The sequence below is a fragment of the Vicugna pacos genome, chromosome 20, assembly GCF_048564905.1.
Source record: "Vicugna pacos chromosome 20, VicPac4, whole genome shotgun sequence".
NCBI lineage: Eukaryota > Metazoa > Chordata > Mammalia > Artiodactyla > Camelidae > Vicugna > Vicugna pacos.
The window spans coordinates 7,310,170-7,382,258 of record NC_133006.1 but is presented as its reverse complement, the minus strand read 5'-3'; the positions used below and the strand labels follow the sequence as shown (position 1 = coordinate 7,382,258).

Here is a 72,089-nt window from a genome sequence, read left to right as displayed (position 1 = left end):
AGGAAAAGCATACCAAAATCACTTGAAGACAGACTTAAAACTTTTGAAATGTATCTAGGTAACCGTGTCCTGAGGAGAGTCCTGTATCAAGACGTTCTGGGTACCTGCTACTGAAGAGAAACCAAAGGGAATGGCTCACATTTAAATCAGACAGAATCAGGGAAGCAGATACAAGCATAGTAAGAAGACAGAAGATGCAAAGAAACATGATCCTCTATATCTCAGCAATGCCTAAACTGTCAAGAGGTAAAATTGTCACTACAGCATAGGGATCTGTAACAGACACCTGCTGCTTTTTGTCTTCCCAGAAACAATGTCCTTTCTTCTGCGCATCTCAGCACGAGCCCTGTCTTTGGGGAAACTTACTCTACCATTCCATGTCCACGCGGTGGGGCGGGGGAAGGAACTGTCAATCACAGGACACCCCCCCCCTTCCTCAGAGACAGAAAGGGCCAGTCTTTCTCCACCCCCAACCACCACGCTTGGCCAAAGGCTAATAACTTGATTCAAATGGAGATAGATGTTTTTCTGTTGGATTATACGTATCATTTATGGGAGATAAGTGAACTTTTTTTTTTTCATTTAAGAGTTTTCTACTACAGATAATTAGACTTAGACTTGCCTAACACCTTTCTTTGGACACATCGAGGAAAATCACTTACAGTAGCAGAATTAGGCCAGCAGAGACAGACCGAGAGGTGGAGAGAGACTTGGTGATATTGTTGGACTCCTTAGACCTCCCTCCTTCCAAGGAAGATGAACTTTATTTTGTTGACATTCATTAGATTTGGGTGGTTGGACTGCAAAGTACGGATTCAAACAGGAATCAGCCCACATCCTACAGGTCGTGAGAAGGAAGAAAGAGAAAGAAAATGAGAGTAAAAGGAAAAAAATGGAGAAAGAAAGTGAGAAGCTCTACCTTTATTTTCTGACATAGTGTACACTCGTCAGAGACTGATCTCCTCTAAGTTTATGTAAAAGGGTGAAGACGGTATACACATGCTCGTGGCCTGGGTGGTCCATCAGGAAGCCCCGGCTAAGTGAGTCAAGGACGGTGCTGTTCCCCAGGAACCGCCCACATACCTAACCACATTGTAACAGGACCAGTACACCTGATCTTTCTTACAACCCTAACCACAGCCAGCATCAACAATCCTACCTGTAAACTAATCTAACATTAACTCCACGACTAGATTCTGATCAAAGCCGTTAACCCCATCAACTCCTAAATCTGACCTGAAAACCAACCATGAAACTAAACCCAAACGTATCTCTAAACCTAAGTCTGAACTGATCACAATCCTACCTCTATACCCACCCATGAATCTAACCCCAATATATCTCCAACCCTAACGCTAACACTAACTCCAAACTTATCTCTAATCCTACCACTAACCATAAACCTAACCTTAACCTCAAACCTAACTAACATTAATCCTAACCCTAACCATAATCCTAACCTCAATTTACCTCTAATTCTAATTATAACCCAAACCCCAGCCTACCCCAATACTAGGTTTTATCCCAAATCTATGTCAGCCCCCAGCCATAACACAAATTATGATTTCACTTCTAACCCTAAACCTGACACTAAATATAGCCTCGAATTTACTCTCCAAGACTCTAAAACTACACACAGTCCTGGATCTGGAATCCCAACCTTTACACTAATCTCAGTTCTACTGGTAATTCCAGCCCTAATAGTGGCAACAAATGTAATTCTAATGTCATCTATAACCCTAAATCTAAACTAATCTCAGATCTAACTCTAATGCTAACACTAACCCCAATCCTACCTCTAACCAGAACCTTAAAAAATCCTGACCCTTTTCTTACCTAACGCTAACATAACCCGAAATCTAACTCGAACACTAATTATGAATCTAATCCTATGACTAAACCCAAAGCTACCTTTAACGCCTAACAAAAAAACTCAGGCTGACCTCTAAATGCACCCAACCTTAGCAAACTAATCTTAAACCTAATGTGAAACTTACCTCAAGCCTTAACCTTAACAAAAACCCCAAATCCTACCTGTAGCCCTAATTTCAATCCTATCAGTAACCCCAACCCTGAAAGTAACCCCAACCCTTGTCTCTATCCCAACCCTAATACTACCCACAGCCACATATTTCACACTAATCTTAAACTAACTTCTCAAGTTTAGTTTCTCACTAAAGTCTCTTAACTTCAAAACTATCCCTAAGCCTAACCCTAAACCATTAACCCCAATCCTATCTGTAACTGAATGACTAACTCTAAAACTAACCCCAAACCCATTTCTTACTCGAACCTTAAATTTAACTCCAGCACTATCTCTAACTCTAACCCTAACATTAACCCCAAACCTACCTCTTAGCCTAACACGAACCCAAATCCTGCCTCTAACCCCAACCATAATTCCAAACCTGAGCCATCACTTACCTTAGCGCCCACCAGTCCTCTGAGCATCACCGCTTTGCTTTGTTCTCTTCTGCCCTCCCTCACTGTATTTTGATAATGAATCGGGCAAGACTGTGGAGTCAGGGTCCAAGAACTACTGCATTATCCAGGATTTTCTCTTCTGAAAATGATAAAACACAGAAAACCAGCTAACAAAAAAAAGAAAGAAATGAGTGTGTATTGTGTTGGGTAGAGGGGCATTAATGGCTCAAGGAACTGGAAGTTCAGGATGCATTTTGTGGATACCTGGGTTCACAGGTCCCAAAACTGCCATCAGGATCTGTTCTGTTTCCAACTCCAGACTCTTCTCTCTTCTCTGTTGGCTTCAAGCTTCCTGGGACAAGATGGCTGCCAACAACTCCAGGCCTGTGACACACTAGGGTCAACTCCAATGGAAAAAAGTCCTCCTCTTTGACTGGTTACTCAAGCCTAAATCCCAGGGTTGACTTGGATTGAGTCAAGGGCTTTGCCCGGGTCAGGCTGCCACCATGAACCAGCATGACTAAATTGAAATGATGCTCTGATGGCCCAGCTCGAAACCTCATGCCCACTCCCAGAAACAGGGCCAACAGCACCGGATGCACATATACGAGGAGCAGGAGGCTTGGGGATGGTGGTTCACAAAAGAAAAGTCAGGTTACTATTAGCAGGAGAAAGAGGAGTGGATTCTGGAAGTCAAAAAGCACAATATCTGCTAGAATTTTTGAGGAAGAATTTCCCTTCATCATCTAGCCCAGCTGTCTAATTTTAAGCATGAGGATATTGTAGGTTTGACTTTTTTTTTTTTAATGCAACATGTCATGAAATTAAGGATGGGTCAGCATCTTGAATATTTGGAGCCTACTTAACTAAAGATGTTTAGAAAGGAAAAGATTGGCTGCTTTCAGGAATGTAAACAGTGGCCTTCCGTCTTGGGCGATGCAGGTGGTTGCTAGAAAAAAAGTGACTCATGACTTTGGTTTCTTTCTAACTCTTTAATACTATTTTTTTAAGTCTTTAAATCATCTCCTTTCTTCTCCTAATCTATTCACCTCATCCCATCTCTTAATCTATCCATCCAATACACATATTCAAGTGCATGTGTTAAAGTGATTTTTTTCTAATATTACATTCTATCAAAAAAGCAATGGAAAAGTAAATATAAAATACAATTATGCATTTAAGGATAATAGTGTTCAATGTCTTTTACGTGCACTTTAAAATAATTACTTTTGCTTTATTTTGAAAAAATAAATAAATAAGAAGATGTAATTTTGAGGACAGTTGAAAGCCAGGGAACAAAATATTCACTCTAATTGATGATGTGAGGAAAATATTATATTAAAATCCCAGGTTTCTCCCGTTTGTGTAAATGAAATGAAAAATTCATAAGGGAAAGTTTTAATCAGTCAGTCAAGAATCTAAATCCATCAAAACATTATTCACTGCATACTGTCAAGTGTTTGGGACCTGACTGAACCCATTAAAAAATCTACATTTTGTGCTATGAATGTAAATGGCTACAGACATATCTCATTTTATTGCACTTTGCTTTATTGTGCTTCTAAGATATTGTAGTTTTAAAAAATTGAGTTTGTGGCAACCATGTTTTGAGCAAGTCTGTCAACGCCATTGTTTCCAACAGCATTTGCGAACTATGTGTCTTTGTGTCACATTTTGGTAATTCTCAGAATACTTTAAACTTTTTCATAATTATTCTACTTTTGCAGTGACCTGTGATGGGTACTCTTTGATGTCATTATTGTAATTATTTGGGGTTGCCAGAAACAACACCCATTTAAGGTGGTGAACGTAATCAATAAATGTTGTGTGTGTTCTTAATGCGTCACTGACTATTTCCCCATCTCTGTCCATCTCCTGGGGGCTCTTTCTTCCCTGAGAAACAACAGTATCGAAATTAAGCCAATTAACAACCCCACCACGGCCTCTAAGTATTCAAGGGACACGAAGAGAGGCACATCTCTTACGTTAAAACAAAAGCTTAGAAAATGATGAAGCTTAGCGAGGAAGACATGTTGAAGGCTGAGATAACCCAAAAGCTGGGTCTCGCGTGTCCTTTTCCTCTTCACCTTTTATGTTTTTGTTGTCTCAGACCGTCCATTTTTTATGTTGTGAGCTTGTCACCAAACTGAAGTAGCTGTAGTTATTTTTCCACTTTTTTTCCCCTTTAACATTTATGCTCTAATAATGTTTTAAACACCTATTCTGATACACTGCTGTGGTTAGAGGGTTGGGATGGCCGGCACCGCCTCCACTAACTCCCTCAGCTCCATCTCTTCTGTGTGCTCTGGTCCACCCACCTTTAGATGTACAGATCCATGGAGTTCTCCAGAATTCTGACACATTGGTCAAGCTACCTTTGTTGGGTTCGTGGGTGTTTTACTAGTTGGAGATTGAAAGAGAGAGACAAAGAGGGTGTCTCATCCACTATGATGGTGACATCACTCTGTTTTATTTTTAATTCTTCTACTTTTTTCTTCTCTGCCTTCATCTTAGCTCATTCGTGAGTCTTTATTCTTCTTCCAGAGAGGCCACCATCCTTTCATTTTTGGAAAAACTCAAGCAAAATTTTTCCCAAGATTTTCATTTACTTCTCAGAAAAATTCTTAACTATGCCCTGGTTTTAAGTCTTCAGTCCAGTGTTCTTCTTCCTTTACTCATGCATCTTTCTTCCCTCCACCCCCACCATTCATTTTTTAATCTGAGAAGTGGTAACCAGCTCCGCCCCTCACCGCCCCCCACCAATGGTGAACTCCAGAGAGGTGTTACCTTTCCTTGCTGTCCATTTGAGTGTTGGCAACTTTTCCTTCTCAAATTCAATCCACAATGCCAAGTTTATGAGCACAGTGCCCATCTAAATTTATGAAATTCATAGGGTGGGCATTTGGGGCTAATATTGAAATCTTTTCTCTACAAACTATGAGACACTCTAACTCAACTAGAATTAGCTACAGTTTTTAATCTTGAAATAAAGTTGAGTTGAAAAGATTGAAAAAGTTTAAATCACCCAGCAAGTATTGATGCCATCTCTCTCTCCCTTGCTCTACCCCTACTTGCAGTTTTTCACTTGCATAAATAAGAATCCCATTTCCCTCCTGTTGGCCCCCACATTGCATGCTTGCCTGGGTAGAGAAAGAGTTGAGCTGAGGAGGTTAGCAATTAAGATCAACATGTTTGATAAGGTTTCCCAAATTTTAGAGAATGATTGTTTTCTTCTTTTGAACTCTTTTGGGAGAGTTCAAGTCAAGAAGATCAAAATTTATTCTCAGGTACTTGAATTTCAGATGTCTGTGAGATATCCAAGTGAAGCTTAAGTGGATGCTTAAATACGTGAGAATGGATTATGGCTCCACCAGTTTTAATACAAGTGTGGGTGTAGTTATACAAATTACCAGTTACTTTTTAATTAAAATATTTATTTGAACTCATAATATCTGAAACAATTGGAAATTTCGTGAACCACTAGCAGTAATTACGAAAATGTAAAATGGTAAGACAATTATCAACAAGAAAAGATTCATAACTGAGATGGCACCTGGGAATTTTCTTCCTCTTCTTTGACAGAAAAATATTTAACCTCCTATTTATATTTATTTTATGTAACTAGCTATATGTTCAAAAGGTGAGCTAAGATAAAGCATGAGACATAATACAGATTTTCAGACAGAAACTGAAGGTAATGGCAACTGGATGAGACTATTAAGAATTTAATAAGTGTTTCATCTATTTTTTTAAAATGAGTGCAACGAATATGGTGAAAAATGGCATTTACCTATTAGTATTTGCAAAGCCACTGATGCTTTTAAAAAATATCCACAAATCAAGAATTTAGGCTCACATCTTTGGCTTATCTACCTAGAACAAAAATAATGACCGCAAAAATCAGATATGTGACATTTATTGAAAAAATAAAAGGTTTAATATGCATTATTAGTCATCAGAAAGATTTTATCATGAAGTTCATAAAAAACTTCACAGAACTTGTTCTTCTTGAAAAGACACATCAAAAGAGGCAAAAATAATTGATTATTTTAGAATCATGTTTTCCCGTGTAAGTATTATCATTAACTTAGGGTAAATTTCCAAGTTCAGGATTTATCATGCAGTGAAAGAAAGAAAATGCTAACTTGTTTAGGAGACAGGAGGCTCTATCATGTATCTATCTTTACAAGATGTGCGAGCTTATAAAATATGCTTATCCTTCTTGGCTTTGGTTTGCTTTTCTATAAAATGGGAAAATCGGAGATAACTTCCAAATGATCTCATAAATGAAATAACCCTTGCAATTACATATGGAAATTCATAGATTATTGATGTTGAATCCTTTTTGGCAGAGTTGGAAATTAATTCTGAATTCTGTCCAACTTATAGTCATCAATAAATAAATTTCACTAATAAAGTAAGGCAAATGTATTTTCACAAGCGTGTGTTGTAAAGCTTGTAAAATTAAAAAAAAATTAAAATTATGTAAAATTAAAAAAACTCAATTATGAAAGTATTTGTTGGTGTTCTAAGTGAAATATATAATATGGAAAACAGAATGTTTGCTTTGAACTCGGTTAAATGTAGAAATTAATGAGAATTTGAATTTTCCATGAATTTAACAAGTATTCTCTTTCTTTTCAATGGTTTCCAAAGTCTGAAAAAATATGGATGTGATTTCTTTGAAACTTGCCATTTGAAATAAGCCTAAAAATCCAATTAGATTATGAACACCTAGGAGGCAAGGACCAAACTGATACTTTCATGAAGCTGTATTAGGACAAAAGGGTAGAAGCAATAGGTAGAAAATTTTAGGTCACAGTTGGGAGGAACTTCTAAGAACTGAAAAATGATGAAATAGGCTGAAATAATGACATCAGCTCCTAAACCCTTCAAATGTTTAAACAATTCACTGCAACAGGGCTATTGTGCCAAAGATTTTACCTGGAGTGGGAAGTCAGACAAGGTGACTTATAAAGTTTCTTCTAAAAGAAAAACAGCATAACTCCGTTTTTTTTTTTTTTTTAAATCCTCTGTTTAAGTATCCAGTATCAAGAGCAGGCATGTAATATACCATCACTGAATGTCAATATATCTGCATTCATTTAAAAAATTTGCTAAAATTCCAGATATCAGATGAAACAGTTTATTATCTATGTGATCTGAGAACAAATTTAGTTTTTAAAATCATGCCAACATTTCTTGGTTTAGTATGTCTTCCTTGGATCTAGCTAAGCTTTCAGGACATCACCATGCTGGATGTGGCTTGAGAATTACGTTTGGAAAAGTGTCAGACAACCATCCATTTCTACCTGAATGAGGCAACGTTCAACTTTTTTAACAAGAGCTATTTTTTGTTTAACCAAAGAAACAGAATTCTGAATTTTGTCTGTAAACCCTACTTAAGAATATATTACTCATAAATTCGCCATGTTATTGTTTAGATCCAACCCTGCGGGGATGTGTATTTTGACAGGGGCAGGGAGGTTACTCCAGGGCATTATCCATGTCATCTGTTGATTTCTGCTGTGATTCACATGGACGAAGTTGCACCTCGCACTTTAAGCTGGTGTCATGTTTCCCATTTCTGCTGCAATGTGCATTTCAGGACCTTAGATGAAATCTGAATGGAATCCAGCCATGATAAATATTTATAGGTATATTTAGATGAGCTCAGTGATGAGCTGTGTTTTAATTAACACCAGACTCAGATGAACTATGTAAATGAAAGAACCATGCATCGAACTGACACTTGCGCCAAAGTATTACTTACTTCACAGGGAGCTACACAGAGAACTTAGAACGCAAGGACTATCTGGATTTACACTGTCATTTAAATCATGTCCTTTGGGTTTTAATTCAAGGCACAAAGATGGGTACTGCATCTCTCAGTAATGATACGGCAAGTACTGAAAAATATTTGCAAGGTGAAAAATAATTATTTTACTTACCAGGATTCTTTTATTCTAGATATCTTTTCAAGTTAACATTTGCATATTAAGTTTTGCACCATGCTGATATGATGATGAGGTAAAACAGACTGTTTTTTAAATCCGTTAAAGTGGAATCTCCTAAGGGGGTTCTATTCCATCACTATTGACATGCTTGAGATATGATTTAATCTCTAGGTTTAATCTGAATTCACATACTAATGAGTCATATAATAAAGGAGGCTTAATCATGTTATTTTAGTGTCATTGAAAAAGTTTTATCAAGAAAATTCCTTGAAAAAAGACTACAGAATACCTAACTGAATGGAACAGTTCTCCACAAAATGTCCTTTAGTTTCTCTTCCTTCAGAACTATCTAACTCAGTATAACTTCTCTTATGTTAACAAATAAAATACATAGATATATAGGATTATTAAAAATGTATTCTTTCTTAGGCAGGTATGTTAATAGACATGGTATAGCTACACACTTCAAATGACTAAATACAATTAATAACATAATTATTGGAATAGGAGAAGTCCTTAGTTAATGCTCTAATAGAACATTCAGGACTCTTTCTAGCTCAAAGTGACACCTTTTGGGGGGGACCTGCTCCCCAAATGCACAGGATTGGATGGCCAGCAGATATGAACTCTACAACCCAGCAACTCTGATGCTCACTGAATAAACCAAGGGTGGACATCTGTCCTGGGGCCACTCAGATGTTTTCCTCTTAAAATTTATAGTATGGACTGAGAAGCTGTGGCTCGTCTCTGTCATCACTTATGTTAGAACACGATGGCTATTCATACACCATCACAGAGGGCATCTCGGGAACCTAGTCCGCAGGGAGAGCCGAGAGGAGACTAGTTACGTGAGGACAGGAAGGGGAACGAGACATTCGCAGTTGACCATGATGGCTTTCCGGTTCCTGGGCACAGCCCCTTCCTGTGGCCGCACATGAACATGTCTCCGGCTTCTGCAAGGCAGGCTTGCATCCTTACTACATATTTCTCTTTCTTCTCATAAGCTAGAGTTGGTGTCTTTTACTTGCAACAAAAAGACCTTGACGAGTGCAGCCTGACCTTGCCACTTTCTCTTGGCTTTAAAAGTGCTTTTGGACATCCATTGACCTTATTTTTACTTCTTAAGAGTATTATCAAATCTATCTTTTTATGGCATATGATTAAGAGGTCACTGAAAATAAATTAAAATGTTAAAGGTACAGTAAATTTCAAACTGTGAATATTCTGGACCTTCAACCTCACAAGCGTGCAAAGTATCAGAGGAATATAGTTCATGTCACTGCTAAAACACCTGGAATTAATACTCTGTGTTGGCTGGAAAAAAACCCACCTTTTTCCTTCCTGTTCTTACAATATCCATTTTACTCAGTATTTTATTTAATTCAGGAGTTATGTGCTGCCTGCCTTTATCTGTTATGAAGTCAGGACAAATCCCACATGCCTTGGTATTTTTAAAAACCCTTCATGATCTAGCCCCATTTTTTATGACTTTCCTTTCCAGCTCTGCCCTCCAGCCATGCTAGGTTTCCCTCAGAGCTAAATGTGAAACACCAAAGTATAGAATCCTAGAAGGTAATACAGGAGAAAACCTAGACGACTTCAGATGTATGTTGATTAATTTTTGGTTACAACACCGAAGTCACCATCCAGGAAAGAAATCATTGATAAGCTAACATCATTAAAATTGAAAACTTCTGCTCTGCAAAACCCATTGTCGAGAGAATGAGAAGACAAGACACAGACTGGAAGAAAATCTTTGTAAAAGACACATCTGATAAAGAATTGTTATCCAAAATACATAAAGAACTGAACTCTTTATAAGTTGAAAACTTATGCCCATGCAAAATCTTGAACGCAAACGCCTGTATCAGCTTTATTCATAGTTACCACAATTTGGAAGCAGCCAAAGTGTCCTTCAGCAGGTGAGTAGGTAAGTAAACCACAGCACAGGCAGGCAATGAAATGTTATTCAGCACTAAGAAAGAAATGAGCTATCGAGTCGTGAAAATAAGGGAAGAAAACTTAAATACATATTCCTAAGTGAAAGAAGACCATCCCAGGAGGCTAAATACTATGATTTCCAGAACATGACATTCTGGAAAAGGTAAAACTTTGGTAACAGCAAAAGATAGTGGTTTCCAGGAGTGTGTGCGGTGAACAGGTGGAATACAGAGAATTTTTAGGGCACTGAAGATACTCTGTATGATAGCATAATGACAGATACATCATACATTTGTGAAAACCACAGAATATGTAGTATCAAGAATGAATCCCAAAGTATACTATGGACTTCGGATGATTATGTCGTGTCAATGGAAATTCACCCGGCTAAATTGTATCATTTTGACGAATGATGTTTATAATAAGTGAGACTATATGCATGAGTTGAGGCAGAGCATATATGAGAAATCTTTGTATCTTTCTCTCAACTTAGTTGTAAACCTAAACTTCCCGCCAAAATTGTCTTTAAAAAGTGTAGGAGAAAATATTTGCAAACTATGTATCTAAGTGGTTACTATAGAAAAATATAGAAGGAACGCCTATATATATAAAACTCAATTTTAAAATGGGCAAAGGACCTGAGTAGACATTTTTCCAAGGAAGACATCCAACTGGCCAACAAGTGTGTGAAAAGACAGTCAGTATCAGTCATCAATAGGGAAATGCAAATCAAAACCACAATGAGACATTATCTCCTACCTGCTATCTCCTACCTGGCCATTATTTAAATAAAAATACCAAGTGTCAGCAAGGTGGTAGATTAATTACAATCCTTGTACACTATTGGCAGGAATGTCAAATGGTGCAGCTGCTACGGAAAACAGTATGGAGGTTCGCCAAATAATTAAAAAATAGAACTATCCTATGATAATTCTGTGTATTTATCTTAATTCTGTATATTTATCCAAAAGGATTGAAAACAAAAATCTAGGTGAGATATTTGCCCTTCCATGTTCATTGAGGCCTGTCCATTCGCAACAGCCAAGAGGTGGATAAAGAAAACACGACGTGTACATACGATGGAATATTACCCAGCCTTGTATATATTATGTGCTATGGCGTGGATGGACTTTGAGGGCATGATGCTGAGTGAAATAATCCAATCTTAGAAGCACAAATACTGCATGATTCCACTTCTGTGTTGCTTCTCAAGCCAACGCGTAAAATCAGAGAGCCAGGGCTGGTGGAAGGGAATATGAGGCGTTGCTGCTCAATGGAACAGAGTTTCAGCCGTGCGTTATGAAAGCGTTTTAGTTTTACTGTACAAGGCATATTGTTAACATGACATATACGGGCACATGGTTACATTAAAAGTGTAAGAGAATAGTTTCACATGATGTGTTTATCACAATAGTAATTTAAAAAACAACTGCTCAAGAATTTGCCAAATGTACTTGTAGTAACTTGAGTCCATATAAGATATTGCTAAAAAAAAAAAGAGAGAGAGAGAGAGAAACAGTAGAGTCTGTTTAATCTGTCACTATATCTCTATTGTCATTTTAGGGAATTTTTACTGAAGCAAAGTATTTTAAGTATTTTTTGTTCTAATGATCCATTTTTTTCTAGTTTACTTCCCCCCCCCACTTTTTTTTTTTGGTGACTAAACTGTTAGTTAATTTACCTAGATTATTGACACCATATTTGACATTTTGCTGGATTCTCTGTTAGCAACTGGGGAGCCTTTCAGCTGTCTCTATGTGATGCCAAGCAATTAATAAACGTGGTCAATTCTGTGACAACAGTCCATCTGGTTACTCTGGTGAATAGGACCTTAGTCAATTCTCCTTTATGTCTTCTCCGAATTATCAAGCATGGATTAAAAATACAGCATTGCTTGGGGAACATTCTGGAGGAATTTTGAACACCATGGAATGGGATATCTTTTCCTTGTTTGGTGTCCTTTGGCTCCAATTAACTTTTAGAAATAAACTATACTTGCAAAATCATTTTTAATTAATGCAGGTGAAGGGGGATCTTTTTTTTTTTTTTTGACTGTCATGACTTCTGTTACTTATGGTATGTATTAATTTTTATTTCCAAACTTAACTCTAGGTTTGTTACCTGTTGAAAGTTTATCACTTGAATACTTTTTATACTATATTTTTTCAAATTTCTATATGGCATGTGACCCTTCCAAATTTGAATAAATTATAGGTTTAATTAAAAATCTGGCTATCATGGAGAAAGCTAAAGAAAAAAATTTCTGCCGTTCACCTGGTGTAAAATGTAATTACACTCAATTCACATACATCACGTACTCAACTTTTACCTAACTGACCATTTGACAATGATTTTATTCATTATGAGTAAGAAGGGAGTTACTCATATTAAGCACCATTAATTGCAGTAAACTTTAAGTCAGATCTCTGCCTAGTAAGCATTGGTAATATTTGAGCAAAGGCATATTTCCAAAAGGGTGCACTTTCTGAAGCTCACAATGTAGAGACAGTCACTGACATTTTTTTCAAGTGTGTGGTCTTATCCCTAATTTGGATGTTGAGGTATCTTTTCAGATTTAGAGTTACCTCATGAGCGTTCTTTAGTCTTAATTTAAATTTATTTTAAAACATTCCATTATCTTAAGTCAATTGTGATTCTAAACATTAATTTAGATAAATGAAAGGAAGTTAGGAATTAGGACGTGAAGATTATCGAGAGTGTATACTGTTGGTCTATATTCACAAAAGTGTCTCCACACCTTGATTACACAAACACACAAACAGAAATGTGACTTTACAGAGGGTGCAGGTGTTCTTTCATCTCCATCCGTATGTTTTTAACTCTAATCTTTTTAAAATAAAATTTGTTCCTCTCATTCTCGCTCCTACCTACCTATGAGTTGAGTCATTGAAGATAGTCCAGAGTAGTGGTGTAGTGCCCTCATCCCAAACGGTGAGCCAGAGGCATGAGTTCTTGCCAGCATGGTCCCTCCAGGCAAAGGAAACCACTCAGAAAATGCTTCTTGAAAAGTTCTACTATGTTCCAGAACCTGTGCAAGACACAGAGGATAAAAATGTGAACAGAACTCAGTCACCCCACTCCGTCATGCAGCAATGTTCAAGTACCTGGTGATGCCAATAATTCTAGTTACATGAGCTTCTCAGATGTATGAAGAATGATGTTGTAGTCGATAGATTGCTTTGGGTAGTATGGCCATTTTGATAATGTGGACTCTTCCAATCCCAGAGCACGAGATATCTTTCCATTTCTTTGTATCACCTTCAATTTCCTTCATCAATGTTTTACAGTTTTCAGAGTACAGGTAACCCTCTTGGTTAAGTTTATGCCTAGGTATTTTGTTGTTTTTGATACAATGGAAATGTTTACATCAGTTATAAAATTCTGGTTTTTGAAGTGAAAAAAAGTGAATGAAGGGCCGCAAATGTCAAAATAGCCTTCTTTTTAATGGGTGAGTTGTATTCCATTACATATATGTATGCTGCATCTTCCTTATCCACTCATCTATTGGTGTGCACTTAGGATGCTTCCATATCTTGGCAATTATAAACAATGCTCCTGTTAAAAAAGTGATGTTGTAATTATTAAGCTGTAAATGCACTTAAACATTGTACCATAATCAATTGAAATCATAACTTGTATTTTCTTAATAGAAAAGTATGATTTTTCTTAAGTATAATTTCTTTTAAGTACAACTGCTATTAAATGCCTTTGACCTTCTTTTCCTTACATGTATGTATTTGTACTTGAAATGTCTGGGAAGACCTACCTCATATGCTTATTACTGACAAAACATTTTCAATTGGTTCCCCCAACCAATAACACTTCTTCCCTAACTGGGCATCAATGTGTAGAAGGAGGGGCCAATAAGGTAGTTTGAAGTTCAGAGACACCAGGTCCCAGAATCCTTGGGAGATTTATAAAAACAGCGGCTAGCAAATGTGACCAGTGCGTGTATCTTTAGAGAGGCTGCCGGTCTACATGCCTTTCTTCCTGATTTGCTCCTTTCTTCTCCTTCTTTTTCCCGTCGTGATTTCACGACCTTGGTTAAACCCATATAATATAATATGAATCAAAGTGCTTTAAAGTGCTTTCTACTTACTTAAGATGGAGTCTGAAAGAAAAAAAAAATTGACCCTTAAGGCATGAAAGAAAGCTGGGACATGGGAATTCACTGCACTTCTGTTCCATCTCTGAGCTGTATGATCTTGCAGCACGACATCAAATCCCAGAAGACTCTCTGCAGCATGAAAGAACTCGTGAAAACAGGATGTGGAGATTACTAACTTTTTTTCCCCTACTAAAAGTGGCTTTTCTTATTTCAAGTGTAATATATGTGTTTTATAAAAGTGATAGAATTTTAATTTTGAAATACAGACGAAGTAAAACAAGGAAGAATTGGCAAAATCTAACAATTATTATAACTGATGCTTACTGAGTATTCCCATTAGCTGCCCGGCATCGTTCTGTTTCCTGGATTTTCTCACTTAGCTTTTACAACTTTCTGTGAGGTCAGTACCATTTTTATCCCAGTGTTACAGACAGGACTTAAGAGAGGTTTAAGTGACTAGCCAAGGTTATACCCTAGTGGTAAGTGGTGCATATTCACTCAGTTGGGCAATAATTCTCGAGTGTTTACTGGGAGTCAGGCACAGCGATATCAACATGTATATTTCAATTAATTTTTATGTTAATTTCATGGGGGTACGAATTAGTGACCCCACTGGAATTATATCACTGAAATAGGTTGACCGAAGTCACATATTAGAACCTGAATTAGAATCCAGTTCTGTCCAAAGCCAGTTTCTCTCCTCCATCTTTTGCACGTGTGTATATGTGCATGCGTGTGTCTGTGTGCACACACGTGTAAAAACCCATTCTAATATCCTGTAACATGATTAATGTTTTAAGATCTGGGTTTGAATAGGGAATTCAGTACTGCATAAAAGCTATTCCTGTACAATGTACCTAGCCAGTCACACAGATTTAAATATTTGCCCATTAACCATCCTTGTGCATTCCTGTAGTCATTTTCTGATCCCATGAAAACCATGTTATTCTGAGGACAATCACTCCATTGTACACATCTCTAGTTTCCTCATGGTGTGTAGTGCTTGATCCAAAGTAAGTGCTCTTGGCTATTACCTGGTGGAGAGAACGAGGGGGACTGAAAATGAGAAGTCAGTTTATATTGCGAACAAGGGAAGGAGAAAGAGGAGAGATGAATGGAACTAAGCAAAATGAAATTGAGATTTAGGAGTGTAGACAAGTCTACGCAAAGCAGATAGAAATGTCCTGGGACAGAAAGTTCAGAGAAGATCTAGAAAGATGGACATAACAATTAGACTTATCCAAACAGGGAGTCACTTGCCAGGCTGGGAGGCAGGAAGTCATTTGGGCACTGGTTGGAGTCCGGAAGATGATCCAGTAGGTTAGTTTGTTGGCTCCACTGTGGTGCAAACATACAGCAAGGGAGGAGTCCATTAACACTGAGCAAATGTGAAAGTCATGGTTGGAGTAGTGAGAAGATTACGGGCGGGGACAGTGAAAAATAACAAAATCACAGCAGAAAGATCACGCGGACTTATAGCATAATGTGAATAATGAGGGGACCAGGCAACAATACCCCAAGCAGAATAGGGACAGGAAAAATGAAATTTTCATGTAAGAATTCAAAGGAGGAAGTTAAATCTGGAGAACAAAGAAGACTTCGTTCCAGTTTTGAAAGAATGTAAGAGCTTTTTAGACAAAAGTTAAATGCTGAAGTTCAGTATGCGGTGCTATGGGATCTGGTCCCCCCGGGCTTGGGAATTCAGTTTCGATGCTGTTTTATAGCATCTTTAATTCGAAATGTAGATCGGAAGGGAAGAGATCCTGCGCTTCAAAGTCTGTGACCGTTGAGAATTTGGGGTCATAATACACATCACATCTACTTTTTTCCATTGGAACCACAAGACTTCTTCAGTAAATCACTAGCTATAATGTTGATAGACATTATAACTGAACCAAACATTTTTCCAATAATGTGTTGCATTGTTTTGCAGCCATCAGACAAACGGCCCCTGAGATCTCACCTCCATTTCTTTTTACTGTTAAGGTCCAGTTCACCTTGCCGTGAGAAGTAGAAACAATTGTCTTAGATAATAATAAATTCATCTGCCTTCTTAAACCTCTCTAGATTAAGCAGTTCAGTTTCTTTATCTTTTTTTTTCCCCCTGAGAAGACTTTCTTTAACAATAAAACAGCTGAAGGCTTTTCAAGTCCTCTGCATCCCATTTTAAATTCTGTAGTATAAATATAGATATAATCAACTACCGAGGTTTAACTAACAGACCAGAAACTCAAGTCTTTTGTTTTCATAGGCGGTATTTGCACTAATACCTCCAATAAAACTCATAATCACAAAGTCAACAACGGAAAAGAATCTGAGGTCCTTAGAGCTTCATTAGTCAAAGTGTAGTTTACAGACCTCCAGCAGTGATTACCTAACCGAGAAACATCTCGATTTGTCTCAAAATGTATGATACAAATTAAAGAAAAGATGAGCTTATGCATGAATTTAAATGAAATCCATTTAAATGAATGGAAATGAAATTATAATATCTCATATGAATCAACAAAAAGATGAGTTGTGGGAAATTACAGTATTTCTCCTGAACTGATCTGTTCCAGGATGTGGAGGGAGAAGTATGGCAGGAATGACATCAGATTTCTCCATCCCTCGGCATAGCGACTGACGTATAGTAATGTTTTCCACTTAATGTGAATGAATACATGATACTTGGAGACACATAAAAAGAATCCAAACCGCAGTCCATCGTTTTGTATTTTGGCACAAAATGAACGATCCTATGTTAAAACACAGTTATTTCTGCCAACCCAAATAGTACCTTCGATAAATATATGTTGAAAGAATGAATTATTGAATAAGAATTCCGGCAAAAACTCAAGTGTGGCTCAGTTGTCTGAATGTCATTAGCAAAAAAACATTTCAAAGACTTCCTTTCTAGTTCTTGTCTGGCCAGCAAGACCAAGGTCCATACCACCTATGAGCCTCTGTACTTTCCCTACTTCAGAACCAACCACTCACTCCGGATCCCAGCTTCAGCACATACGCCTGGAATGGCACGGAATATACGCCATTTCTGCACAATGGAGGCTGTGAGTCAATGAGAAAGATCAGGGAATTTAACATTTTCCATGATCAACCCAGGTAATTGCTATTTCTCCTAACTCCTATGCCCTTGAGCTCTTTTCCATGCCACTTCCAGACTAATGTCATGCTGAGATGTGGTATGAGTAAGCACTGGGGGAAAAGACACCATTTCTCTGAAAAACAAGGTCCAATCAATTTCCTGCTTACCCCAGTGATCTACACACATTTCGATAACTAATCAAAAATGCATGACATTTAAAAACAGCAATCATTTCTATTTATACTAATGGGCATAGTCTTAGACCTTCTTATTAAGGGTGCTTTTTAATCTCTGACCAGCAAAAACTTAAATATTCATTTTTAGTGGTTGAAGATAGTGTAACAAAATTAGACATGGCTGGAGAGACTAATATTCTCTTTGAAGAAGAGAACCAAGAACAAATTATCCGTGGAAAAGTATACGGTGGATCATTTTTTTGTTTGTTTTAATGGAGAACAAGAAAGAAAAGGATCTCCCACTTTTACAAGTAAGTGTTAGGGTTGTTAATTTCTAAACAGATGTCTACTTTGCGTCTTTTCCAATTAGAAATGTATGACCCTAATGTAGAAGGTTCCATTGTTATGAAGTCCTATTTGAACAACAACAAAATGAATGAAAGAAAAAGAAGAAAAAGCAAAGAACTCAGCCATTCAAAGGAAAAGACTGCCAAGACTTGCAGAATTATGAGGCAGTGATTGACGAACTAAAGGCAAGCCAACGTGAGCTGTCTTGACAAGCCTTCCCCGGAATACATCATCTTAGGCGAGTCTCTGTCTTTAATCCTGCATTCTGTTATTGTTGCTCTAAATTTAACGACACTGCAGCACATTTTCTGATAGATGTTCCTGACGCACATCAAATTGAACACGTTCAAAATGAGACTCATAATCTCCTCACCTCCACTTTGCTCCTCCTCCTGTGATTAATTTCTCCATCTTTGTTAATTGCCCACCATCTTCCACAGAACAGATGTGTCCTAACCCATTTTCCTGAACACATTTTTGTATATCAAATTTGTTTCCTTTTTTTAAAATTTCAAAGCTCTATTCTGACAGAAACATTTGGCCTCAGCATATAATTAAAAACTTAAAAACACCAAGAGATGCTTCAGAGAGCATGCTCTGTTTGTCAATGTGAACTCTACATTCATTTGCATGTGATTCACTTTCAAACCTATTCACTGGGGTATGAATATTACATAGTCAAATGGCCAATTAATTAATACAATCTTTACATATTCACTTATTAAAATGCACTGCACAATTCCTATTTCCTTGGGACCTCTCACTGAATCCACGGGATGTGAATTTTGAATAGCGGCAGCCGCTCCTGCCATCACTCTGGTCCAGAGAAGCCAGGTACACATTTAAAGAAAAAAAAATTTTTTTTTAATTTCACTGCAGTGAAAAATTTAAAAAAAAATCTCACTTTCTCTGACATTCTGTCTCAAAGGATGTCACCTTACCTTATTCAGTGTGAGCCCTAAGACTAGGAAATGTTTGTTGATCACTCATGGACATTGCTGGCTGGTCAAGTTTAACTCAGAAATAAAAATCATGATCTCCAGGGAAAATTTGAAAATAGCCAATGCTAGAAGTCTCTATTGTTGGATGACATGGATAACTTGTGGATAATTTGATTGTTTCACTCTGTCAAAAAATATATAATTTTTAGCCAATATCTACTGTGCATTCATGCCTCAAACTCTGTACCAAGGACTTCTACGTTCATGAAAACAACCCTACGAAATAGATGCAAGTGTCTCAATCTTATACGTGCCAAAGCTGAAGCACAGAGAGGTTAAGTAACTTGCCCAAGGTTAAAGGATACTGAAGCTGGCATTTGAATTAGGTTTTTCACTCCAAAACACATGATCTTTACTGCTATAGAATATATTTCTGTTTGAAGAGAATAATTTTAACACAAATGAATTGATGATTTTGAAAAGTAGGCTCCCTTTGTATTCTTTCTTCTTTTCCTTTCAGAAAACAATGCTTTACATCCTCCACACTTTTAGCGGGGATTTGGAGAACTGAGTGTCATATGATCCAAGAAAAGTGAGATGCATTTTATAAGGTCAAGGGGGAGGCAAAGACACATTTTTGAAAATTAATAAATCTATTTTTCAAGAGGGTTAGTGTACAATATTACTAAACTTCATGAATGTCATGATCTTGGACAAGCCTAAAATTATAACATCTTGAGGAGATGCAAATGACCCTTCCTTGCACTAATTTACTCAGTGCAACTATATTCAGAGGTATGCAGGGAAATATGATTTAAAATTATTTAGTAAAGATAATAAGTAGCAGGTCCACTTACATTCATTAAATATAAATGACCATAAAATAGAAACCAATGTGGTTTGTAACAGAGATTGAACTTTTCATAATTGTGCTGCCTCTGCCCAGATAGAAAGGTTTTCCTTCAGTCTCCAGCTTAGGTGGAAACACATTTAATGTGTTCCATCCCAGTATCAAAAAGGTCATTCTGTCATTTTCAGTCTTTATCTAAGACACTCTCAGACACTATTTCAGGGATTTATGTGAGCAGAAATGATATAATAGAGTGGCAGAGGAGAAGTAGGTGCTATGATTTACCTGTATTGAATTCTTTTTCCTCTCCAGGGTCAAATAGTCATGATAAATTCTCTAATGTCAAAAATAAAATGAGTCATGCAAATTTCATGTAACCAATGAATCACTCAGCAACCATTCCCTGGACATCTTCTATATTCAGAATGGAGGCCCTGACTTTAGAAAATAAAAAGCAAAATATAGATTCTGAAAAATGATGTGCAATTTCAGGTAAGAGAGACTGAATTAGATGGTGAAAAATACAAACGTTTAAAAGTACTATAGAAAAAGGGGAAGAGAAATGGCTGGATTAATTGAAGGATCTCTAGTTTTAAAACAAGTCCAGGGTTAAACCAGAAAGCTATCATGTTAATTTGGAGAGAAATCACATCCTACTGTAGCCATCAACCTGCCGCATAAAATTTTTAATAAGAGTTCTTTAAAATGACCAAAGTCCTAGAAAGTAATGTTCCCTTCCACTTCCAAATAGCCAATGAACATATAAAAATATGTTAAGTTTGACTCACCAAAATATCTAACACACAAAAAAGACAGACAATACCAAGTATTGACAAATACCTGGAGCAACTAAGGACACTCATACTTGCTGGAGAGAATAAGATTTTGCAGCACAACAACCTTTTGGAAAACATTTCAGCAATTATGCTGTAATGGTGGTTGTATGCATACTTCAGATAGCAATTTGACTTTTAGATATTTAACTAAAGAAACCTATACACATGTCCATCAAAAGGCACACACAGGAGTGTTAATAGCAGCCTTGTTTACAATAGCCTTGAATTAGAACCAGTCAAAAAAATGCCCATGGATAGTAGGCAAATGGTAATCTAATCATGTATTAGAATATTATACAGCAACAAACATGACAGAACTACAGCTACACAGAAAACATGGATGATCTCACAAACACAGTGGTGAATGAAAAGTCAGACACAAAGTAACACATACATTTTGATCCCATTTAAACTAAGATGAAAAGAGGTAAAAATTAGCCTCTGGTATTCAAGTCAGGATAGGGGTTTCCTTCTGGATACATGTTGGTGGAAAGGAAATGTGAAGAGAGATTTGGGGATTCTGCTCATATTCTATATCTTGGTCTTACATGAGACCAAGTGTACATTTGTGTACACTTTCTGTACACTTGATCTTGAGGGCGTGTACATTTTGCCTAGTGACGTATTTGTACATTTTTCCACATATGCGATACTTTAGTAAAAAGGAAATTAAAAGCAACAAAAACAATAAAAGAAGCAACAACAAAGCCCATTAACCATCAGAAATAATTACACAAATGGACCTTTTAAAATAAACGCACTGGAAATATCTTCTCTTACTCTGTGGCATTATTTTCATACTCTTTTGATGTACCTTGGCTTTAGGGCTGTTTAATTTATCAGACTTTCCCTTGATGTTTAATATTTTTGAGGAAATTTGCTTATCTACCCTGAGGTCATAATGATGGGAGACTTATTTTTCCTCTTTTGTATTTAGATCTACAATTGACCTGGAATTAACATTTGTGTATGGTATGATGTAGAAATCAAACTTCATTAATTTCATGTAGATATCAACTTCTACTGAGCACCATTTACAGAAGTCAGACTCCTCTCATGATGCAGAAGGGCACTTTTTCCATACCTGTCAATTTATATTATGTGTAGGTCAGTTTCTCGACTTTTAAGTCTGTTTTCTTAGTGCCAACATTGTGCTGTTTTGTTTACTAAAACTTTATAATAAGATATGATAGCTGATAGAGTGTGATCTTTTAAATATGTTCTTCTTCAATATGGTCTTGACTAATCTGAGCCCATTGCATGGTCATAGAAATTTTAAAATCAGCTTGTCAGTCTTCGCCAAAAAAAGATGAGATTTTGATTGACAACGACAATGCATTGAATCTATACAACGATTTTAGAGAAAATTCAGATCCTTGTAATATGCATTCTTCTAGTCCATGAATATGAGTTATCCTTCCATTTATTTGGATGATTTTCAGTATTTTTGTAATATTTTATGATTTTTTTATGTAGAAGTTTATGCATCTCTCATTAAATGTTTCCTAGATATTCAATATTTTTGACACTATTATAAATGGTATCAGCTTTTAAAATTGCATTTTCTAAGTGTTTTTTTGTTTGTTTATAGAAACAAACTTGATTTCTCTATGCATGTTGTATATTTTCATACTGATTTTGTATACTTTATAGTGTACTACCAGCAAATGTGATAAAGTCATTTAATAAGATTAATAGTTTACCTGGAGATTCTTCCACGCTCTTATTTACAAAATTATGCTCTCTACGAGTAATGACAAGTTATGCTACATTCTTTCGAACCTTTATGACTTTTATTTCTTTCTTTACTTTATTGCACTTGCTCCAGCACAATGCTGAATAGAAACGGCCATCGGGAGAAATCATTTATTCCTTTTTTTTCTTACTTTATTTATTTATTTCTTTTTTTTCTTTTTAAAATTTATTTTTAAATTTTTTTCTTCTTTTTAAAAATGTATTAAATTTTTATTGAGTTATAGTCAGTTTATAACATTGTGTCAATTTCCAGTGTAGAGCACAATTTTTCAGTCGTATATGAACATACATTCATTGTCACATTCTTTTTCACCATGAGCTACCACAAGATCTTGTATACACTTCCCTGTGCTACACAGTATAATCTTGTTTATCTGTTCTACATATGCCTGTCAGTATCTACAAATTTCGAACTCCCAGTCTGTCCCATCCCAAACTCACTTCTGATCTTTGGAAAAAAAGACTATGAGAATTAGTAAAATTCTTGTTGATAGTACTTCTCAGATTAAGAAAGAGATCTTCTATTCCTGGTGTGCTAAGTATTTATTAGTGGGTGCTGAATTTTCTTTTTTTTTATATCAAATGTTCTTCCTGTGTTTGCATCTTAAACCAAACTTATATCCTGAAATAAACCCCTAGTTGGTAGTGATGGATTATTCTTATTACACATATCACTTAATTTGTTTGGTTGATGTTCTGTTTAAGGTTTTAGCATTTGTTTTCAAAAGACCTCCTGAGATCGTGACTTCTCGCTCCTGAAATATTTTTTTCAGGTCTTTTGTATCAAGGTTTTTGCTATCCTCATAAAAGATTGGGAAGTGTATTCTTTGCTTTAATTCTATAGGATATTTTAAATTTTTTAATTTCTTTCTTTAATATTTGGAAGAATTCATCCATGAAGCCATATGGATTTGGAGTTTTCTTTGTGGAAAGTGTTTTTTTTCAATTATAGATTCGATTTTTAAAATTGATATAAAATTCGATACAAGGCACCTCAGATTTTCTTTTTCTTTTTGTTATCAATTGTGATGAGCTGTATTTTTAAGGAAATTGTCTACTTCACTTAAATTTTTTAATTTAATGACATACATTTTTCTCATATCGTCCATACTTTATTTAATGTACTTAAGATGTGTAGTAGAGTTCTATTTTTTATTTCTGATATTAATATTTGTGACCTTTTGTTTTCTACTCATCTTGCTATGAACTTAATAATTTTACTAGTTTTTACAAAACCTTTTGGCTTTTTGGTTTAAATTCTTGCATACTTCTTATTTAATTCATTATTTCTATTCTTTATTTCTTTCTAGTTTCTTTCGTCTTAACTTTCTGGGTTTTTTTTCCCTTAACTTCTTAAAACAAATACTTACCTTATTGATTTTCAGCTTTTGTTTTCCATTAGCTTTAAGGCTATTCTTATTTTTTAAGTGTATATTTGCTTCATTCTGACAGTTTTTGAAAGTTTGTATTTTAATTTCCATTCAGTTCAAAATAATTTATATTAGGGGAGGGCATAGCGCAAGTGGTAGAGCACGTGCTTAGCATGTAGGAGGTTCTGGGTTCAAGCTCCAGCACCTCCTCCATAAATAAATAAACCTGATTACCTGCCCCTCCACCAAAATGAAATTATTAAACAATACAACAATAAATAAAATATTTAAAAAAATTTATATTATAATTTAGTTTGTGTCTCATGAGTTATTTAGAAATGCATTCCCTAAAATTCAAACATTTGTGGATTTTTTCCAATATTTTTGTTGAATTTTTCCTTAATTCTACTAAGTTCAGTTAAGATATCCATTATGACTTCCACATTTTAAAGTTAGCTGAGAGTTGTTTATATCCCAGAATGTGGTCAGTTTTGGTCCAAGTACTATGCAAACTCTGAAACAATGTGTGTTCTTCAGTTTGGGGTACAATATTCCGTATAGATACAGATTAAGATTTTTATTATAGATATATAAATATATTAGGTAAAGTTTGTTAATTCCATGAATCTGAAATGGATTTTGTTGTCTGTTTTTTTGTTGTTGTTGTTGTTGTCTTATAAAGCTTTATTATAATGTCCCTCTATAATTGCCACTTTGGTTGCACCATCTTCTGCTTTGTATATTTTTGAGGCTATGATATTGGAACTGAGAAGTCTTCGTAGTGCGTTGATCCTTTGATCATTATAAAATTTCCCAATTTAGCTCTAGTAATTCTTCTTGCCTTAAAATCGTGTTCAAATTTAACATTTTCAATTGCCTTAACATTTTGTCCGAAATTAATTTAGCTCAACAGAAGTCCAGGGCCGTGGGACAGAGAGGTTGCTTGTGCATGCTAGTTAGTGCAAAAGGGCCAAAGACACGGACTGATCAGATGTCCCTGAAGTGCTCTGGGGCCATGGCAGAGATCCAGATGCAATTTTGAGAGGCTGAACTGGGGACAAACACTCATAGTAACTCACCTGAAAAGAGTAAAAAGACGTGGGTAACCAGGACTTTGCTGCCCCACTCCCATCACGAAAGTCCTTTAAGGTCTACCAGATGTAGCCTTTCATAGTACCGCAGATGCTGGGAGCAGGGAAACTTCTTCCTGCCTCATCTTTCCCCCTAAAGCCCAGGGATACTCCTGTTAAAGTCAGCGCTGCTCTGGTCCCTGGCAGCTCCTGTACACAAGTTTGCTGTCACCTGTGGTTGGGCCCCTCCCCTGCCACTCACAGGCAGCTGATGTCAAGACTAGCCACGTACTGTCCCCTCTGAGGAATTTCTTTCCGACTTGATTCCTGTGCATTATTATTTCCCTTGCGTTTCTGTTTTATATCATCCTTCTGTGCAGTTTCTCCCGGCACGTTTGTGCCGGTGTGACGATACCTCTTTCTGGATCCCTTCCCAGACTATTTATTAATTGTGGTATCTTAATTATTCCCCACACGACCTCACTGGTATCAACACCACAGTGACATGGGAATTCCTGCCGGTGTTAAAATAATGAGCAGGTGCCAATGAGAACGTATTTGTCAAATCGTAGACGTTTATATTTTCTCGAGGAAACAAAAACTGAAATACATTCCGAACATACTTGGCTGTGTTTATATAGTAACTTTTTTTAAAAGTTTGCTTTTTCTTAATATCAGTCAACCTCGGTGGGGGGAGTGTGTGCAGATTTTACTCCACAAATGTGCTTCTTGGCAATGTCCCAGCTGTCAGTTTGCAGGAAAAGAAAGGGCACCCTTGTGTGCTTGCTCCCTGAGCACACACGGAGAGATTCAGAGATGCCGAGGTGTGGAGGTGGGAGGCGGGAGATTGAGTCACGAGTTATTGGCATATTAGCCCAAGAAGAGGAGGAAGCAAAACTAACAAGAAAGGAGGACCAACGCAGGATCGCGGGGTGCATGAAGGTGAGGACAACACCAGTAGTCACCTTGCCTGTGTCTTAAATCCACACACTGAAACGGTTCTGGATGACACCATTCCTGCTTTCAAGGTAGATTCCTTACGGGAGTTAAATACAGGCTGTCTTCTCTGTGTATGAAATTGCTTTTTTTGTTGTTGCTTTTCACTTAGAAAAAATCGTTTCATCTCATCTTGACTCATTCGTTTGTATTTAACTGAAAATATGTTAGCCATTGTATCCTTCCTTAGAGATTCTTTGGTCAAGAAAACTTCACTTGAAACACATACATTTATTTATACATTATAAAGAACTTTACAACTAATTTAATGTTAAAACTTTCTCTCTTAACGGACAGGGTAAGCAGTTTCAAGACGTTTCACTGACACCTTGTGGCAAAAGGTGGAACTGCGGTATTTTTTAAAGTCTCCTGACGTGTTTATGTGTGTAATATAACAAATAAGAATCAAGAAATTATCTTGCATATCTATATACATAGCCATGTAAATTAAATTTAAAAATCACGAAATTGTATAATTATTCATTGAGATATTATCTAAATTACAGTGTCACAGTGTACTGCACACAGTACTTTGATTTCACAAAGAAATAATTTCAATCATATATAAAAAAGCATGTGGTTGCTCTCTTCAGCACTGCCACTAATATGTTTGGAACTGCAGTATATTTGAATATTTGTGTTTTCTTTTATTATTTTAGCTGTTCATGAGTTTTTAAAAAGTCATAAAATGAGCAATTAATATTGTCTTCCTGGAATTTTCATTCTGTGTTTACGATTTTTGTGAAACAGTATTGTTAGATCAAAAGTTTTATTTCCCATTTTACAGCCCCTTTTTTCATGGAAAATGATTTTTTTTTGAATTGTGGTGAAGTATATATAATTTAAAATGTACCGCTTTAACCATGCCTAAGTATACAATCCATTGGCACTAAGTACATTCGCATTGTCGTACGCCCATCACCAATATATATCTCTAGAACTTTTTCCATCTTGCAAAACTAAAATTCTTTACCCTTAAACAGTCACAGCCCATTCTCCCCTCTTCCCAGACCCTGGCAACCACCATTCTACCTTCTGTCTTAAAGGATTTGACTACTGTTAAGTAGTTCAGATAAGGGGCAATCATTGTCCTTTTGTATCTGGCTTCTTTCACTTAACATCATATAACATCTATATCTTTTTCAATCTTAAAAAATCTGAAAATGTTTAAAATAATTTGATATATTTAATACAGATTTTTTGAAGATGCTTAGTAACATACTCATTATATACCATGCAGTCCCCTCTTGACATCATGATATCAATCTTTAGTTGACAGTTCAAGACCTAAGTGTGTGTTTAATGAAAGCTGCAATGTCACCAACAGATTAATAGTATATCACCATAGTTTAAATTATTCCAAGTGCAAGGACTGATTGGAGAGAGAAATTAGCTTTGTCCATATGTAGCCAGATAGATATTGAAACAAAAGCCAGTTTATCGTAAGTGCAAATTAAAATTTCAAAGACCTTTTTCATACTAATAGTTTTTTTTTTCCCATTTGAAAGTCACTTTTATGTCTGGATCATAGAGTAACAGGCACATGGCTAAGGTTGTTTTTTTTTAAAGACCACGTCCTTATATTATTTTTTAAATCCCTCTCTGCACCACCAGCTGTAGATGGTCTCACACAGCTGCAGTCAGATTCCATCTGTCAGTCCTGCAGAACAAAGACAGGGGATGTATGTCATCAGAATCTTCCAGAAGAAGAGAGGTCAGATCCAATGAGAGGTGGAAGAGAAGGGAATAAGTGGACTTTTATCTTCTTGGCACCTCTGCATCTCAAAAAGCTCTGTTTCAATAAAGTCCGTGTTAGGGGTGAAATTTCATTCAATCTGCATTCCTGCCTCCTGTTACCTCCTTTCACCACCACGAGCTCACCCATCCCTCACATCTTCCTGGTTCACGCAGGCAGACTTCTCAGTGCAGACTAACCCCAAACTGACGGTAACGTTGATGTCTCATGATCATTCAGAGAACTGATTTCAAAAATAGCACCAAGTTCGTGCTCCATGACCTACTAAGGCTCATCAGAAAGCAGTTCGTGGATAATTGAGAGCCAAGAAAGTAACAGACAGGCAGCTACGTTCTCTGTTAGCTCTCAGACTTTGCTCAAAAAGAAGAAAATAAATGCTCCGTTCAGCCACTGGGGTTTTTCCTCTTCTTTTAAAGAACCTCATGGGTAAATGTACAGTACCAGGGGCAGCAGCACACTGTAAGCTGATGAGCAAATTAATTTTATGAATATTTGTTTATTGCAAAGTAAGTTCTAGATTGTGTTTGTATTGGGAGAAAAGCTATAGAAACCAAGAAGAGTATGAGGAAGAAAAAGACCAGCTCAAAATGAAAAAAGAGCTTTTGTACAAGTAGAGAAATAAGAGAAAAAATACAAGTACTCATAATAATCCATAAATACTTTTAGAATGTGACTCATGACCAGGAAAGATGCAACATGTAACAGGGTTTTTAAAAAAAGAGAGAGAAGTCATGTTGAGTTAGACTAATTGGGAGATTCCATGAAACAAACTTTTTTGTTTGATCGGTTTGGGATTTGGGGACGGGGGCGGGTAGGATTTAATTGGTTGAAGGAGAGTTGAAATTTCCAGACAGACGGGTGGCATTAGTCACAGCCTGGACAGAGACTATGTTTGATGTGAAGTGAGACGTCAGACTTGTCCCACAGCTCTGAGTATTTTACAGGCAGTGTTGCAACATACAGAGGGGGTATTCAATGGGGACTAAATGGCAGAATGGATTTTGTACTTAATCCAGAAGAAAAGGAGCGACTCCTGTTGAAATGAAAGAGTTAATATAATTGGAGTGACTGGGATAAATGGATGAAACAGACTGGAGTGAAAATGTGTGGGGTGTGGAGCCAACTACACGAGGTCGTTGCAATAGTCTGGCTAATGGGCACCACAATCCGGCCACGTATTTGCAGCAGAAAGAGAAAGAAAATTACCCAGGTGGGTGATACCTGGGGGATTTTAACAGGTTCCAGGGGAGAAAAAGGAAGAATGTTATCCTTCAGAAAAATGTCAAGTCCAGGAAGAGAATACAGGAAAAGATGGAAAATTTGATATGCTCTCAGGAGAAGGAGGTGTTCACCTTGCACCTTTAATATTTTGAATGGGTGAATGAAAAATCAAGAGGGTATTTTTTTTTCAAGCCAGATTTAGGAGATGGGCACCAATGACATGCGTGCAGTTCTGGAATGCTAACTCAGTTAGAGATACCTGCTGGTAACCTGCAGCATTTTCATGACAAACAGACCAGAGTCGTGAGAGGGAAACTCCTGCTACTGTGTGTAAAGGATCTGGTGATGTTTGACCCAAAGAAACAAAGTCTTGGGAAACAGGCTTGTCATAATCTTTAGAACTTTGAATGCACATAATGTGAACACAAGACTTAAGATGCTTTAAAATAACACAGGAATATCATTTAACATAGAGTCCAAATTCAGATTTCTCCAATTGTCCTCATAGTATTCTTTCTAGATTATTTTTCTTTTTTTTCTCCTAAAGATTCAGTGGCAAAGAAATGTCTACCCAGGGAAACCAGTTTCTAGTTAAGTGTACATATATATGATTCAAAAACTGTGACTTGGCAGTTAGGAAAGCTAACGAGATCTCAGGCTATGTTAATGGAGACAGATTGATGAAAATGATCGTCCTGTTCTTTGCTGTCCCGGCTAGACCACAGCTGGAAGCGTGTGTGCGGTTGCAGATGGCTCATTTAGAGCTGTCACTGGTAATCCGGAGTGTGCTCAGAATAAGAGAATCGGGGTGATGTGGGATGCAAAACCCTGCAGTTATACACATGAGGGCTCTGGAGATATGTAGATACGTAGCCTGAGTAAGACAAGCCTTGGGGAACAGTCACAGCCGTGGGCTCTGAATATCGGACTGGCCACTGTTAGGGGTGGAGTCGTGTCTCCACGAAAAGATATGATGAAGTCCTGACCTCCGGTAGCTCAGCATATGACCTTCTTTGGAAATGGGGGTCATTGCAGATGTCATTAGTTAAAAATGAAATCATACTGGAGTAGGGTGGGTCTCTAATTCAATACGGCTGGTGTCCTTATAAGAAGAGGCCAAGTGCAAGCAGAGACGACGGGGGAAGCCGGGGGATGACGGGGGCTGGCGTTGGTGTTAGGCAGCTGCCAGCCAAGGAACACCAGAGATTGCTGGCAAGCCACCGGAAGCTAGGAAGAAGCAAGGAAGGATTTCCCTAGAGGCTTCAGAGGGCGCCCCCTCCCCTATCCCAGGGCTGAGCGGTGGTGGCCATCACCCTGTTGATCTAGGAGAACACAGCGTCAAGCCACAAAGAATTATCCTTAAGCCTTAAAATTTAATGACATTTTCCCTGCTGAGTTGGAAAAAAAACTTGCTTTAGACCAGTGACCCCCTTTTTCCCTCAATGTCTCCCTTTCAGAATGGGAGCGTCTATCCTGTGCCTGTCCCATCACCGCAGTTTTGGAAGGAGATCACTGGGTCACAAACGGAGAGAAAGTTTGCTGTGGGAAGCAAATACCCCAGGTCCTACCCCTTCTTGACTTGGATGAGATTTAGGGTTTAGAGTTGATGCTGAAATGGGTTAAGGATTTGGGGACCATTGAGATGGACTGAACTGTATTTTGCACAAGGGAAGAATGTGAATTTTTAGGGGACAAAGATCAGACTGTTACAGATTGAATTGTGTCCACCCCTCAAAAAAATGTTAAAGCGCTAATCCCCCTGTGCATCCGAATGTGACCTTATTTGGAAATGAAGTCACTGCAGACAGGATTAGTTAAGATGACTCATACAGGGGTAGAATGGACCCGTAATCTGATATGACTCTTGTCCTTGTGAGAAGATGGTCATGTGAAGACAGATTCTCAGGAGAGTGCCCTGTGATGATGCAGGCAGAGGTGGCAGTTACACAGCTTCACCCCAGGGATGGCAAGGCTGCCAGCAAACTTCCAGAAACCACGAGAGAGGCAAGGAAGGGTTTCTCTGCAGGTTTCAGAGGGAGCTCAGCCCTGCTGTCACCTTGACTTTGGACCTCTAGCCTCCAGAACTGGGGGACAATAAGTTGATGCTGATTTAAAACATCCAGTGTCTAATACGCTGTTGAAGCAGCGCTGGGAACTAAGACAGGTACGATGTAGGGGAGAAAAATAGATAAGGTTTATTTCCTGGATTCCAGGAAAGAATAAAGAACCCGCGGATGGCACTGAAAGGGAAACAATTCCAGCTCAACATGAACGAGAACGTGCTAGTAGTCAAAGTCACCGCAAAATGAAATCAAGGGCTTAAGCAAGTCGTGAATTCCCTACTAGTAAAAATGTTCAACTGAAAGGAATCAGGAATGTTGCAGAGGCGACTCGCGCTTCAGACAACAGGTTAGACTGAACGATCTCCGACTCCAGGAGTCCGTGAGCCACGTTCACTTCCCGCCAGAGAGGTGCCGGCAGGTGCCTTTCACCGTCTGCTTCAACAGCAGATGACAGGTGCCACAGGACCACGTGCATGGTGGGCGAGACTAAATCTAAACTCTGCTCCTCCTAGCCTTGTGCCCTTAGCTAGGTTCCACAGCCTCCCTGGCCTAGTTTCCCACGTGTTAAACAGGGATGTTAATAGTAATCACTTTAGAATGTTATGATGAGGATTAAACTAGTTACTAATTTATATTGTTTAGAAAAGGACGAGGCACGTGGGAGATGCTGTAGAACTGTTGGTTGAAGATCTGCTTGCTTTGCTATTGGTTAGACATTCTTGCCATCCCGCACCTCCAAAATATGGACAACTGGGAGTCACACCAGAGCTGCCACTGTATTTTTCAAGTCTCCTTTTCTAGTTCCAAGATTGCACCATTTGGACCACTAATTGGCCAAGTATCAGAAGTGTACTTTTGTCAATTTCCTATAACAAGTCAACCGCTAAGATGGGTTTGTGAGAGTGTATGTGTGTGTGTGTGTGTTCCAGTTATTTCTGAAAAATAAATGATTTGGCAGCAGCATTTCCCATCCATAAAGACTGTCATTTACGCTAATAAAAACTCCCGTGAGTTTTTGATGCCTGTGTGCTGGAGTCAAGGAAGATGAGACGTTTTCAAAATTAAATCCTCAGAATTTCAGGTACTTCATTAAGTTCGTGTCTGCTGGGTAATTTCAGCTTCAGGAGCTAGTGACAGCATTTATTCAACATGAGAAATTCATAATACCTGGTACACAACTGTCAAAAAGAAATCCTCATTTGGTGACTGCAATGTAACTAAACATGCTTTTATTTCTTTGCTATATAAGGTTACTAATTACAGCATCCTTTGGGTGCACAGGGGACAGCAGTGACAGGATAATGAAGTCCCAAGTAAATCCACGTTACTTTCAATGAAGCAAACCCATCAATAGATGTAAGCAGCAGTGTTTACACCTGTATAATTCTGGAACCAGGGACCGTGTAACCTTTGGGTACATCAGACAGAGGGGAGATGGAGAATCAGGGAACTAGACGTTCTTTCTGCAAAAACCCAGGTAAGCGAGGGGGCAGCTGAGTGGGGATATACTGAGAGACGTCGAGGAAGGCTTGGCTGTGGAAGTGTTGCAAAATATATTTGATCTCAGGTGACTTTCAGAGACGCTGAGTAATAGAACGGAGAGGGGACTGAGTTTCTAGAATTTGCATGTGCTTTCTTTATAAGTAGTCCATTTTCACAAAAGAAGGCGATCGCTACGGCGGGAAGACCAGCTCTTCCCTTGGCGTGTAAGCCCAGCTGTGAGGATGCTTCTGTGCGTTATGAGCCATCTGTCCTTAGACGAGTTCCATAAATTGCCTGTGCCTTAATGACCTCATACATAAAACACCGGTAATGATGTCTCCCCTTCGGATCGGCATCGAGATGAAATGACCTAAGGATACAAACCATGCACCTACCATGGCAATAATAGGGACTAAATAATTGTCAACTGTTGTCTTTAAGCCTCTTCATCCTTGAAAAGTCCCCAAAGGCAGAATTTGGGAGCAGATGTGGGTCAATGTCATGGGTAAGTCCAATGTTGCAGCTCATTGAAAGATAGTGAGCCCCTAATTCTTCTCAATTCCGTAACTATTTCTTGAGTATCTGTTACATGCTGACCACTGAGGGAGTAGAAAGATAAATCAAAGAATGCTCTCTAACTTCTGGAAAACAAAATTCAAAATTAAGTAAAAATACATACAGCCTTATGATCCACTGAGAAACGCCTTTGCAAGGTAAATGAATTGATTTTTTTTTTTGCAGGTACTAACTACTATATATAAAACAGATAAACAACAAGTTTCTACTGTACAGCACAGGGAACTATATTCAATATCTTGTAGTAACGTATAATGAAAAAGAATATGAAAAGGAATCTCTGAAACATGATGCTGTGCACCAGAAATTGACACAACATTGCAAACTGACTCTACTTCAATTAAAAAAAAAACTGAATGAATGGATTATATATTCAGCATTAACCCAGATCGACCAATTCAGTGAAAACACAGCACAGCCTTAAATTACCTCCCCTTTGCAATATTTATTTGCGGACTTGTGGGGGTGCTAATTAGCTTGACAGTGTTTCCTCACCAGCACGTATTCTCTTGGTTTAGTTGCTGTCTTAGCCTGCCCAGCCCGCTGTAACGGAACAGTGTAAACTGGGGGGCTTATAAACAAGAGACGTTTGTTTCTCACAGTTCTGGAGGCTGAGAAGCCCAAAATCAAGGCTCAGGCAGATTCAGCGTCTGGTGAGAGCCACTTCCTGGTTCACAATGGCAGCTTTTTCTTCGCTGTACCCTCCCAGTGTGGAAGAGGCAAAAGATCTCTCCGGAGTTCCTTTTGCAAGAACATAATGCCACTCACGAGGGCTCCACCCTCACGACCAAATCATCTCCCAGAGACCCACCTCTTTATACCATCACCCTGAGGGGGTCAGGATTTTAACACATGAATTTCCGGGGCGCACAAGCGTTCCGTACATGACAGCTGCCCTTCCTTTCTCCTTTCCTGATCAGTCTGTGTGGCCGTGTGGAAGAACCACCACATGAGGACGGTGACCAACTACTTCATTGTCAACCTTTCCCTGGCGGACGTGCTCGTGACCATCACCTGCCTTCCAGCCACGCTGGTTGTGGACATCACTGAGACCTGGTTCTTCGGACAGTCCCTCTGTAAGGTGATTCCTTACTTACAGGTAATTAATTGCCTTTTACCCTTTTTCGTTGAAACCCCCCACAAAGTCTAGCCATGTTCAATTACAGTCATGGCCCATTGGTAAATTACCTTGTGAACTAAGAGAGAAATATACTTGCCCAAGGAATTGGCAAACCTAAGGAAAGTAATACTAGAGACTTTCTGGGTGAACCAGTTACGTTCCGTGTTAAAAAAAAAAAAAGCATCAGAATTCGCAAGTCATCAACAGAGGCTACACAAACCTTTTACTTCCTTGATTATGAGATTTTCTGATTACAAAATAAGGAACTTGAACAAATTAATGATCAAGCCTTTCCCAGTTCAAATAATTGAGGACTGTCCGTTTTTATAATGGGTCTGATTAAATATTGAGAAATCAAGAGCTGTGTGGTCAAAGCGGTACAGTGAACAGGTGGGAGTCTAGGTTCTGAATCAAACTACCAAGTCTGGCATCTCTGTCCTGCTGTTCGATTGTATATGCTTGAGCCAAATACATAAGCTCTTTGCGATTCGCTTATTTTAAAAGATCAATCGTTTTAACTGTAGCTGTCTCCTGTGGTGGTTGTGCTAGTCTATGCAGATAAGTTTTATAAGCCATTTGGCATAGGGATTACTCTCTGGAGACTGTGACCTTATCAAAACATAGTACGTCCTCAATAAACATCAGCCATCATCACATCATTATGTTTCATTATTCAGTTCTCAAAGCCATTTTTTGATAACTAGTTACCCTACAAGAAATTAAGGACAAATCCTTTCAGAGAGTAATGTTCTGACCGGTATTCTGATAGCTCTGAAATCTTTGGGAAAAAAATTCCCAGGCTAGCATCCATAGCCACAGTACCAAAAGACAAGAATTTCCTTCAGTGACTGGACAGTGAGTGAAATGGTGGCCACTCTGTACTGGTGTCCCCATAACCATCCTCCACCCATCAAGTTCTTATTCCATACAGTCTCCCAGATGGTATCATAATATTTGGAGGAAATGAAAATATGCTCCCAATTACTGGGGTAGGTGAAATGTGGGATCTAGACACAGACCTTACACGTTTCAGAAAAACTGACTCAAAATGGATCACAGACCCAAATATGAAATGCAAAACTATTAAACTCCTAAAGCATAACATAGGCGAAAACCTGGATGACCTCGGGTATTTTGATGACTTTTTAGATGTGACATCGAAGGTATGATGCTTGAAATAAATCAGTGACAAGCTGACTTTATTACAGTCAAATACTCTGCAGTTAAATTCTCTGCAAAAGTCAGTGTAAAGAGAATGAGAAGACAAGGCACAGGCTGGGAGAAAATATTTGCAAAAGACACATCTGATAAAGGACTTAACTAAAATATACAAAGAGCTGTTAAAGTTAACCAATATGTAACAACTGAGTTACAACATGGGCTGAAGACTTTGACAGACACCTCACCAAAGAAGATATATACAGGTGGCAGAGAAGCATATGAAAGACTTTCCTCATCATATGTCACCAGCAAAATGCAAATGAAAACCATGAGATAGCACTACACACCTATTAGAATGGCCCAATTCCAGAACACTGGCAACACCAAAATTTGGCTGAGATGTGGAGCAACAGGAACTCTCATTCATTGCTGGTGGGAGTGCAAAATGATACAGCCACTTTGAAAGACATTTTTTTAATTAACAAAATGAAACATGGTCCCACCATATGAGCCAGCAGTTGCACTGCTTGATATTTATCCCCAAAATTTCAAAATTTATGTCCACAAAAAACTTGCATGCAAATGTTTATAGCAGCTTTATTCATAATTACCAAAACTAGGAAGGTACCAAGATGTCCTTCAGCAGATGAATGGATAAACTGGGATAAAACCAGACAATACAAAGAAATGAGCTATCAACCCATGAAAAGACATGGAGGAACATAAAACTTATTACTAAGTGAAGGAAGCCAATCTGAGAGGGCTACATACTACCTAATTCCAATAATATGACATTCTGAAAAGAGACAAAGCTATGAAATTATAAAGATGTGAGTGATTGCCAGGGGTTGGAAGGAATGAACAGGCAGAGCAGGGAGGGTTTTTAAGGCAGTATAATGTCTGACAGTATAATGCTGGATACATGTCCAAACTCAGAATGTACAACACCAAGAGTGAACTGTAATATAAACTATGAACTTTGGGTGATTATAATGTGTCGATGTAGGTTCTTCAGTTGTAACGAAAGTCCCACTCTGATGGGGCATATTGATCATGGGGAAGGTTATGTGGGAGCAAGGATATTGGCAAATCTCTGTACCTTCTCTGCAATTTTGCTGTGATCTTAATACTCCAAAAAAGTAAATTCTTAACCAAACAAAAGTCGAGGGACACCACAAATAGCTCATTCCTAGAAATTCTGTTAGTTAGGCTTTTGAATCTGAAGTGTTACGAAGAGATCTTTAGCTCAATAGTTCTTCAATGATCTATTATAAAGAAAAGTAGTAATTTTTTAGGTCCGACATCACTGATAGACTAGTAAGTGGAAAATGCCATGGGTGTTGTAAGTTGCATTGTGAGCACTAAGCTTAACTATAAGGTTAGTTTGTGTCAGTTGGCTGAAAGCCATGAGTAGGTCACAAAAATAAACTATAGCAAAAAATTTTTGGAGAGAAACAGAACCTGAGCAACAAAGAAAAATCAGTAAGCAATGGGTCTTATAGTCTTTGCATGGAGACACTGGGTAAATCATACATAGCAGAGAATTCTAATATTTCACCATCTCTGGTGCTTCCAGCAAGCTTTTTTTACTTCTCTTGGTTTCAGTCACCATCCAGGAGGAAGTCTGGGGGATCCTCTTAAGTTTCAAGATGGCTTAAGTTGCCCCAAATCTTCAGTAGGCTAAGAGAGAATATTTCATGTTCTCTCTACAAACCACAAGATTCCCTAATGGGGAGTGGGGTTTGGGGGAAGGGGTGTATCACCTTGCTCTAATGCACAGTGATAGCTTTTTATAGACCAGGTAGATTCTAGATTCTCCCAGGTATGGTTGAGGACAGATTAAAAGCTGTATGTAACCAGCAAGCAACGTAGGTCATAAATTTTTCTTAATGTTCATTGTTGGCAGTATTCGTTTGAGCAGCACAACTTAACAAGTCTTACAGTTGAATGAACAGCTTCAGCTCTTGGTAGATTCCACCTGCTTCTCTATAAACAGTGTCTAGTCTAGTCAACCTCTCCATGGATTCTCTTCTCCACAGGTCAAGGACAAAATTATTGATAAGTACAGGATCTGACTCAGAGGGAAAAGGCTAGACCCATTCATGACCTCATTCAACATTACTTCTTGATGGAAAGTTGTAAATGCACAAAAACATTGGTGCGCTGGTAAACTGGTTTCTCCAAGTTCTCTCGATGTTTATGGTCCATTTTCCATAGAATTTCCCCAAATAGAACAAATTGTGCCAACGTGCAATAAGCCAATCATTTAAATTTGAGTTGTTTTTTCCCTTCGTTGTGATATTCTGAAACCAGTGGTCCCTGATATGACACTTATGTCCTACTGAGGATTTAAAAACATACTACAGGGTGCCCAGCCGAATTTGTATGGTTCTTTGGTTGTGTTTAAGATTCTTTGGGCATTTACTAATTTTCTATTATTTATGTGTTCTTTTTCTTCTACATATAATTCAATACAACCTTTAGATTTATGAGTGATATACTATAAGCTGTCAGCAAATTCTCACAAAATCCTAAAAATCTCACAAATATAATAAAACTTAGCTGAATAATTTAAATGACCCTCTTATAGCTTTAATAACTCGATAGGTCCAAAACCACTAACATTGATTGGGCTATTTGCTAAATAATTATCATGAATTTCTGGAAAAAATGTAAAATATTTCACTTTCCTTCTCACACTTAGAGGAGCAGTTGGCTGCTTTCTCAGAGTGACTTTTTTTGTAACTGCAGAAGAGGCTCTGCACAGGAAATGCCAAGAAAAGAAGCACAAAAATCAGCTGAGATGTGGGTGGTGGTGTTGGATGGTGGGAAAGCATCCCTCATTCACTTGGTCACCCTTTCCCACCTTTCAGACTATCAGCGCCTGTCATCCAGACCTGAGAGTTGGCAAAATTTCCATTTCTTGTGGATCTCTGAGTCCTTTTTTGATATCTGCATGCTAGCATAAAACTAGTCCCTTCTCTACCAAAGAATGTTTCCAACACGGCCCCGACCACAGGGCATTCGTAGTACCAGTGAAAAATGAAGCACTAACAGCAGAAGAAAATTCACTTCATGTCATTTCACCTCACTCACAATGTTCATAATTTGCACCACGTTCATTTCTCAAGTGATCTACCATCAGGTTGATTTGAGCAAATATCAAAATCTGAGAAAGGCACCTGGAAGTGCACTCCTGGAAGGGGAAAGGGGCAACAAAACCCTCACTTATAATCACTTATGATAACGTGCAGTTTGACATCCCCCTTCAAGAAAATCGTGGAAACTGGGTGCTAATTGTCCGCTGGAGTATATTATACACTAGCAAATAGAGTAGCAAACAGTGACTCTTAAATCCCTGATTGCCAAGGGTTCATTCAATGGATTCTGCCGTTAGATTAACCAAACCAGTATACTGTCTCGAGCTGCCCCGCAGCAGAGAAGGCACCGCACCTTGGTCACTGTTGGCTCTGGACACTGGATGGCAGTCTTTCAAGCACACTGTTGTGAACTGATTATTCGTACCTAACAGTAGAGGGAAATGCTAGAAATGACTTCTGAATTTGAACCACGCTACCTCTATCCCATTCACCCACGTTGATTAGAATTCATGACACATAAATCAGGAAGCCTTGAGGAGCAGTTTACATCGCTAATTGCAACAGAGGCTAAATGTAGCTCTGGCCCAGCAGCTATGAAAGGTCACCTGTGCAGCTCAGGGCCGCCACGCCTCTGTTCCCTGGTTGGCAACAGTACGGAAGGGCCCGGGGTGCTTGACACTTTCTCAGGGAAGGACTAGGGGTGGGAGGAGAAGGGGGCTGTTGAAGGAGCTGTCAATGTACTCTAAGCCAGCACCAAGGAATTCCCAGCAGCCAGCAACCAATCTAAGCCTGCTGTGGTAGAGTTCACCCCTTTAAGATAACACAAAAATGAAATTAACCTCCAAGAACTGAGCATAGTTCATAGCTTTACTTGTAATTCCTATGACTGTTCTTCACGGAAAAGCAGTCTGTTCCAATTAAAAGCTAGAACTCCACGCTCGGGAATGGCAGAGGTAACTAACCATGCAATCACCGTTATCACTGCTGTCATCATAATAAGTAATAACAAACACTCACACGGCATGCATGGCTCAGCCCTGGGCTAGGCATCTCACATCTCCAGTGACTCTTCCTACCAGTCCACGGTCAGCTACTGTTACCATGCAATTTTACAGATGAGAAAACCGAGGTGGAGAGACATTTAGCAACTGCCCCAAGACCACACATTTAGCAAGTGACATGGGGTGCATACCCAGGAGTCCTGGTAGCAGAGCAGAGCCCAACCACACCCTGCTGCCTTCCCTGAAAAGAAGCAAAAAAAAAAAAATCAGAGTTGGTGAGAATCCTATCCTGTGCATTTCACTCATTTAATTCACCCACCATTGTGCACTGAGCTGGTGGGAGAGTGAGGACAGATGGTTCTCCCTGATGCTCAGCCCAAGCCTTTTCTCCTGTGCTGGACTGGCTTTGATCCTTCTCACTCATCCACACCTACAGTCAATGCCTCAGCAAGGATGGTCCTGATGTAAGAAGCGGAGATACCTGCCCATCCACATATTATGTGATCAATATAACTAGGACAGAAAAATAGAGAAAGATGACGAGGCCACATCTATTATCTTAGACTGAGGCTTACAACTAATCCTTAATTCAAAAAAAAATGTTAAGCACATCAAATACTGCATCAGGTACTGGAGATGATTGTGAACAAAACAGTCCCTCTTGTCTTCAATCTTTGTTCCAATCAAGATGCTAAACAATAAATAAATTAATTAAACCAAATTAATGGTCCTATGTGATAAGTGTTGAGAAAAAAATAAATAGAAATCTGTATTTTTTAAAAACAGAAAAGAGAATGAGGGTTCTTTATAAAGAGAGGATTTTGAGAGCGACATTAAAGCCAATGATCCCATCACCCAGTACAGAATATACGCTAAAGTTAACAGTTAATTACATAACTGTAATTAACTATCAGTTAGTTACATAAACTGATCATGTGGGAACAGGCATGTCTGATATGTTTCTTTACCATTTTCTTAAAGTACTGTTTTCGGTGCTGTTAGTTATACAGAAATCTGGATTAGGTAAACATTTGAATTTTAGAGGCCAGTTGGTTTATACCAGCAAGGCAAGCTATGGGAAGGAGAGCCACATGGAGAATTATTCGTTGCCATGGCTCGTGTCTTTCTCTGGGGGCAACAGGTTGGAAATGAACTGATGTAAAAATAGCACTTGTTATTTAAAAACAGGAAATGAGATACTCATAATTCAAAAATGCTCATGAAATGCAATGGCAGTCAGATTCTTGCATGATCATTTAAAAGAAAGACAAGTTATCATATTATTTTCTTTAAGGGAGAGAGAATTTTCCAGTTCATACTAAATGTATATATTTTATTTTATTTTTTCATAGACTTCCCCTATCAATGGAAAAAGTTTCAAGACAAAATGATGATTGTAATTATTTAAAGAATGCCAAGTTACCAGTTAAAACACTTGGCATAAAAAAAGATTTCAATACTTTTAGAGTACATTTTTATGTTTATTGGGAAATATATATTCCTTTTCCTAATACATTTCTAATATTTTTGGCAGGGTATTTTTTTAAATAGAAAGAACCTGCAGGAGATATACTTTTTTAAGTTTTAAATTAAAGTAGTCAGTTACAATGTGCCAATTTCTGGTGTACAGCACCATGACCCAGTCATGCATATACATACTTCTATTCATTTTCCTATTCTTTTTCATTAAAGGTTATTACAAGATATTGAATATAGTTCCTTGTGCTCTATAGAAGAAATTTGGGAGTTTGAGATTTGCAAATATTAGCCACTATTTATAAACACAGGTAAAAAAAATGTTCTTCTGTAGAGTACAAGAAACGTTTTTTTCTGACAACGTTGAACCTGGGTATCTGTGTACCGACCTTTCTAATATGGAAAAAACACTGAGAGTGACCCATTTAACAGCTGGTGTATCCCTTGCACCACGTTCTCTTCTTCTCTAGACGGTGTCAGTGTCAGTGTCCGTGCTCACGCTGAGCTGCATTGCCTTGGATCGGTGGTACGCGATCTGTCACCCTCTGATGTTTAAGAGCACGGCCAAGCGGGCCCGGAACAGCATCGTCATCATCTGGGTCGTCTCCTGCGTCATCATGATCCCTCAGGCCATCGTCATGGAGTGCAGCACCATGCTCCCGGGACTGGCCAATAAAACCACCCTCTTTACAGTCTGTGATGAGCGCTGGGGCGGTAAGTCCAAGCTCACATTTACTTGACGGCTGCAAATGGAAAAGTTGAAGGGCGTGACCCATGTAAAGCCGGCCTTTGTGTATTTTATTGGCATTTGTTAAGATAGTTTTGCAAATGCATGAAAACCAAGTTGAAACTAAAAGCCATTTCACAGAGTACTTCCACCCGACTCAGTCCTTTAGAGATATTATGCACAACTGGAGCAGCTTTCATCTTGGTCAACTGGAAGGAAGAATTTATTCCACAATTCAGATTTGGTTATGATAGTTTTTCTTAAATTCTCTAAAACAAAAAGGGCTCCTTTATAAGCATCCAAGTATATATTCTGGAATGCATTTTATAACATGGTATAACATTATATTGCCTCAGGTGTCAGATTCCCCAGTGGGCTTCAAATACAACTGGATTTTTCACTTTAAACCTTTCCAGCCTGGGAATATGATTGCCCTGCCTGTGGACCTATGCTGTTTTCTGAGTCAAATTAGCTAAATACACATTCTCTATTCACAGCATGTGAAACTGCTGCATTCTTATCACTGGCATAATTATTTTCTGATATAAGAACTATATTTAGAAAGGGGGTGGGAAGGGATAAATTTGGGAATTGGAGATTTGTAAATGTTAGCCACCATATATAAAAATAGATAAAAAGCAAATTTCTTCTGGATAGCACAGGGGACTATATTCAATATCTTATAATAACCTTTAATGAAAAAGAAAAAGAAACTGAATATATGTATGTATATGCATGACTGGGACATTGTGCTGGACACCAGAAATTGACACATTGTAACTGACTGCACTTCAATTAAAAAAAAATTAATGAGGCATCAAAATCAAATAAAGAAAAAGAAGTATGTTTACCATGAATTCTTTTTGGTTTCCCATCTGATCTATGTTCAGTAGTTAAATTTAAACAAGCAGAATTTTGGAGGCCTTATGCGCCTTTGGTTCAAATTTCTCAACGACGTCTTTGAGGTTTTTCTGTAACAGTGGAAACACTTATACCCATGCCTGGTGATGCATGAATCTGGACACAGCAAAGAATGAAAGGAAATAAAATAATCCTGCATTTCAGCATATCAAGCACTGGTTACAAAATTAACACATGAAATTTAAATAAAACAATCTGCTGATTTCTGTTAATGATATTACAGTGGCTCATATTTAGGGACTGTAAACACTAGGAAAGTGTTTTTTTTTGTTTGTTTGTTTAATTAGAAAGATGTCTCAACAGAAGCAGTATACTAGAAGGATTGCTTATAGATCGGGTATTTTCAAGTGTTTGAATCTTTGAATTTATGGTATTTTGGTATTTTTATTAGAACTCTGAAAAGAGGAAAAGTCAGGAATGGAACACTCAGGCATGCGTTTTCTGCAGCAAGAAGAGATTTAAAAGACACTGGAATTATTCCATACATTATCCAAAGACCTGTAATTTCATTATTTGCTTTGTCTGTTACCCCAAAATATTAATGCCCCTTTCTGAAATTGAGATCTACCTTTCTTTCCCTTCCTTTCTAACACTGTAATTCTTTTGCTGTATTTTTTTCTGGATCCTCCTCAGTTTTTCCCAAGTTTCCCCACTAACACTGCAGACAAAAACAAAATGAATGGAAAGTCCCCAAATGATAGAAATATTTCTTAAATGTCTTTAGTCCCATTTATTTAATGTTCAAACAACATCTTGAGGACTTAGGCTATGCCAGGAATTGTCCCAACCTGGAGAAAAATAGACTGCCTAAGGGAACACATTGTATACAGTGAGGCTGAAAGGCAAATAAATAAAGGTTTCTAGTGTGATTAGCATTTTAATACACTTATATACAAAGCGTGAAGAACACAAATTAGAGGGCAGACTCAGTCCTGGCCAAACTTGAACAGACGTTTACAAGGAGCTGCTAACATTTCGGCAAAGCATTAAAGATAAGTGACATGCTGGAGGGTAAGAGCTCAGTGGTGAAGCGCATGCCTCACATGCATGAGGTCCTGGGCTCAATCCCCAGTACCTCCACGAAATACACAAACCTATTTACCTCCCTCCACCAAAAAAACAAAGTTTAAAGATGAGCAGGAAGAAGCTCATTGAGCAGTTCATTTACTCAGGGTTTGAACTATGGTCCCTTGGAAGGAATTTGCTTTGCCTTTCAATGTGACTGTGTCTTATTGTTTAAATATCTCAATTGTTTTTCAATTAACAAAGATTTAAAAAATCTGGAGATTCACTAGCATGAGTGTAATTCTCCGTCAATGTATGATTTAATAATTTGGCCTATTAAATGACTCTAAGTTACCTAATAAATAAATAAATAAATAAATAAATAAATAAATAAATAAATAATGAGCAGGGATTTTCCAGACAAGGAAGAGGGAAAAAGGGTGTCCTAGGAAGCAAGAAAACCCACACAATGGACACCATCCCTCGAAGAAGAAAGGAAGAGGGTCCAAACTTGTAGTTTCTGGAATGTAGACGACTTAAAGAATTGTGTTTGTGAAAAGGTGGGCTGGGGACCAATTGTGAGATGTCTCTTAAACAATTCGTATGCAATGAATTATATTCGGAAAACAGCCTAAACATCTCTTGACCGGAATGCTTTAGTTCATCATCATGAAACCGAACCATAAATTAAACTATTTGCTCAACATTATTAGGCAAACATGCACATTTAAATCTAAGCTTCGAACTCATAAATTGGGTTTCTTTAAGTTTATGGACATGGCAATTAGATTAAAATACCCACATATTATTCAACTGTGAATTTTCTCTAAAGCATTTTGGTAACTAGTTTCACTTATAATTTTGTGGATTACTTTTATAAACTCGTCCCCCGCCACCCTGCTTTTTCTTTTTCTTTTTTTTTTTTTTTTTTGGCATTGACCTGAATAATCAAGTAGCTTTAACCCCTGTGAACAAAAGGGTTGTAGAGCTGGGAATCCTGTCAGTTATCATAATTAAGTAAATAGCCACATCATTTTCTAATGACTTTTGAGCAATAGATATAAACATATAAAACTCATTTCAACCTCTCACATTTTATTAGCTAGCTATAGAAGGGATTTTTTTCCTTAAAGAAATAAGCAATTAGTGTCAAAGACCTAAAAATTTAAACCCAGTCTTTAGAGATCATTTAGGAAAAGTATTTGAAAGCCTATAATTAACTTCAAATGATTTTGAAGGCTAAGATAAGTGATACTGAATTGAGTTGATCATCCACAAAATCAAACGATGAAATCTATGAAATTTTCTGTTCCTGTCTTAAAAGAAATGTTAATAACAATGTTTTCAAGAAGAATATAAAAAACTCAAAGCAAATTTTTATTCTGATCATTAGATATTAAGTTTATTATAATGATTTTTACATGGCATAAGCTTTGTTAATGTAAGCTATTTATAAGTCTATGTTTAACTTAAAATGTTAAAGCTTGAACACATGTATGACAGTCAGAACCTAAAATCACCATAAGAAATTGTATTTTACAGGGTCAGCTCTTTAAAGTTCAACCATCGTGAAAGTCAAAATACCCTTTAACCCAATTTTTAAAAATTTGTTGTGGAATAACTTTTATTTGAGATTGACTCATGGATTGTGTTTCTTATATTTATCCTAAGTTAAATCAATAATGTAGTTATAAAAGCCGACTGAGATAGCATCTTTGTCCTGCATCCTATAACCTCACCACGTGGAAAGTGTCAGGAAAGCATGTGGTCACTTGATCCATATCTATCAAGTCATTTTGGGGAAAGTCTTGGAAATGTGGCTCACTCACAGTGCAAACAACTCAGAACTCTATCTTGCTGAAAATATTACCATAGATATGTAGTCTTGTATGGATTCATTGTTTCTGCAACTCATGATGTTCATCATTGCCAATGGCGTGTCCAAAAAAAAGACCACAAGCCATTAACTCTTGGCAGATACACTTGACACTCAGAAACAAATAAAATGTGTTAGAATTTATTGTAATGGTCTTTTAAAACCTGCCTTTGGATATGTTCATTCTTGGCTCTGGTCGCATCAGTTCACACTTCTGAAATTTTAAAATTCCTCCAGAATTATATCCATGCTTTCTGGATTGCTTGGTTTGTAAATGCATAGTTTCACAGGATGGAGCCTATTGGAAGAAAATGACTTCATTTTGTGCTCAATCCAAGATCTAAGTCTTACTATTCATTTATCCAGCTTTTAAAGTGCACATACTGTTTGTTGAACATTGTTTTGCACACTGGGGATTTATAATCTCTTTCCCTTTTTGCATTTTAATGCCAAATTATCCTTTGGTGGTCTGAAAAAAAAATGATAATTCTGGAACCCTTCTTTAATTTCAATAATAATTATGGTATCTGGCCTACTATGAGATTCAGAAAGTATACAAATAAGTGTGTGTATTAATAGAAACATTTATTGAAAACATTTATTAAGGAGAAGATAATAAAATATATTAAAGATTCAAATGAACTTTAATGGATACCTAAACTTTGAAAAGTCAATCCAAATTAAATACCTGGGAACTTATATTTAATTTACCTGTCTGTTGAATCCCTGATAGGTGTGACAAGGGGAAAATATTTGCCATTTTTAGAAAATTATATTAACATGTTGGCTCAGTGATGGACCTTAACTTATCTGAGATACTGTTTTTTTTTAATCTAATATAGGGCATTATTGTTTAATCTTTGATTTCAAAGACTAAGGGAAGACCAGCATTTGTTCCTTATTTGTTGGTTCGATATATATACGAGGATTTATTCAGATTATGCCTGTTTATCAGTTGGGTGGAGACACCAATCGTTAATGGCTGCCAAGCATTAAAATGTTTTCTATTTGAGGGAATGCTTAAGTGAACAAATTTCATGTCGCTACTTGCTAGGCTCCATATGAATGTCTTAAAATATATTGAAGATATTGCTTATCAAGTGGAGAGAATTCAAAAGTTTCAACCCATACAATTTAAACTTTCAGCGGTGTTTCTGGATTTTCAGTTAGCTTAGACTCTCAGCATGAAATGAAGAACTTAAAACTATCATGTTTCCCCAATTATCTATAATAATCTCTTCATTAGAACAACCTATCCTCATGCATAGCGTATATTATCTACCCTGATCTATCCCCAAATAGCCCATATTTTGCTTGATCAACTGTTCTCTTTGCTGGTGTTCATGATCACAAGATGCATTTACTAGCCAATGACATATTTTCCCAACTATTTATAAATATACCCATTGCAGGATGAGCTTTCTTTCCCATCTGTTTAAAACTCCAGATTATCACCACAGAGATGGTATCCACAGCTATAGAAAAAAAAAAAATGACCTATCAAATCTCCCTTCCTTCACTCACTCAATTTAGACTGTTGCAGACATCAGGAACTCACAGATATGCAAGCTTCAAAGGTATATTTTTATGTGGGAAGCTTAGGGAACAGTTTCTTCAAAACAAATAAAAGTTCAAAGCCACTCGGGTGTCTGGGAAGTGCGGAGGTCTCCCTCTCCGGCTCCTTTGAAATCGGCTCCCCGACGCTGAACAGGCTGCAGGCACTTCAAAGGGAAGGGGTGAGTGTCATTCCTCCGGGCAGGCGGCTCAGATTCTCACTTTTTGTGTAACCAGTCTGTTTTATAGGATAAACTTGAAAGAAAGATAGAAACTGATGAGTTAGGTGTGAGCTAAAAATGACACCTCAAACTGGTCTCTAAGACTTCCCAGCAGCATGTGCACCCTGCGGTCCCCGCTAAAGATAGTAGTGGAGAGAAGCGTCTATCTGAGAAAAAAGACCAAGTTTTAGGAGTAAGAGTAAGGAGGATATTATTTAAACCCTCGAAGACGAGTCTACGAAATCAAGATCCTAGAGGATATTCAACTCATAGATATGTTTAAAGGACATTCAGTAAGAATTGAACGAATGCTCAATACATGTTATCAATTATTGTGGTCATCATCATAATTATCCTTGGTTAATCCTGAGTATAAGTTGCTTTTACCACGGGTGGTCTCATCACTGAGTCTTCGTGCCTCTACACACACTTTCTAAAGTAACAAAAAGAATAAAATGCTTGAAGTGATAACAGTGTAGAACCAACCCCAATGCCAACATCAGAGGCAAAATAAGTTGTGTAGTCTTTAAAATAAGAACCCTTTGTTGTATTAGCCTTCACTTAGAATTGTATTTAATTATTGCATTCAGTATCCACAGACTCCATCTAGAATATATTGTTTCCTGTTTTATATTTAAGTAAATGTAACTGGATCATTGTAATATATTCAAATACTATTATAAGGGAAATCTCCCTTATGTTAAAGTCAGCAATATATATGTTTTAGAAAAGCTAAAAATTAATATGCAGCCATAATCCCACTCAACAGATTGACTTGTTAATAAAAGTGCAAATCTGTGATATGTTTCACCCGTATACATAGAATTAATGATCAATTAAAAACATCACTACAATCCTAGACCCCCTTATGCCTGATAAGTAAGATGGATATCAAAAAAAGAACCCATATTGGTTTGAAATCAATTTTAAAGAACCCTAAAAATCTCATTTTTATTAAAAGTACATGCCTACATACATTAACACACATAGGCAACTTAATTAAAGAGGAATTTTGTATATGTTCCAGTAAGTCAACAAAAAGAATCACTATCAAAAGTTTGCTGTATTAATTTTTTTCCCAAATTTTCCATATTTGTATTTGGAACTACAACTGGAGAGAAATAAGAAGGAAGCAACTTAGTTCGCAGTCTCTTCCGGTTTTAACAAATTGCTTTAGCAATTAAGTTTTGATTGAGTAATGTCTCTTCTTGTAAATCCAAGATTAGAGCAGTCCAAGTTAATTTTTATTCATTAGCCAGATGTAATCAAGACAAAAAAGGGCTTTTTGATAAATGAACACTTGACTTTGGATAGACTGTGATAGCACAAATTAAGAAATGGCTAATTGTTATTCCTCTCTGAGTATTTTAAATGAAATTAAGATGTATTTAGTACTTAAATGTAAGTAGTTAATATTATAAGTTATTTTTCCTTTTGTGTACATAACATGCCAGTGAAATCATAGACAAGGTAAATGTGGATTTTAAAGGAAAAACATTGACAGATGTACCTTTTAAAAAAAAAAAAACCTATGAATTATAAGATTTTATTGTTTTGACTTCCATTCCAGGTGAAATTTACCCCAAAATGTATCACATTGGTTTCTTCCTGGTGACATACATGGCACCGCTGTGTCTCATGGTGTTGGCTTATCTGCAAATATTTCGTAAACTCTGGTGCCGACAGGTAAGTAATTGCAAATAATTTTCACGTGTTTTCTTTAGAAAGTCCTTAAAAACAAAATTTAAGAGTGAATTGAACCAACATAGTGTGCTTAGCAAAGGTGCTTTCTTCTCAAACATGAGAATATGTCTAGGCATTTTTTAAGGTGATATTTAGGGTATGCATTTTATAAACTGCCTTAATAACTATATTTTAAACCTCTGTGATTAATTGACTTGATTTTTGCCTAGGAATAATATTATGAATTTTACTTTTTATGAGAAATAACAAATAGAAATTCCTTTAAAGTTTCTTGAGACTTTGTAAAGGACACCATTATTTCTGATGAGATTTATGTAATACATTTTTATTATATGGGTTATATCTCCAACTTCAAAGATCTTATTTTTTTTTAGAATTATAGAAGAATTGGGCAGAATTGAGAATTTTAAGAATTGCTTATCATGTTGATTTAAAAGTACTGAAATTTGTTAGGTAATTTTGCTATGTCAGTGGATGTATGTATGCACTCAGTTATTCATTCATTAAACATTTATATTTCTTTTGCATGCATACCTGATAAAAAGCTAAAAGCTCCAGTCTGTGTCACTGATGCATTTATAGTCTAGAGGAAAGAGTCAGTTGCAATGTGAAAATCACCTTGATAAATATACGCACAGGAGATCAGAGAACAGCTTAGTGGAGGCGGATCTAATTCAGAGCACATAACATTTAAGCTGAACCTTGGTGATTCAAACGAAATCACCAACAAACAGATGTAGTGGTTTATAAAGGTACAGACAAAGAATATAACTCAGTCTCTTGTACTTGTAAATTGTATCTTAAAATGCCACATTTCTCAGAAATGTATCTCTCTCTTTTCCTAAACTTACCGCCAGTATTTTGAGCTTATCAGGTTTGTGGAAAGCCATGACTTTAAATCTGTTTGTTCTGACATATTTTATCCAACGGAAAGAATTTACTGAGCCACTTCACTCATTAAAAGGATTTCATCAACCTTTTATTTGGTCTTTGAGAATGAGTCTTAATTTGGGTCTTTTTCAACCCTTGCTACTCAAAGCCATTTTCAAGATCATCTTTTACTCATTACATACGAGCAGCAGCTGCATTTTCAACCCTGTTTGTCTCATAATTCCCAATTTTCTCTTTTCTTCTATTTTTTTAAGGAGGTTACTTCTTTTATGACCTTATAAATGCAACCAGTGCCAATGCTTATTAGCATGCATTCCATTCTGCAACGTTTGTAACTAAAATAGTAAATGTGTATCATTGTAGAACATCAGTGGTGATTTCCAGATTCTAGTGATGATTTCAACACTCTCTACCTAGCCATGAAGTCAACTGCATGTATTTTAGGGTGTCTTTTTCTATTGCACCCCACTTCTTGGTAACTATTGTCCTACTGGTCCATTTTTGCCAGATTACTCTGCTATTAAAAACAAAACAAAAAGATGTGATTTGTAGCAACAGTTTCTCTCACTCATGTTCCATATCAGTGGTGAGGACGGGCTGTGGCTGGGCTCGCCTTGTCCCCTCATTCCAGAACTCAGTCTGAAGTCCAGCTCTTCCTGGAGATGGCATTCTGGGGCCAAATGAAAGAGCGAGAAAGCTGGAAGAAATGAGCAATGCCTCTTCATTCAGACTGGCACATGCTAAGTCTCCTCATTTTTCATTGGCCAAAACTAGTCACATGGTTGAATGTGAATAAATAAAGGTTTCCTTATAAGCTGGGGAGTAGATGGCCAGAAATGACATAATACAGAAGTCAAAAACATAGCCTCAAGGTCCAGATTGTGTGAGTTTCAGTTCTGACACTGTAACTTAATAGATGCATGAATTTGTCAATTACTTAAATTTCTGTGCCTCCCTTTTGTCATATTTAAAGCAGGATTGTGTAGCATCTACCTGACAGGATTGATACACTTATTAGATGGAGACAGTATACATGCCAGCCTTCATCTTATATTCCTCCAGTTAGTATATTCTTAGCACGCATCAGTTGCTCAATTTATACTTTATAAGAAAAAGTTAGTGGAGGAATAAGAGAAAGTGCTGGGAAAGTTTAGACAGAAGAGGACCTAGGGGACTCCATTTGCCCAGTTACTTAGAAAAAAGTGCATAGAAAAACTAGAAGAAAAAAATTCTTCAAGGAGACAAAACACTTATGAGCATGTGGGAATAAAGATATTTTAGACATATATTGATTTTTAGTCTAGAAATATTCAGTTAAAAGCATTCCGTATTTTCATATTTTGACTGGTTAGTGTGCATTAAATAGATGTTTAAATTTGCTTATTCATTGATTTACAGATGACATAACTTTAAAATCCCTTGGTTGTACGTAAATCTGTTGTGTTCATCATAGTATTCCCAACTCTTAACATGTTACCAGGCACAGAAAAGTATTCAAAAAAAATCTTTGTTAAATAATTAGACCATTATCAAACCTCAACCCTTTTACTTCTCCATCTGTCATAGTTCTCCATTTCTCAAATTCTAAAGTAAATTCAAAATTGTATTGCAGGTTTAGAAATAATCCACATTTTGTTTTTGTTTTTGTTTTTTGATGATGAATTGCCCTAGTTAGTTCAAGCCACATGATTTGGAAGATTGGCAGTAAAATGCTTGGGTTGTGAAACCCAAGACATTTACAAAACAGACTGCGATGGAAAATGGCAAGCTCAACTGAGCTCACTGTAGCAGCCCTGATAAAGCAAATTAACCCCAAATGGATGATTATTGCAGAATTCTGTTTGAGCAACTCTCAGGTTCCAACTGTCAGTGTCAGTAAACAGAGTTCCAGGGCACTGCACATGCCACAGGCCAGAGCAAGTGAGCCCTCAGCTGGAGGAACTGTCCTATTTGCTTAAAATTGTGGAGATGCATGGAACCGGTCACATACTTTGAAATTTGTAAGTGTAAGATGGTTAGTGAACAAAGTGTCAGTCCTTGTCTGACTTTCTCAAGCATCTGAAACCTCATTAAAAGAGTTATCCAGTGCTTTGGTCTAATCGATGACTTAAATATTCTTTTTATTTGACAATGTGACTCAAAGAAGTCACTCAGTCTGGAAATGCTAGAAACTCTTCTCTAAAATGCCTCTTTTTAAGACCCACTTAATCTCAGCTCTTGTGCATCTGCTAGCATTTTTTTTTTCAGTTCTAGCCCTCATATAATTTAACACTTCAATCTTAATCATCATGTGAACTCATGTTAATCCAGCTCACAGATATTTACTGAGCACCTATCATACGTCTGGTAGGCCCTATGTGAGAAACTGGGGGTGCAATGTAATTGATACTTGAGTCTGGAACTAAATTTCAATTTTCCGAGGACTAAAACTTTGAAAGAACTTCCTTGTTCTAATTCTTATTGCAGTTCCTTCTACTGCCCTTTATTCTTCAGTATTCTTCAAAAATAACTTAAAAAGTAATTCATATTAGGAGATAACTCAGTCTAATACGAGGAAATAAACAGCAAATTGTAAAATTGCAGGGGCAGAATCAAGTGACGGTAACACATATTCTCACAGAGACACAAAGAGCAGCAGTAAAAGTAACTGTGTAGGTAAACATAGAAGTGCATATAAATGTATTTTTGTTTCAAATTCTTTTCTTCTCCTATTTGACTTAAGAAATGATACCATAAAGCAATAATTATAAAACCATATAACTCAATAAAAAAAGTTAAAAAAAAAGAAATACTCTTAAAAATTATAAAATCATGAATATTCAGCTTATAATATATAAAGATGTCATTCAAAGGAAAGAGGAGGGAATACATGGAAGCAATGTTTTTGCATGCAATTGAAATTAAGTTGGCATTACTCCAAACGGATTGTTTAAGTTGTTCATTGTAACCCTCAGGGAGACTACTAAGAAAGTAACTCAAAAAGAATGTACAGAAAGAAACAACAGAATTAAAATGGTATACCAGAAAATATTTATTTAACACAAAACAAAGTAGCAGTGGAGAAATAGAGGAAAAAAATAGACCACTATATATAGAAACAAATAGCAAAAGGATAGATGTAAATTATACTTTCTCAATATGTAGTTACACTAAACGTAAATGAACGAAACATCCCAGAGATGGGCGGAATAGACAAAACAAACAACAGTGAAAACCATGATTCAACTGTGTGCTGCCTGCAAAAGACATACCTCATATTTAAAGACACAAATAGATTAAATGTAAAATGATGAATAAAGATCTACTGTGCAAACAGTAAACAAAGGAAAGCCAAAGTAGCCGTACTAATACTAGGTAAAAGAAAATTTATTAAAAAGTGTTACTATAAAGAGGGATATTTCATCATGATAAATCAACCCATCAGGAAGACATACAAATTATAAGCTTATATGTACTTAGGAACTGAAGCCCCAGTACATTAAGCAACAACTAGAAGAATTAGGGGGAGAAATAGACAATTCAATGATAATCACTGAAAACTTCAATACTCATCTTTCAGTAATGGATTGAAAAACTAGGCAGAAGATTAACAATGACTTGAAAAAAAACTATCCACCAACGAGGCTTAACATGTCTATAGAACACTTCTTCGAAAGCAGTAGAATGCACATTAATCTCATGTGTACATGGGGTATTTTCCAGGCTGGATCATATGCTAGGCTATAAATCAAGCCCCGCAGGATGGGTCTCCCAAAACCTTTTTGTATGACTATTATTACTTTTATGTAACTAGGCATATATTAAAATTTTTGCCAACTTCCATGTAAGACTGTATTGAAGCTTATAAATGGAAACTGCATCACAGCGGGAAAACATGAGCTTCGCAATCAGACAGACCCGAATGCAAATTCTGGTTTGTCACTTGAACCCTTCTTAATGGCTGCCTGATCATCTATAAAGCAGGATTCACAGTCACCTACTTTTAGGGATGCGTTAATGATGACTGAAGATTGCTCATAGTTCTTAGTGCTCAGTTAATATCAGTGATTTCTATTGATACTAAGCTGACTTCTCTAGACATAAACAAGTTGCCAATGGAAGGGGTCGCATGTCTCCTTACAAGTGCAGGACCAACCACCCTCCATCTGTATTTAGATCACCATCTAAGAGCAAACATGATTATCTTCTTTATGCTTGCAGGGACCAGGGCTGCACTCCCAGTGATGGTTTCTCTTTCTGGGAACTCTTTCTAATGATTGCAGAAGTCATCAGATGCAGGATATTGATTTTTTTTTCCCCCTCAGGGGAGCACTGAATAATAGATCGCTAAAGTTTAAATGATCTCTCAGAGATCATTTAGGGAATAGTTAAGGGCCATTTAGCAGTCATTAATAGGGTTATTCATGCATGCTAGAGGTCTGGAAATTTCCAACACCCATTGCAGCTTCTTCTCAAAGTTTTTTTTTAATTTTGGAGCTTTTTGAACTCTGCTTTTGCAGGTGGGGGGTAATTAGGTTTATTTATTTATTTACTTAAATGGAGGTACCGGGGATGGAACCCAGGACCTCACACACGCTAGGCAGGCACTCTACCACTGAGCTACACCCTCCTCTGCTCAATTACCTTTTAAAATGCCTATTTAAAAACAAATTCACCGAGGAGGAAGGATTCTTAACTGAGGAATTAAGAAGACTGAGTGGGGCCACCATGATGCAGAAAGGTCAGTCCACATGATTCTAAAGAGAAATCATCAGTCAGGTGTTTTTCCATTTCAGGTTTTCATTAATTTCTTCTGCTTCTTTTTGAGAGCGAACAGTTATGTTCAAGAGGAGCACTGGATGCACCCATCTGTGTGGGAATCAAAGTAAAATTCTGCTCGCCCATTAAAGATAATCTAACAGACGTGGATCTTGCGTTGTATAAGGATTCACCCACCATCCATTCTGAGAGCCCGCAGGGACGCATTGGTCTGTCCTGGCTTGCAGCACAGGGCAAAAAAAGCAACAACTGAATAATCCTAATAGAACTAGGACGGCCCTACGGTGTGCCTGTTGGCACATTTTCCTCTTAAAAAAATCACACATGCTGAATCTTACTGTTGTGCTCACTGAGCCCTGTCAATCTTCATGAGTTTATAATTAAGAAAATATTACACTTGGAGGGACTCCCTGCTATTATCAAATCACTTTGCAGAGAAAAGGAAAAGAATAGGTTGGGTCACTGTTGCTACAAATTCCAGCTATTTGAAATGATCATGTTAGACCTCAGGGATCTTCCGTGTTTTGATGTTCATTTTAAAGCAACTTTACAACAGCATATAGCAAATGCCAGACTATTTTACTTTCTCTTTATTTCTTTTATTCAAAGGTTTGCTTTGACCAAACCTGAGAATCAGAAAAAACCTAGTAAAAAGCAATCGGTTGTTGAGTCCTATTTCTCCATCCGGCAGCAGGTGGCAGTATTGATGCACAAAAAATATCCATTCAGGTGCCTGTTAGAATTACGGGTTACCCTGCTCCTTCCGTTTAAACTCCAGGTATCTGAGCTGAATCAGAATCCTAATCAGATAACAGGGTAGTCATCTCTTTTCTGCTCTTCTTCCCCCGTTTTAATTTCTATTTTTGAATTTAAGTTTCGTTTTGTTTTTACAGTAGTTATAGGTTCACAGAAGAATTGAGCGGAAGGTACAGAGAGCTCCCATCTCCACTACCTCCATTCATCAGCAACATCCCCCACCAGAGTGGCTCATTTGTTAAAACTGTTGAAGTTTCACTGACACACGGTCCCTGAAAGTCCATAGTTTACTTTATGGTTCACTCTTGAAGTTGTACCTTCTATGGGTTTGAAGAGCATATTCAAATACATTGTATAGCATATAATGACATGTATCCATCATGACGGCATCATGCAGAGTGTTTCCCTGCCCTGAAACTCCTCTGTGCTCTGCCTGTTCATCCCTCCACCCCATCACCCCTGGCAACCCCTGATAATTTTACCGTCTTCGTAGTTTTACCTTTTCCAGGATATCCTATAGTTGGAATCTCATCGTACGTAGATTTTCAGATTGGCTTCTTTCACTTAGTTGTATGCAGTTAAGTTTCATCTATATTTTCCCACGGCTTCTTAGCTCATTTCTTTTGAGTGTTGAATATTCTTCCATTGTGTGCATGTACAGCCTCTCTTTTTATAAAGAGGTACCTTTTCCGCTTGCAGCTCTCTTTTACCTTGACAAGATGGTGATGTTGCAAGTTTTTTTTCCCCCCACCCAGACTCCTATGTGTCACTCGACTGTATTAGCTCTCCCAGCCTCCCAGACCACAGGTGTCTGGGACACTCTCCTTACCGTGTCCTCCCATTACTCCTCCGAAGTGGACCTTTCCTAAATCAGATAGCAACTAAGGTTCTCTGCTCCTTTCAGATCCCCGGCACGTCCTCTGTAGTTCAGAGGAAATGGAAGCCCCTGCAGCCTGTCTCACAGCCTCGGGGGCCGGGAGCGCAGACCAAGTCCAGGAGTAGCGCCGTGGCCGCTGAAATAAAGCAGATCCGAGCCAGACGGAAAACAGCCCGGATGCTGATGGTTGTGCTTTTGGTGTTTGCAATTTGCTATCTACCAATTAGCATCCTCAATGTGCTAAAGAGGTAAAGTTCGCCTATCACTTGAAAATGAAGAGACCTGCCATTTCTTAAAATCTAAACCATCTGCCCACATAGCTTCTCAGGACAGACAACTTCATGTGTTGTTGTTACCAGCAGGTAAGGCGCACCGCCTTTCAGAGCGTTCAGATGCTAAATGCACTTCTCCACGCAAACTCTCTGTTGAATGGCAGACACAAAACAGATGTTCCCTTAACCTCTTCAAGCTAGTTGCTAAGCCTTAGATGCCGAAAAAGTTCTAATGCTTAAAAACAAAACAAAACAAAACAAAACCCTTATTTACAGCCTGGAGTCCTTTTTTGATCACAACAAATGGGTTTCTCAAAGACATAGGGAACAGTGACGGAATTTTATCTAAAGGACACAGAGATAAGAATTTTGTTTGCATTCTCATTCGACTTAACAGTGCATCTGTGAGCAAGCACACACAAAAAGGGACCCCTGGTACACACTGTGTTTTGAATGTATAAACAGAAAGAAAGGAAATTCACTTCCTGAAGTCGCTGAATCAAGCTGAGGGGGACCATTAATAAAAATCAGCACACAATTCTTCAGTGAGGGAAGGGACGTTATCTGTAACACTGCAGACACACCAGCGAGTTCAAACAACTGAGCGACCCGAGCAGCCAGTGCAGGGCAGAGGGACACATTTCTGTGGGACACTAGCCAGCCATCTCTACTGGGAAATATCGGAATAGCCGCATATAGACTGGTCCCAAGGTAATCCTAATTCTGTTTATCAGATGCTTCAGACTTAAACTCGGATTGCCCTGATGCAGGGTCAACATCTTATTCCTCACAGCTGGGGACCCCGGCGAGAGGCAGCTTTGGCTGGAATCACACAGACTGAAGGTGGTATTACCAGCTGCAAAGCTTCCTTCTTCTCTTTGGCCCTTGTTCGGGGTTGCTTAACGATGTTTTCAATGGAAAAGAAATCGAAAATGAACTTTTGTTCAGCAAGGCTGTTTAGTACAGACACAGTCTAAGATTTGCAGCAGCTTGGGTCCTTGCGATGCATGCCGGCTCACAAGAGAATGAAAATTACTTTGCTTTCCAATATTTTTTCACGATCCCCTTCTTATTTTTCTTGCCCACAGAAATCCCACACAAATGTATTCTAGTTCGCGGCTGGATCATGTTTTTCTGCTCTTAAGAATGTTATAAATGTGCCGTGTTACTGGATAGGTTTTCTCTCTCTTTTTTTTTTTTTTGTACTTCTATTTTATTCAGCCTAAACTCAATGAAAATTGGATTTACTGCTTTCTGGATTACTCATTTGGATTTCCTGCGTCTCCACACTTGCACTTTCCCTTTAGCTTGTTCCTAATACTTACTTGTCCGTAATATTTCTCTATTCTTCTGACTTACAGACCTTCCTTTCCAAGGAAAATAAATGGCTTTCCAAGGAGAAAGTCCATGTTGAATTTAAAATATTTTCATTTTTTTCCCAAGCATTCTGTCTGCTCTTTGTCACAAAATACAATTTAAAAAGTAACCTTGAAATTTGTTTTTTTCTCTTTCCCACACACACGTTTTCTTCAAATGCTTCTCTTTGTGGGCCCTTGCATATTATGTTTGTGTTTTCTTTCTTTTAGAAAAAAAATTCCTAAGTTCTTTTCCTTGAAACTTGATGTTTTCCCTGACCAGTCAAAACCAACTTCCTTAAAGCAGGTCTGATTTATCGAGGATTTCAAAGGTACTAGAGAGAGGATCATAACATATTAATTTTTGTAAAACTCTGGGAGTCCACAGAACATCACTTTATTCTAAAAATGCATTCCTAATCATGGGCACAAATTCCACAATCAATGACAGAACCTCTAGCAGAAAATGCTTTCTAATCCTCAGCCTACAAATGTATTGCATAGTTGCAAGTTGCCTGCTGCGTCTAGTGAACAGAATTTAACAGACAGAATATTTCTAAGCATGGAACAAATCTCTGAAATGGCCTTGAAGGATATAATAATGAAATATTTGTCAGTGTTTAAAACAATAAGTAAAAATATTAAAACTCATGTATTTTAAGGAATTGCCAGAATTTTGCCTACTGAAAACTAGTCCTTCTCTGGGTATAAAGAAGTCCTGGGGGGAGGGTATAGCTCAAGAGGTAGAGCCCATGCTTAGCACGCACGAGGTCCTGGGTTCAATCCCCAGTACCTCCTCTAAAGATGAACAAACTTAATTACCCCTTCCCCACCACAACACAGTAATTAAATAACATAATAATAAGTAAATGAAATGTTTAAAAAGAAGTCCCAGAAGCCAAATTTCAGCAAGGCTGGAAGACTAGCACTAAAGAAACGTAATACTTGATCAATGCACGAATGAAAGTAGGAAGAGGAGCACACGGACTGCAACTTAGGAGTGCTTTGAAAGTGCACACCAAGTGGAATATTAACAAACGCTGCTCAGTTGGGTTTAGAAACAGAATGGAAGAAGGGCGATGGCGAGATGTTCCACTTTTGCATTCTCGTTGCTTTTGTGGTTTGCAAGGGAGATAGCCCCTTCATCTCTGACCTGATTTGGCTTTTGATTTACTAAATTGTGCGGAGGAGGTGCTGTTCGGGTGCTGAAATTATTCTAGCCCCACTGTGTGGTACCATAAACCGGTCCATAGTCAATCCTGTAGCAGAGCAGTGCAGTCAGACAGCTGCCATCAAGGGCTTTGGTCCCCCTTAAATTTAATTATTTAAAAGGGACTTTTGATGTATTCATGTAAGACTGAAAAATTGTGCCGTATACCAGAAATTGACACAACATTGTGAACTGACTATACCTCAGTACAACTGAAAAAAAAAATGTTAAACTGTCGAGATGTGTTAGCCTCAGATTCAAGCACACATTCATATTTTAATGTGATGACTTATCTGAATTCCGATATGTGGCGCAGTGCAAACGATATGGCTTAAATCTAATTTTAATTTTGATGAATAGTTTAAATAGTAAGACAGTTTACAGTTTCTGAGATTCCTCTAGGAATATTAATTGTCTCAAGGAATGGCTATGTGAGCTAAGTCATATGCATCTCTGTTAATTGGTGATATGGAAAAGCATGATATAAATATTTATATATTTTTTAAAAAGGGACTTTTGAGAATCACACTGAATTTCCTGTTACTGTCTTTTCCTGCAGAGTATTTGGGATGTTTACCCATACCGAAGACAGAGAGACTGTGTATGCCTGGTTCACATTTTCACACTGGCTTGTATATGCCAACAGTGCTGCGAACCCAATTATTTATAATTTTCTCAGTGGTGAGTTTTCAACTGTTTCTTCATACAGACCACAATTTTAACCCGGGGTGAGGGATCAGTGACCACAAGGTTTGAACCTTTGAATGATATGAAGAGCTCAGTTCGCATACGATGAGAATTTTTTCCCTAATCTGAGTGATCTTGAGTATTTCCCCCCCACCATGGGATGAAACACACGTTACCTAACTCATCAGAGAAAATTATCTAAGTATTTTTCTCCATAAAATTGAGAAGAAATATCAAAATAGGAGGAAAGTAAAAATTGTGAAAACTAACACAGAATCTCACTAGTCACACATTAAACTTACGATTTACAATAATATAAAGTAATTTTATCTGACAATGAAACAGCCTTGCTTACATCATTTCTTTGCCAACATTTGCAGCCTAATGGAATTGGAACCTTTCCACTCTCGGGTATTTCTCTGTATTTACGTTTCTCTTCTGGGTAACATCTCTTGGGTTTCTTTCAAGATTTCTCACTGATCACAAAAAAACTGTATTTCTCCTAAATAACACAGAAGCGAAATGGCACAAACATACACACACCGGCAACTGAATTAACCCATCTCTGTCGATGGAATCAATATAAGTGTAAAAATCGTTCAACTTACTATTGTTTTATTTACAAATATTTTAGCCAGAGCATCTTTAGAATCGTGCTTTAATTAGCTACATGTTTACATTGTCTTCTCCAACTGGTTGGCTGTTTCTTTTTCATTTCTCTCTCCAAATAGATGGTCATTTGATAGGAAAGAATAAACAATTCGTTTTATTGCATGTTTCATAAATTTTGTGCATTTTCCAACTTCATCTTTGGCCTTCTGGGTTATATAGGTTATGAAAAAAAGATGAACAGCCAGTCAGTTATGCTTTTTAATAACTATTTTTTCCCATCATGGCATATACCTGCTTTATTTCAACTTTCGGTGAATCAGGTGGTGTCTCTGTGAGGTGTGTTTTATATTCAGCTGTTTCTTTCCCTGCCACATTCAACCCCAGTCTCCAAAATAAAGATGCTATTAAAACTGCAATAACTGGAGACCACTGCTCGCCTGCTGTTTGGAGCGAGGAGGGGCCGGGTGGAGCTGTGGCTTGGAAAACAGTGGAAAGTACCTGCCACGGGCGTAGGGAAGACTGAAGCCTTGAGCCTCGCACTGAGTAGGGAAGCCCTGTTAGAGGGTCATAGGGAGCGTGTCGGAAGCGGAAACCACAGAACCAAGTCAAGGTGCTATGATGGGGGTACTGAAAACGAATATATGTATGTCTACGCTTGACTGGGACGTTGAGCTGTACACCAGAGACTGACACGCTGTAACTGACGGTGCTTCAGTTAAAAAGGAAAAAAAAAAAAGTGAGGCAGGAAGGCAGCTGACAATCACTGAGCACTGGTTTTAATCACTCAGTAGCCCAGTTTGGTAAGTAAAGCTTTAGAGGGAAGAAGTGGTGATCCTCAACACTGTCATTTGCCCTTCGAGCCTTAGCAGGTGAGTGTTCCATCTTTATACCTCTCCAATTTCACGTCAATAATTGAAAGACAAGGAAAAACTTCTAAGGGTGTTTGGGTGTTTCTTTTTCTTTTTCTTTTCTTTTCATTCTTTTTTTTTTTTTTTTTTTTTTGGTCATGCCTCACTCAGATTACGCAACTTCAGAAATTTTCAAGCTGATTAATGTGTTTTTTCTAAGGAGTCTGTTGAACTGATTGTGTCAGTAGAACCGTTTCTTCCGAGGGCAGCGCGGGGGTCGTTTCTGTCCCGTGTTGGCTGCGCACCGCGCGGATGTCCTCGTGCTCGAAGTAGTTAGCTGTCTCTGGGCGCAGCGCTGCGGTGCTCGCTCTCGCCGGATTTATCACCAGGCAGTTAAACCAGTGACACTGTAAACTTTACTATAGTTCTCACTAGACGGAAAATACCCGGCATGCATAAATATTTGAGGTTTGCCTCTAAAAAGAGTGAGACAAGCATCAGGCGTGAAAAGCAGCCTCGCTCTTTTCCGGAACCGCCTCATGGTCTTGGGCGTGGACCAGGCTCCCAGGAACGCAATTTCCTCTCCCTGCTTCCCCCACCGTTGCCAAAGGTGGCGTCTCACTGTAACTGTGGCTCAAGGGAGCCCCTCAGGGGTCCCCTATTCGTGATGGGTTAAAACATATTAACGCAGAATTCTTCCTTTCCTTCTCCCTGGTTTGCCAGGAAAATTTCGAGAGGAATTTAAAGCTGCGTTTTCTTGCTGTTGCCTTGGGGTTCACCACCGCCAGGAGGACCGCCTAGCGCGGGGGCGCACCAGCACCGAGAGCCGGAAATCTCTGACCACCCAGATCAGCAACTTTGATAACATATCAAAACTGTCCGAGCACGTCGTGCTGACCAGCATAAGCACCGTCCCAGCCGCCAACGGCGCGGGGCCGCCCCAAAACTGGTAGATGATTTATTCCGCTGACAAGGATGCCTGAATACAACTCTTCTTTTTTTAAACCTCTGTACACAGAAATTTTATTCTCCTAATGATCAGAAGTTGAAATTACTTTGGGGATTTTTTTTTTTTAAGAAAATTATCTATGGCTCTTTGGAAATAAAGTCAGTTTGAAATCATTTCTTACCTTTTGATTTAAATATGTAAGAAGTTTAACCTCCAACTGAATTTATTTGCAGGCTGTTTCACTGTTAGTTTTATGTCTGCTGGTTTGTGTCAGTTAAATGCTGGAACGCTTCCAATTCTAATTAATTTATTAATGTCACCTTCATATTGGTTGGTAAAAGCTATCAAAACTTAGCCATTGGTTTTCTTTTGGCTACGAAAAGAGGTAGCAATGACTAACTCTGGATTAGCAAGAGATGTGTTAGTTGACTTTATAGTTTTAAAAAAAAATCACAAAAGAGTGTCATTTTGGTGTGACATCTAAGAATATATTTATATACAAAGTAGCATATTATATTGGAAAACTCAAAAGCTATCTTTCAAAATATATAAACATATATACTATTAAACTTTATTTTCCATTAATTTTCTAACTCATTGACATAATGTTCTTAGGTTTGTAACCTTACCATTGTTAACATTTCTTATCTCATTCTGTGGCCTGGAAGAGACTGTATTTATAGAAAAATTTTGGAGTAACTGCAAATATATAATTTCCATCTCTAAGGAAAGATTTCAACATTTAAGAATAAGATAAAATTACATTATTGTGTTCTTTTCACCAATAAAAATGAAGTCGTTGGCCTTGCTAGATTAAACTGAGTGCAATTTACCAATAAAAGGAGCTGTGGACTACCAAATCATATTAAGGTCCCATACTGGACCTGTTAATGTGATGGAGATTTGATGGTAAATATTTGCATTTACTTAAATTTTGTAAACACTTATCAAACACCTACCAGAACACCCATTGTGCTAGGTGCTAGGGCGTGAGGTAGGAGTAGGTGTGAGCATGCCTTCAAGAGACCTCAGTCCACCAAGAGACGCATGTTGGTAGAAGCTGCAGGCAGCAAGGCATTCTGGGAGATGATTCAGACACAGACAAAGCAAGAGCAACCAGTGATGGTGGTCCTCACCCTGACATGCGCAGCAAGGTTGCACTTCTTTGTTTCTATTTAATGACAGTGACTCTGCTAATGTTAGTGAATTCTACCTGGGCCTGTGGCTAAAGTCCAGGGGATCAGGAGACTGGAGGGGCTTGCCCTTAACTCACATAAAAATGAGCAGGCATGTAGTGTATTTTGTACAAATGTGAGATTTGGGATTCAGAGCAGACTATTTTAAATTTGCTTTTCTGCAAAATTAATCTGATTCAAATATTCACTTTAAAATTAAATTAAAAGTAAAAGAGATGCTGGTGGAAAATTGCTTTTCTTTTCATATTATAGTAGCAGGCATTCTCATTTTATGGAAACAAAAGATACAGGGAATATTTGAGAAAGATTTTCGCAAAACATAAAAATGAGCTTGCTCTTTTCTTCCTTTTTTTTAACTCATCACTTTCGGAAAGAATATAATCAAATTATCCGCAAATGGTTTTCATGTCTTAGAATTTGGGATTACCTTGTGCTTTCTACTACTCAAAGCAAAAACCACCCTTTTATATCAGGTTTATTGAAATTATATTGCTAATTATTAGAATGATATCCATGAAAGCAAAGCATTGTAACTCGCTCCTTTCTCCCCTTTGCACAGTGGGAAACCTTTTGTCTTATTTATGCTGCATAAAAGGAGAAGAGAAATTTTCAGATTGCAGTGGAACCTGGCACTTTCGTTTGAAGATAACTTCAAAGAATATTGATAAGATGCCTTAATAGCTAAGTAGAATCTCAGCATAAGAGCTAAATTTTTTAGATCCTAATATATATAGTTACTTGTCATTTAAGAAGGAAGAAGATTGAGAGAAAGAGAGAGAGCAAGAATGTGACAGCTAGAGGTGGAGAAAGAGAGAGGTTCAGAGAGGCGAATAATTGTCTTTTTGTACTAAGAGCGGACTCAGGTCAGAATCCCTTTGCTCTAAATCAGTGATTCTCAAAGCATGGTTCCTAAACCATCAACTTTTGCATCTCAGCATCCCCTGAGAACTTCTTAGACATGCAGATATCACCCTGTCCCAGATTTGCTGAATCATAAACTTTGGGGGTGGTACCCAGCAATCTGTGTGCTAACCAGCCCTGCAGGTAATTCTGAAGGGCCTTCAAATTTGAGAACCACTGCTCTGGACGCTACCACCTGGCACCTATTTATGACCTGTGAAATAAAGTATTTCACTTCCAGGTACCTACAACAGGGACCACTGTCATCACTACTGTCAACTTGACGGGAGATCTGGAAGAGGAGGCTGAGTGTCCATGTTGAAAGTCACTCAGAGTCATCTCACTCAAAGAGTTGATGGTTTATGAAATGGTAGCCACCGTGTCCCACATGCAGTGTGACACAGGACTGGATGTGATGCACTGGCATTCTGTATGGTTATCCGGATGATTTGAGTTTCTAACAAAAACTTGCAAATCTCCAATTTAATTTCCACTTCCTCGAGTCTAATGTATAGAAGCAGACCATGTCTAAGAATGAGCATTGACTGGAAGGAGAACACAGACCAACACACAGCAGTACTGGCGAGGAACGTGGGAACGGAAGAGCAGGCTGTGCGCACGGCTCTCAGCTCGTTGATAACAGGAATCCTAAAAGGTCCAGATTTGGTGCCACTACCTTGATGGGACAAATAGGGGAGAGACAGGTGTTCCCAAACCTGGCCAGTCTTATGGAGTAAAGAGTCAGCTACTTACCTCATTATGTGCTAATATCACAAATGAGAAGACTTCTGCTGAAAGGCATGTGTTGTGACTGTTTTATGCTCCGCGTGGAATATGTCGCTCTCTCGTTTTGCTGTACTTCGAAGATTTGACGTAAACTGTCATGAATGTGACTGAAGCTTTGTGATCAGTAAGAATGTGATCATTTCTATCTAATAGAGGATCCACTTGAACTTCGTTATTTCTGAATGTCTACAAACCTAAGACCACACTGATGTTCAAATTCATTCATTCTTGGCAAAATGATGACTGAATTTCTGAGGAAAATGGCTTCTAAAGTCTCCAAGGTTTGGAGCATTTCTTGGATATTAAATAACTGTTATAACTCATTGATCAGTTCATTGCAAAAGTCTTAGGCACAACAATATTGAATTTTACTCCCGGTGTACATCATTTTAATGAAGATACAGGTAAATGTGTTTATAGAATGTAATCTGAATATACAGAAAGCTGAATGACAATGTCAGAATGACAAACCTCAAAGATGTTTTGGACACAAATTGTGAGGAGGGCTATTACTATCTTAATACTAGTGTAATAATAGATGTTTTGCACTTGATATGAATCATAAAGATAATTATGAATCATAAAGATAATTATTTCCAAAAAACTGGGCAGTCATTGTAATTTAGAAAGCTTTTTCATGTCCAGTTAATTTTACAATGGAAGACTTTTCTACTTGCTGCAAGTTGCAAGTCAAAAGAGTAAATTCTACTAGGTCATGTGCAATTAGTTTTCAAGTGGCATGAAGCAAAACCATAGGTCCTTTTTAGAGACAATATATGTAATCAGAGAAAATATTGCTAATTTAAGTCTATTCTCTCATGTTATGTACACAGAAAATGAAGGGCAAAGGCATGGAAAACACTGTTATCATCCCAAATTCAAAGGGGATTGTTTTCTAGAGAACTATTGCAATTAAAGAGGGGGCAAAAAAAAAAAACCCTCCTACAGGCCACGTATTTCTATGAGCTCAAAAGCTCTTTATAAGCTTTGGAATTAGAATGCCTTGTAAGTTTTTCACAAAATGTGTTTCTATAATTGTTGTATCCTACGTGTGTAACATCCAGTCACTTGTTCAATGGTTCTTTTTATATATTTCAAGTTCTTTATGCCTGATTCACTGTGTCTTCATGAAGAAGTTTCTTATCAAATCCAATGTGATTGGACACCAGCTACTGTGAAGGATGCTGGTGGTGCAGTTTTTAAGTAAAACCCGTATTGAGAATTCTACCATCACATTCACACTGGCCTCTATTGTATGAAGAATCTCGTTGTTCATTAGATAAGTTGGAAACTCACTCATAACTAGTGTCAAATCGTTGCAGTTAAGGATTGAATTAAGTAAGCCCTCTGGTGCAGTGCTAAATGACCAAAATATTTTTCCCAATAAGTTTATATAACCAGGGATAATCATGGCATAAAAGGGTTCTAATGTTTCTAAGAGCAGATTCTGTAATAAAGATGGTTAGAATTCATACAGAAATATTTCATAAAAAGCTATGTACAACTGCATACATACAGCATTAAATTTTGGAGCTTTTATCTGAGTTAAGAGATTTAATCTTGTTTTAACTTAGAGGAAATGATGACCATGTGATTTCAATTTGTTATTAGACTAGTAAGTATGGCATTTACATAAATAAGTCATTGCTTTCTTGGTCATGATATCAAAAGCTTTTAGGAATATTTTAAGTGCATTGATACATTTAAAAATGTCTGTTTTCTGCTTTTCATTTACCGAAATGATTCTGATGAATTACAGAATCAACTGCCAAGGATTTTAATTTAAAAATCCATTTTTATTTCAGCGCTGTTTATTCTAACTTTTATCGAAATGGAGCCAAAGTAACTGGGAAAGGTCAATACTCGACTCCTTCCAGGGAAATGAGATTCAAATGCGAGCTGGTTTCTAAGATGACATGAGACTCCCAGGCTAAAATCCCCCCACAAAAGACCAGCTACTTTAGCAGTGAGGATGTTTGCTTTGAGTAATCTATTGTCACAGGCTAGGTTCTTGGCCAAACCTCCTCCCAGAGCCCGCCCTGAAGAAAGGTCACCCAGCTTCATGGTCAGTGGCCAGGGATGGATGGAAGTTCTCAAAGCACCCTTTGGCCGTGACCTGGAGGCTTACACTGCTGTCTCACTCTGCAGCTATAGTCCATCCCCCAGTCCCATCCCCCCCCCACCCCCAGGCAGGGCAGACCACCCTCCACAGCCTGTGTTGCCTGACAGAGCTCCCTGGACTTCTTCAGTCCAGTCCCAGCAAGTCGGTAGCTAAGGTTTGACTCGTCTTGGGTCATCTCCTGAGCTGAGCCAGTGGCAAATGGCTAATTTGGGAACCAACAAAGCAGAGCTCAGGGAAAACGGAAAACATGCTTAACATTTTTACATAATCAAATTTATCATGTTATATCTCCCCCAAATCTCATTTTTGTTCTGTGATATCTATGTTTGTCTGTGGTCTTCTGGATCTGGGTGAGCTCTCTTTTCAAGCCCAGTGAGTTTGCTGCCTCAACTTAGAAGGGATCCCAAAGTCAAGGCTCTTAGGACAAAGCTATAGCAGGACGTGCACTTGAGGGAGTTGTTGCTCATACCACCTTGGAAATTGAACATCTATTCCATTCTGTCCATAGGTCTGGCCTCCATGCAACAGCAGAAAGGTAAAACTAAGCTGCAAACAACAACACGGTTGCTTATTATGTAAGCAATTCCTAATGAACTCCACAATGTTTGAGTTAAGTGAATTCTCAAAGGGAGAATGATGCACAAAAAATATTTGTGGGACTAGGGAATCCTTAAGAACACATGGCAACACAGAGCTTAATTTATTGCAGATGTGATACCAGAACATCTCCAGAAAGAGTGACACTGCCTTTCCCAGGGACGCGGATTTGAAAGCTCTCCTGACACAGTCTGAGTAGACAGTGTGGAACTTGTTTATGGAGCTGTGTCTGGATCATGCAGAATACCCATTAAGAAAAGGGGAAAATGATCATTTTAGATTATCATCAACACATACAACACTTGTATGCACATGTGTGTATAACTGAGCGGCATAAACAGTAGATCTTGTCTTAGAGGAAAGGATGACCTTGTGATTTTAAATTTATTGCTAGACTAGTAAACATGGTATTTACATAATTAACGGATTTTTTTCTTGGTCATTATATTTAAAGCTTTTAAGACTATTTTAAGCTCAATGATAAGTTTAAGAATATATATTATATATATTATATACATATATCTTTTTTCTATATATGTACTACTGACCCTTGAACAACACGGGTTTGAACCACACAGGTTCACTTATACTAGGATATTTTCAATAGCAAATACTACATTTGTGGATACAGATGACCCACTATAAAGTTATATGTGGATTTTTGACTGAGTAGGGGTGGGCTCCCCCAACTCCAATATTGTACAGAGATCAACAGTATATAAATATATAGCTAGCTAGCTAGATAGATAGACAGATAGACAGACAGATAGATATACAGGATGGATGGATGGGTAGGTGGATAGATGGATGGATGGATGGATGGATGAATGGATGGATAGATAGAAAGATATACAGGATGGATGGATGGATGGATAGATAGATAGGTAGTTAGATAGATAGACAGACAGGCAGACAGATAGATATACAGGATGGATGGATGAATGGATGGGTAGATGGATGGATAGATAGATATTTAGATAGATAGATAGATAGATAGATAGATAGATAGATAGATAGATAGATGATAATCTCATTGAGTTAGTCTGAGAGTATCTCACAGAGTAAATTAATTTCATACCCCAGTCTTCTAAAGACTTCTCTTCTTCATTTAGTTTACTCCTCTCTTAAATTATATCTTTCAGTTTGGTGGCTAGCTTCCCTCACTCTTTTAGAAATATCTAGGTTTCATGTTTCTCCTATTTCAAACAGCATTTTACCTAAGACCATTACTTTTTAAAATCCTTTCCTCCTTTGTATCTTTGATTCTTTTCTTTCTTTTCTTTCTGTTTATTATTTATCTGTTTGTTTGTTGATTGACTTTACAGGCACTTATGCTTACAGCAATCTGGGACAACTGAAAAGGGGACATCTATAAACTACTGATCACCTCTAAAATTCCTGGTAAATAATTAATGAGCCTCTAAGGTCCCTGATGCCACAGACCTGCTCTGTGTCACTTACTGCCCTATCCCCGGCTCAGAATAGTGCCTGCCACAAAGAAGTCACTTGGTAAATATCTCCTGAATGAATGCATTAATAACAATTGCATGGAAGTTCTTTCCCCTGTTCATACTTTGGTCCCATTTTGTCCCAGTTCTCTCCATGTGCCCTCTGGAGCTCCTCTTTCACTGTGAGTCATCAATGCCTTATGTTCTCAGGGTCTACACCACTCATGCCTTTTTTTCACCCAAAACCACACTAATTCCCATTCTCCTACAACCATGGAAGTGGGGGGTGGGGAGCACCAGGGCTCTCCTTTGCACCAGTCCTAGGCGGGGATCACGACTCTTCCACCCAGCAGGGAAACCTAGCCCCCTTGAGAGCTTCACCACGGTTGACCTCCCTCCATCATCCACCCCTTGACCGCTCTTCACTCATATCCATTAGCACCTGGATCTGTGAGGGTGATGCACCCAGGAAGTGCATTCACATTTCCTTATTCTCATTAACGTGCAGGGCTTTGATTCTCTTCTTCCTCAAACCACTCTTGGAGTTTTGCATCATGTGGATCCTAGACGCCACCTTGCACCTCATTTCCTCCTACGATGACAATGGATCTTCCACCGAAATGCAAAACTCTTCTCCTGAGCCAACAGCTCCTTATCCATCCTTTAATCTCGTGCTTATGTTCCCACTACAACCTCCCTCCTCAACCCAAGGGACTAGTGGATTCTTTAGCCTTTTATTTTAGCCCAGTTCCTCGGTCCCATCTGGGACCTCCTTCCAACCCAGAGAAGGATGAGATCACCAAGTGGCATTGTCATCATTAAGAATTTAAAAAAAAAAATTCTCACTTTTTCTCTGATGAAGATCATGACAGTTTTCAGCAGTGAAAATAAATGAGCCCAGCAAGGCGTAAAACTTGATTGAGTTAGCACATTGGCAGGTGGAGCCAGCCTCTCCTGCCTTCCCCGGGAATGCACTCTGCAGACACACATCTCCAGGTGGAAAGTCGGCCCCGGCATTCACTACATCACTTTCTTTACCCTATGTCTGCAACCACGAGCCCTTATTTGCTTTTTTTTCCTTTGTATCAGAAGCTGTTCTGAAAATAATTTAATTACTTAAAAATTCTTATTAGGACCATATAACTTTGCTTAATTTGATCTTGTGACTCCTCCACAATGCTTACTTCTCATTGTCTGATCTTCACTTTTAACTATGTGTGTTTAGGGGGCAGAAGTATGTCAGCTCCTTTTTCTTCTTGGCTAGCTATTAAGAATTTCCTTATTTATTCGTCTTTTGAAAATAGCAGATTACCCATTCCAAATGCAGCTGCCTCTGACACTCTTGCTTTTGTTCCTTCCGCGGAGCTGTTGTTAATAGTGGAATTTACCTGACTATCCTCTGCATCATGACAAGGCTCGTGAGCAACTTTCATCCAATTATAAAGCTAATCATGTTGCATTTTTTTCCCTATTCTAAGAGGAGTATTCTCCATATACTTTGTCAAAATGTTTTGACTTTTAAGAATCAACTTAATTAATTAAAATATTTTTTATTAGAAAACTGCACCTTTCTCTTTACAAAGTATGCAGTCCTCTCTTGCACCTAAGTTCTACTAATTCTCAAATCCCATCTTCCTCATGTGAAAATACAGTCTAGGTCTTTAAGATGTATCTTTAGGATGTATCTGTAAGGAAGCATCTACAAACCTGTTTTTCGTTGTTCGTTTTATTTTGTTTTACAGATTTTACTGAATCTGAGTATTTAGCTTCAATTACTACCCCATGGTTGTTATACTCCTGCTGTTGGAAGGGGCCATTTCCTCCTTATCGTCTTGACCTTAAACGCTGCCCTTACAATGACTTATTTTGCACATAAGTGGAAGGGAGTGAGATCGTGGAGTTCAGAAGATTGAAAAAGACAAAATAGTTTCCCCATCCCATTAGCAGAAATCCATGGTTCAGAAACTAACAGCATTCTAGTATTCTGGTGGGAGATTTTTTTTTCATGCAAATCACTCAACAACAACTTACATGCAGGTTAAAAGCAGCCCTAATCACAACTTGTTCAGGAGCCAGAACCATCTCCCCATCCCTATCAAAGGCTGCAAGTAAGTCTGCTCTGATGTTTATCCTGGCTCTGAAACTGAGCATTTTCTTAAGAGTCAGGATCTGTTCAATAGTCCCCTGACAAGATTTTCCAATGGAATGACACATGAGTGAGTTCTGCCCGCCTTCCTTTAAGCATTTGAAGAATTTAGTTTAATACACATTTAAAGGTAATAGAATATAGGATCCCTTTGCCTGTTACAGAGCGCAGAATAAAAGCCCGTATTTTACACACATGTGGCAAAATTATGTTGCTATTAGGAGAAGCCAGAATATATCACTGAAATAGCTTTCTGACTACCGTCATCTAAAAAGGCTTTAAATACAGTATTTTAGATAAATATCATTGCTTTGTGTATCTATGCCCCAGCAAAGCCACCAACCAATAGTTGTACAATTGGGTGTTCCTGCTCTAAGATTTTAGCTAGTGTGAGGCCATAGTCAGCCACACAGCAAGAGATATTACCCAGTCATGTTAGTGTTCATTTTTCAAGCAGGTGGTCCGGGAGGGAGTATCAAGGCAGTGATGCATAAAGCCAGGCATTCTGTGAATGATTCACTGGGGTGTTTTTAAATCGCTGCAGAATTTGACTATACTTTGTTTCCAGGCTAAAATTATTATGGGACAAGCTTTCATGTCAGGGACCCCCAACCCATCTGGGCTTCAGAATCCCTTGGGATCCTTGCTAAAAATGCACATCCTTGGTGGCACCAGAATATATCATTTTACTTGGATGAGGCTCAGTGATTCAGATTCAGCTGATCTAGACTGGAATTTTGTGGCAGGAAAATGGGGGTGCGTGAGGATGGCCAAGTCCCAGGTCTCGGGTGAGTCTCTGGGACACGTCTCACCAAGTGAGGGTCCTTGGCTTTGCG

At 37.9% G+C, this 72,089-nt stretch overlaps 1 protein-coding gene across 7 annotated transcripts; it reads left to right on the top strand.

Moving 5' to 3' along the window:
- The first annotated feature begins 25,693 nt into the window (after positions 1-25,693).
- HCRTR2 (hypocretin receptor 2) lies at positions 25,694-62,357 on the top strand. 7 transcript variants are annotated; one of them, XM_072944789.1, is made up of 8 exons: positions 25,694-25,824; positions 32,200-32,395; positions 33,897-34,075; positions 41,306-41,549; positions 48,710-48,825; positions 56,153-56,373; positions 59,522-59,643; positions 61,833-62,357. In XM_072944789.1, exons 2-8 carry the CDS (start codon positions 32,353-32,355, stop codon positions 62,060-62,062), a joined length of 1,155 nt encoding a protein of 384 aa, XP_072800890.1. In that variant the 5' UTR covers positions 25,694-25,824; positions 32,200-32,352; the 3' UTR covers positions 62,063-62,357. The 7 variants fall into 7 exon arrangements, with proteins under 7 accessions (XP_072800890.1, XP_072800895.1, XP_072800894.1 ...); XM_072944790.1 differs by having other exon boundaries at positions 25,781-25,910; XM_072944788.1 differs by lacking the exon at positions 32,200-32,395 and adding an exon at positions 28,651-28,844 and having other exon boundaries at positions 25,783-25,910.
- The last annotated feature ends 9,732 nt before the right edge of the window (positions 62,358-72,089 follow it).

What these genes read in the sequence shown, in the direction of transcription:
- HCRTR2 (XM_072944788.1), top strand. Translation starts at nt 28,712, where the DNA reads ATGGATGAAACAGACTGGAGTGAAAATGTGTGGGGTGTGGAGCCAACT. An exon ending in AGAGAAAGAAAATTACCCAG is followed by an intron (nt 28,845 to 33,896) that starts GTGGGTGATACC and finishes TTTCCTGATCAG; the next exon opens with TCTGTGTGGCCGTGTGGAAG. An exon ending in AGGTGATTCCTTACTTACAG is followed by an intron (nt 34,076 to 41,305) that starts GTAATTAATTGC and finishes CTTCTTCTCTAG; the next exon opens with ACGGTGTCAGTGTCAGTGTC.